Genomic DNA, 72089 nt, shown 5'->3' with positions numbered 1-72089 from the left:
TTTCTGCTATCGGTTTTTGTTTCTTCATCCGAACTACGAGACCGTGTTTTCGAGTTATAAAAATTACGCGTTTTTTGATAATCATCCGGTTTACGATTGTATTTCGGTTTTGCCCCGGTGTGAACCTCGTTCACTTGGGCCGTTTTTCCGCGAGGGACATTGTCGTTCGCCGATGCCTGGTATTTATACCAGTATGTTGCATCCAACCGTCTACCGAACCGTTTAAGATCTGCGAGATTGTCAATCTCGGTCGAAACCACGTGGCCTTTATAATCCGCGCGCATATTTCGGAACACGATGTCGAATTTTTTCCGTTCGGTTAAGGGTTTCGTGAGGGAGTTAAATCGAGTTTGCATATCCAGGTAATAATCCTGAAATCGTTCGCGAGGGCCTTGTTTTCGAGCAACCGCGCGTATTTCACACATATGATCGTGGTCTGGGCTTAGAAATTCGCGTTTAAGTTCCTCTTTAAGTTCTTCCCAGGAAGTGAAATCGCCGTTTTCCACTCCTGTCATGAACCACATTTTCGCGGGACCGGAAAATAAGTGTATAGCCGACCGAAACAGTTCCTTATTCGCCATTTTCTCTGATTTAGCATAGAATTCAACTTCTCTTATAAACTTCATCAACGATTGTCCGTTGTCCGCGCCATCGTATCGTAATCTCCAGTCTGATACTGGCCTACCTTGTCTCGACCGACGAGTATCTTTCTTCTCTTTTGTTCCGCGACGCGATTTATCCGATGACCACCCCGATTCCGAATCGGTTGATTCTCTAGCCGCACGTCGACGCGAATAACTACGATTTCTACGCGGGGAAACGTATCGTACTTTTTCTTTTGCCGAACTTTGCTTCCTACCACGACCTTCCAGGGACTCAACTCTTGACGTTAAATCTTCAATTGAATTAAAATGCAACATCTTTTGAGCCGCCCACATTTGCATTTGTGGTGGGCCAAACATCCACGGATATGCACCTGCTTGCATGTACGTTGAAAACATATTCTGATTGGGAATTCTATTCAAATTATTAACTGGGTTTTCTATCGATGTTAATTGTCTTCTCATGTGTCTTCCAGGTGTGACAAACGGAATCTCATCACCGTGGCTAGACGACGAGGATCTTCGAACACTATTTGGATCTAACGGATTGATTGCTAAATTCGCCATGGATTCATTAATTTGGTTTTCGATCTCTTGCTGACCTTCTACCGACAATATGGAAAAGAAATTGTTATACGCGCCGCGAATACACGTTTCTAGAGTATCAATATCTTTGAGATCTTCTTCGTTATCAGTAAAATCTGTGAGCCTTTTCACTCGTGCAAAACAATGTACAAGCCGCGTTTTCAATGCTGTACGTACGCCCTCATACTTCTTCTTACGGGAAAGAAACTCTTTAATTTGCTTCACTTTTTTGTCGATTATCGAAATTTCATCATCCACCGTAGTATTTAACCGATTAAAATCTAAATCCACACAACTATTCGTTTTATCTGCCTTTACCCTCTCTTTCAGCCTTCTAGTAACTGCCGATCGATTTTCTTCTACTGTGAACTCGATTCCTCTAATTTTAAGCTCGTATTCAATTTCATCTCTCTCCAAATGATGGACGAGTAGATTCTTATATTGAATATCAAATTCAATATCCATTTTTAAAACTTGGGAATTCGTTTGAAGGACGAACTAAATCTAATCAGGGACCTGATTTCTACCCTCTCCTTCCGGGGGTTTGAAAAATAGTTTCAAATCTGTGGGGTTTTGTATGTTGGGCGCCAAATTGTTAGCCTCTAACTGCTCAGCGGTTGGGGAAGGGAAATGCAGATGGGAAATAGGGTGTGTGTCTCGGGGCCAAATTAATACAAGCACGTAACTTCACTCGTACACAGCAGATGCCGAAATAAACCATTAATCATGGGTGTTAATCTTACCAGAGGGAAAATGTAACCACTTGACCTGATGCTGTCGAGGACCAACCAGATAACCAATCAAAATTGCGAATGAAAACTCAACGACGAGGACTAACCACTCCTTTTTGAGTTCGGAAAGACGAATAGCAAACCGGATGTAAAATTGTGGATAATGTTGCTTCTTGTGGCAAAGACTGGTTTAACAATTTACGGTACCGTTTTATTCTTTCCCTGGGCCCTACAATTCTTATTCTACTGTACTTGCGCTTTTGACTTGGCTGGTGTACCACTAAGTTGGTTTCGGTTTTACACGATGCTCCTCTCCATTCGGCGATGATTCCACTAACGTGCTAGGCCTGTCCAGGCCCCCGAATGGTTCTCTTCGAAGCTGGCTTCAATAGCCCGTGGACGCACGGGTCGATCTCCCTGGTCGCGGGTGGTGTGAATAACGTCGAACGGCGCCGATGGTAGACGTAACCGGCCCTTGCCGCCACTAACGATCAATACGGAGGCGATTAACCGCTGCACTCCGTCGAACTGTGGAATAGAACCGAGAACAAAAAGGCCCTCTAGGCCCTGTCGGAGGGTATCAGATACAGTATCACATTAACCATAAACTTAGGTTTATGTACACCAGCAACAACTTTCACATTTTTAAACTTAATTTACCTTTTGTTTCTATGATTTGGGTTCACTAATATGGTTCTTTAGTTTCCCTTTTGTGGGTGTTATCTCGTAGAACTACAATTACAATTATTCTTGACAATTAGCTATTCTTGTACACCATACTTTTACAATGGACAATTACCTATTCCACTTTAAACTAAACACTTTCTCGTTGCACAAAGAAACAACAATACAACAACTCACAATAAATTTAAAAAACTTTTCTTACGACTCACCGCGCGCACCTCTAACTTCGTTAGATTTTCGAGATCGAATTCCGTTTGAATATTTGCGTTGAGCCTTTTAAAGCTTCTCTATGTTTGTAATCGGGCTTTCAAAAGCTTTCCGATTTCAAACAATAGGCCGTTTTTGGTAACAATTCCCTCGGTAGTATCCCCCTGTGGTATTGAATGCCTTAGTTGTATTTTCGATACCTCTGAACACGGCTATGTATGAGTGATCCGTCCGCCCGCAGGCTTGGATGGTTATCACCCATACTGTTGCGAGTATTCGTGGTTGTATTAATGAAGCTACCCACCGTGAGTTACCGTTCCGTCCGCAGACATGGAATGATATAACCCATACGATGCTTGTGTTCCATTTGGTCGAGCCGTCCCGTCTGAGTTACCGATCCGTCTATAAGACGTGGAACGCTATAACCCACACAGATGACAGCTCGCCCAGCGATGGGTACTCGCTATCCACATCGGAGCAAACTTTCCTCTCGGAATCATCTCTCCGTCCGCAGACTTGGAGAGCTACCACTCCAACTGTCGACAGTTTGCTCGGGGGTGGACTTAGGAAGGGGCGTTTTCGAGCAGTTTGAAATAGCATACTAAATTGGCGGAGACAATACAAAAACTTGTAACCATCGGTTACATGGTACTGGCGCCACTGCTAAATCAAATGTCAGCTCAGATGAGAGAGTTGTAATGATGGGAAATGTCGGTCAAAATCTATAACCACCCCGCTGTCACAAATGTCATTCCCATACATTTTTCGTGTAGCCAACATCTCATCTAGCCCACAACAAACTTTGCCTCGGACAAAATGTATTTGTGAGTAGCCCGCTCTAACTTCAGCCTCGGATGAATCTGTATTGGTAAGCTCCCGAACAAAGTTACTTTTTTGCTTTTTTTCTTTTTGTGTCGGACGTGTAGGAAGCGTAAAAAGATGTTAGCTACTTCTTTACCCTTCAGTTTCATACGCCTGTCTATAACGATTATTGATGAAGTTTTGTTATCGTTAATAATTAATAACGATAATATGGCAATATAAGCAAAAATACGTAAGAAATAGAACAAAAATTTTAAAATAATAACAAATCAAGAAGAAGATTTCACTTTAAACCCTCCAATTTTCGATATTCTTCCATGACGATAAAGTTTGATGGTATTATCGATATAAGATTACTAGCGATATTATCAGTAGCACACTTTTCATCACAGTTTTGAAGGTTGCACTTAATAACTGTGCAGTCCAATTGAGTGTGAAGAGCGCAATACATGCTACTTTCTACAGATGCTAACAAACCTGGCGGTAGCGATAGCGAGTCACTTTTTTCCACGAAAACACACGAACGCATACGAAAGCATGTGAAATCTGCTATGCGATTGGCAGCGAGCGTTCTGCTTAATTGCTGTTATTCGCTTCTATGCGAAAACCTTCCCAAAGAAAAATAAAAACAAAAAAGACTCTGTTACCAGTTTTGATCGCCGAATCGTTCGGATTTCCACTTCTGTTCTGTGCTTGCAGATTTGTCTACAAATTCCAGATTTTTGGAATCGTCTTGCAGATCATTATAAATTTGCAGTTTTTATGACTTTTATTGCTTTGGTGCAGTTTTTTGTTCGAAGCTCTTTAAACTTTCACAGACTTCCTAAAAAAGTGTGCAGATTTTCGCAGATTATTCTTAAACCAGAAAATTCGAGAACATGTTATAAAAACTAGACATAAAAAAATTTGGCCCCTTAAAGCTACCGTATACGGAGCCTGTACAATTAAATGACATGATAAAAAAAGAGCATAGAATTAAATAAAAATTTTGAGTTGTTTTTTACGTTTTTAACAACTTCCGACTAGTTGGAATTTGTTCTATTTGCTCCACGACATGAGTTTTGATCGGACGTTTGTTTTCTGTAATACAATGAAACGAATGGCTTTCGAAATAATACTTTCCTCCGAGGGTTGGATTCCTTATTTTATTGATTACTAATTTAAATGTTCACTTTCTTACACGTAATTCAGATGTTTGTTTTTGTAAAAGAATAAAAACCTTTTCAAGAAAATCAGCTCTTGTAAATTAGTCCCCAAGATTAACTTCAGCTTCAGCACAAGCATTTAATGCCGGCTTAATACACTTGGGATAATTTCGTATGTTTACTTCACGTGTTCGTCGCCATTTTTTGCGCAATGCGATAGTCAAACAAATCCAGACTTTGTGAATATTGAAGGTAGAACTTCAAAGGTATGCATTTGCAAATTATTTGTACCAGGATTAAGTAGAACATTAATCGGTGCGTGTGAATTTACAGTTGATAGTTCGATATTTTTAAATAACAAATTATATAGAAAAATGAACAAAAATAAAGTCATCCAAACTGTCTCAATAACAATAGCTAAAGTAGCCTGCATATAATGAAGATATTTGTATATTCCAATCAATAAAACGGTTTGCATTAGTTGATTTTGATTTACAGTTCAATTGATCAAATAGTAAGTAGATAGAAATAAATGAGAAATGACTGTTCCGAGGAAACTATACCGAAAATTCATTATGCATATTCTAATGCACGAAAGTTACATTTTTGTCAACGCTTCCTGCTGGTTTTATCAGCAAAAAGGAAAGAGAAATATGATACTTAAAATAGATTCACATATCCATATTCTTATAGTTAAGCTGTGTGGTCTATACTACCATTATTTCTTTAGGCATAATCGTCCTTGGCGTCATTTTTCTTTTCCGAAGTTTGCCATGTTAAGCGGGATTCGTAGAACTTGATGACGATCTGTGGACACTTTACATTCGCTTGCTTAGCCGGTACGAGATCCGCGTTGGCTGCATCCTTCCACTTCATCAGAAACATAAGCTGGCCATTATGATCGGTAGCACCTTAAAACAAGAAATCATTAACGTGATGACACATTTGCTTACGAATGCTTTTTGGCGCTTCACCTAGAATTTCCTCTGGTTCTAGTCCTCGATCAAATCCGATCTTCTTATCTTCCCCAGCCGTAGACTTTCTCTTTGCTGCGGGAGCCTTTGAATCATCAGATACACCAGATTTGCGTCCTACTTTTCTGCCAGAGCTTTCTTCTTTACCTGTAGAAAAATCAACGCATGGGTAAACTGGTTCCAATGCACACGATGATGACAACTTACCATCCTTTTCCTTTTTCTTCCTAGCATCTTCAAAAGCTTGAATCAAGTCCGGACAATCCAGGTTTTCTTCTGGTTCCCAAGTATTTTCATCAGACGAGTAACCTTTCCATTTAAGATAGTATTCAACCTATAGGAAAAAATATATAGAATATATAGAATTTAGCACCAAAATTTATTCACCTTTCCATTCACAACTCTCCTATCGAGAATTTTTTCAACAGAGAACTCGGCACCGTCATCTGGCGGCACTGGTTGTTCGTTTTTGGATGTTGCTTTCTTGCTGGTGCTCATTGTTCCGTTTCAAACGTACAACTTCAACTGTTTATCACGAAGTTCAGTTTTCTGAAAATAGTGAAAATAGACGCGGTTAGTTTTTGTGATCGCAATTTTTCTAACTACAAACAGCTGAAAGCTGAAAGCTACGAAACAGTAAACAAGGCAAACTGGCGTAGTTCAATGAGAAAATATAAAAAATAGTGAATTTTCTTCATATAGATACAAATGAAAATAGCGTATAAAATTCTATGCCGGGCATCGATACATCTATGCCCGCAGGTGGATGAGTTCCGGCCCTGTACGACACTCCGAGATCTTTCTGCTAAAGGCCGGGATGTCATATTTTAAATATGATGATGATAATGATGAGAGGAAAAATGGCAGATATATCGAATTTGTAAATGTTCTTTACGCTGGACATTTTGTTCTACTACTGAGTTGTAAAATGTTGTAAATAGTGAAGAAGTGGAGATTTCGTCAGCCCCACCTAACACCGGTTGTCCTCAACACCGCGCACCCGCCATCAATTTTTCAATACAAACAACCACAAATGAACCCATAGGAAAACAAATCTCGGACCATCAACGGTTATCAACTTTATCAGGGCTCGACCCATCTTTATATAGGTCTACAAAATAAATTGAGCGCAGCACAACGTGGGCGTTCGCGGTAGTTGAAAGAAGCTCTAAACCATAGAGTCGCATCCGTCTCGCAACCTTCGAGACAAAACAGCTATAGTGCACAGTATTTATAACAGGAACTCGTCGTAAACCCCAAAAACCGACCGCTACGTTTCGTTCATTTTTGCAACTGCGTAATATGGTCGAATGACTAATCATGGCAATGTTAAAACGCCGAAACGTTTTTTCTCGTTTCTGAATTTATAAAATTAACTAAAATTTTAAGTTAGCTTCTACTTTTCCTCAGCGGTTTTCTTTACCTCTTCGCACCCTCTTCAGGATATTCAAGAATCCGAATAATTTAGAACTATTAGTTATCTGAGCTGCAGTACTGTCCTTATTCTTAATCAGAATAAAGGCACTTTCTAAACAACGCAACAATCACATTTGGTAATTTTTACCCTGAATCCCACTTAAATTCACAAATGGTCGGTTTTAAACCAGGCCGAACCAAGTGACAAAACTCTGAATTCGAGAAAAACGCGTTCAAAGTTTGCTGCTCTGTATGTTTTGTACCTGTCAATCGATTGAAATCATCTCATAACTCTAGCTATTTGCAACATTTATGTAGTCTGATTAGAGTAAAATGAAAATGCTTGATCGTTTGCTGTCATTAACTCATATTGTTAAATTTTGCGAATTGGTCCGAACATTTGCGAATTGACTCAACACCGAGCAAATATTCTATTATATTCCCAACCACATTCAGAATTAAATGTGACTGCTTTTCATTTATTGATTAATTAAAAAGCCCTGAACCACGTAAAGGTCCAACATTAACGTAAGGCAATATAACTTTGGATATATCTGAAGAAAAATGCTGCCCAAGCCATTCATGCACCGCCTTCAAATTTTCTGCTCATTTTAACATCTGGCGCTGCGAATAGCCCGTCTGTTTGGCGAATGTAGTCGGTCCAGTTTGTCTGGAAAACTATTCCTATGCATTATCTGATATAGCTGGTCGCACTCGATGGTATCGTATGCTGCCCTGAAATCCTCGAAAATATGATGCGGAGGATTTGTCGCAGTGAAAATTTGATTCGCAGCAGCACGGACCCCATAAAACTCGCCTAATAGTACCCTATAAAATCTCTTGCTATTGGGGATAGACGACATAACAAAATCTGCGAACATATCTTGTAGGCGGCGTAATTACAGCAATCGAGCCGATCATCCTTTTAATGGATGAGACAAACCACACTCTCCATCCATTCCTCCGGTAGCTTCTTATTCTCCCAAATTCTTGAAATTATCCAGTGAAGTGCCGTTGCTAGTAGTTCACTGCAATTTTTGTGGAGTTCTGCCGGAAGTCGGCTTTTTCTCGGTTCTAATATTCTTTAGCTAAGCAATTTCTTCCCGCATCCTTTAGAGCCGGCACGCTGTAATCGTTTTTAGGCACTCCTAGGTTAATTTTTGTTTCGTCTCCTTCGTTATATAGCCATTGAGATGCCCATCGGAGAAGCGCTTCCACCTGTCGACCATCTTGTGTTCGTATCCAGCTTCGGCGTGTATCATTTACGAGATTGGTTCACTTTCTTACAGAACTTGCGCGTCTTGTTAGCCCGGAGAAATCTCTTCATGATTTCTGTCAGTCTTCTGGCGTTTTTCCTTCTCAATCGTAATCAACTTATTTCGTGGTCGTTGTTACTTGGCCAAATACTTCCTCGTGACAATGCTTAGTTTTACAAGTTCTTTTTCCTTTCCGTCGCATGCTGACATTCCCTGTCAAACCAGTCGTTTCTTACACTCGAGGCCTCTTCACCTAGCACCGCAGTTGTATCCTTATTGATGGCCGAGCATATCCTGCTCTATCCAACTCCGAGAGTTGAAGAACACAGAGGAAGGGAGAGCTTCATCCAGTACAATTTTCGGAAGTCGACCCACAGTCTGATTGCCGCATGTTTTACTAAGGGCGGCTTTGTCGCAAGGTACTGACCGTCGATAGTTCTGAGTGCACATTTACTGCTATTTGGTAATGGTTCGAGTCGATACCCGCACCCCGTAAGGAGTGTATGTGGGTGATGTTCGAGAAAAACTGGCCATCGATGAGAATATGGTCGATTTGGTTGTGTTCGTTGTTCAGGTGATTTCCAGGTGGTTTTGTGGATATCTTTTCGAGGATAGGTGCTTTTGATCACCTGCTCTTTTCTCGTTCGTTGCAAAGCTTCAAATCCGTCGTTTCTTCCTTCGTCGTAAATTTATTTTATCTCTTACGTTTTTCGATGCGGCCATATTCTTGACTACCGTATGAGATCCACGAGGCCTACGACCGATTTCTCTCTAGTATCATGGTACCTATCGATTTATCTTTTCCTTGAACGTGCTCGAAGACGCTTTTCTTGACCCAGGGCAGCTATATTATTGAGGAACAATTTGGTTCTACTATAAAGTACTCCACGGTGATGTCAGTAACGAGAATGATATTAACTGATCCCGCACAAAAACCCTTACTCGGTTTGTTTATATGATAGGAGGTCGGCCTTATTGTTAAATGTTGGTAGTCACTTGTACCTTTTGAAATTAGGTTAACTGGATTACGTACGAATGGCCGGAACAAAAATGGCCATATCACAAATGGCCGAAACGCACATGACCGAATCACGAATGGTGGAATCGACAATATATTGCGAAAAACGATACATGGCTGCAAACAATACTCGCGGCTACAAGCTGCACGACATAATAGTTTCAAGCATAGGTATGACTACATCTTGATTATGTTAGCTAAAAAATCTTAAATTTTTGAGTTGAATTGTATTGTAAGATTAATTTTTATAGCTTAACATTGTTAGACATGGTGAATAAGTTGTTTAAATAGCAAGAATTTGCTTGGCTTATGCGACATTTTGAAAACTAATGGTAGAAACGCTGCACGTGCTGCAGGGGTTAGACTAAATGATAGACAGGCAAAATTTTCATAAAACTCGTTATAAAAGTTATACAAACGGTTATAACTTCTGTAATATAAGACATTTTTAGATAAAACCTATTGCATTCAGCGAGAAAGTTGTTGTAATTTTTCTTAAATATTTTGAGATTTACAGTAACCAACGAACACCGGAGATATTCCGGGGTATGTCAATAGTTGATGTGTTTCATCGCATTTGTGGTTTTGTATCATGAAAATTTAATATCTTTCATATTTTGTCTCGAAGCTAGACTTCATTTCCAGTGGATTGGTAGAAAAAGAACTGAAAAAAACAGGTTATGGCCGTTTCCGTGAAATCAGTGCCAGCAATATTTCTGGGTTTAGTTTTAAGAAGGTCACATTTACCTTTCCTTCATGCTGAATTGCCCACTGAAGCCTCTTGAAAGTGCAAAAATCCCTCCCATTGTTAAGTGTACTGGCCAGAGGAACGAATGAGTCCTCGCCAGGGACGGCTATAATATGGGATAGTACTGGCAGTGAGGAATAAGTGGTAGATCAAGCTTTGAAGGAACGGTAAGCCCCAATACACACAAGCACGCATAAAATTTAATAAGCATATCGCTCATTCAATAGCGATTATAGCAAAAAGAAATGCAGCGCAGGTCATACAGCAAACACCCGGGCGATATCACAATAGATCAATTATACTGGTCGCAGTGATGAGTCCACATAAGAAAAAAAAGGTCACATAATCAAACCTTTTGCATGCATCATGCGACCTTCTGAAAACTAATGCCAGGTTTATCATTCTGATATCGATATGAATATCAAACTTGGTTCTATGAGTCACAGACTGTGAAGGCTTTTCCTGGTCTGCTCACGCTTCCTAGTCTCGGCGGAAGTAGTCAATAAAGCCAAAATGGCTCCACAAATAATTTTACAGAAATGACCATATCTCGGTTATTTTTGACGGATTGCCATTCTCTTTTCACCAGTCGAATGCAAATTGATTCTAGATTTTGGAGAAAGTATATATAACTATAAATGAAGTTTTATACTATTAAAAGATAAAAGATAAAAGCAAAAAATCAATTTTTGACACATCTCTGAATAACTCGGAATATCCTTGGTATGCTAGCCACTGCGAACCTCAGAAAGTCAAAGCTGGAAAAATTTGCCTGTCCAATGCAACAGGTTTCATCTAAAAAAGTCTTATATGTCGACCAACATTTGAAATGGGCGGATAAGCCAACTGTCAAACAGAACGAGTGAGTTGATTTTCCTATGCTGCTCCAGCAAAAAATAACCCTCGCTCGGTCTGTTTGACGTTTGGCTTATTCGCCCTTTTCAAATGTTGGTCGACTTTGGTCTTACTCCTGTATTGGCATTGCCAGCGTTGAAAGAGATTTCGTAGGCTGCTCGCACTTACAGGAAATCTCGTACCGAACTGTCAACGCGTGAGTGTTGACAAAAGCAAAAATACTTCCCTTTCTTTTTTTCTCACGCAAAACCCTGAACAATATCAGCAACGCTGGCAAGGCTAATTGTGAAAGCTGGTCGTGGTATTACAATGCCGGTTCACTCGTAGTGTTTTTGATCTCGCTATGGGTTCGATCATTGTAACCAGCAAGTCTTGTGCTTATCAATTCCTAATAATATAATTTAATATCTATTCATGAAATGCTTTTTATGCTGAAAACATCTTTGTTGTCGGCGCTTATAAATGAGCTTCAATTGTACTATATGTAATGACCGGAATAGCCTAAACTGGCATCACTGATAGTAAAAAAAATAGCGGCTTAATAAATGCTAGCAAACAGTTCCAAAATTTGTAACTGCTTTACAAATATCAAATTATTCTAATTAATTAGTGTTATTCACATGAATTACCATTTGGTTTAATGGTCGGAGCACACCATTTACTTTTAACTATCTAGTCTTTCTACTGCGTAATGCAGCATAGAATACCCTGCAAGCCAATTGGTAGTAGAAGTAGCATCGTACTTCTTACGTTCCCTACGTTAGTTTTTAAGTCAAACAATTAATAAACATGTTATGGCTTATTTCCCTCCATTGATAATAGCCCAAAACGCCACCAGAGGTTAGAAATGATCAGAAAAACAATGAAACAAAAAAGCAAATTTGACATTCAATCAAAAGCAAGCGCCGTCGTGACGCAGGAGGAATGCAAATTTGAAGGAATCTTTTTCATTGGACTTTTACTTACCTTTAATCCTGTGTTTCAAGATTTTCGCGTACTGCGTTCTACAGTTGTTATTGCAAATAGAATATAGTAACCACACTAAATAGATTTTCCACTAAAAATGTTTTTCAAATCCTTTGAAAAGCGGATGATGCTTCTTGCGCGGCGACAGAGATGTGTAGTTGTATTCTTCTATACTTTTGCTTCCCCCGTCGAAAGATGACAAGCAGTGTTGCCGATAGTTTTTTTACGCAGCAAGATAATATTGTTAAGTATTAATTTAAATAAATGTTTGTTATTAAACCTCGTATCAAACCAGGCAGTCAAGATGAGTTTTCTGTGCAAACATCTCTGAACTGCACATTATAGGTGTAATAAATATGGAATAGATATCTTTTCTGATTAACATCGGTATCAAAAAGTCCATAAATATAGCCAAATCAGTCAAATACATGTTATAACCTGACATGTTGTATTCAGACTTCATTAATTATTTCGCAGATTTAACAACCCTGTTCAATGGCAACCTTCATTAGAAGACAACCGCGCGCCGCGGCAATACATTCAGCCGTGTGTACACTGCGTGAAAAAGGTATGAAACGAGGGAATGCACCGTATAGAGGCGGAGGCACACTGTCCGTCAGCAAATGCGCTATATGACGGCGCGCCAGTGAAGACACCTACACTGAGAAATGGAAATTCCATTACACCGCCGCTCGAACAGCAAGACAAGAGCAACATTTCAAATAGGCCGAAGTCAAAACTGACAGTTTCGAGAAAATCGATATTGAAACTTGAGCATCATTTTTCAACTCGTTATTTGATATAAACAGTGTTGCTTAGAATTGAATGTCACATTATGATGCAAAAACATAATAGTTTAATGTGTAATGCAACAACTAGCAGAAAAAACATTGATTTACTTTGTAATTTGCAAAAATATGCGTTTGGCCGTTTTCGGAGATCATTCGGTAATACGACTTTTTCATAAGGCTGATTTGATTATCAATTGGGTTGTTTAGTGTATGAGAAATGTCTCATTTAGACACATTTATGCACGAAGAACACTTCCAGGAACATATAACAAAATTTATTTTTGCATTTAAATTGTCTACAGCTTCGATATTATAAAAAGCAATATTTTAAATTTTTATTAAAAGACACTTGTGTTTATATAATGACGTTCGAGAGTTACGTTGAAAAAAATGCATAAGACACGTAAGATGATTTCAGCAGGGACAATATTTCGTCACTGTGACATAAAGAAATGTCAAAAGCTTTCGCAAACGCGGCGGACTATAGTTGATGTTGAATGTAAGGTTGTCACAAACTATCAGGCAATCAAGCAGTGAATTTCGCGAATGGTTTTTCGATGGCATGTAGTCTTAAATTTTGACCTGACATATTAAACATTAAGAAAAATTTTTTTGACGTTTATTCAATAAAAAAAAACCAAATGGTTTGTTTTCTTATTTTTTATGCCAATCTGCATCATATGCCATTAAAACCCATATACCGTTAAACAACTCAATTGTTGATGGGGCCTTTGACATGAGGCTTTTATTTACTGTCAGTGGTGATACGATTTTGGTGTTGGGCCGGTTTTTAGACAGCGTTTCGCGTTTGTCCTTTTTTTAACACGTTGTTTTGAAGCGCAATGGCTAGAAAAGGTTAAAAATTCGTAACTGGGACAGATCAGCTTTATTATTTCTACTAGAAAAGTTGGGGTTTAATTTCATCGGCAAATCTGCCACCGTTGAACAGGTTTGTGAAGCGGAACGTGTTACCCGTTAGGTGCGGCAGTGCGGCAGTCGCTATTGGTATAGTGTAAAGCAGCAGCAGTTCATTCATTTAGCATTTCTAACTCACCACAGCGTGCAAGTGCATCACGCCTTGGCAGTTCAGCGATAGTAAATGTCTCGGGCGCGCAACTAACGAACTCTGTCCGGTTCCTCCACAGGTGATATATATATATATACAGTGGTTTACCGATTTTATCTACCCATCCGAAAATTTTTGGTAGATATATTTGGAAAGTAGACAAATTTGGGGAAAAATAAATTGCTCCAAAATAATTTAAATGAACAAAAAATATTGTTAATATTGATAATTTTTTTCAATTATGTATTATTTTAGCGTAATTTGATGCGTAGGGCTTATTTCATTCATATCAACCATTAGCCATAACGCACGTCAACTCAGCAATATTATGAAAAAAGACATATCGAAATTCAAAATTGCTCCGATTTTATTCAAATTTTGTGTACTTATTCCTTTGTAGTAAATTTTGGATCCGTATTATTATTTGGTACTTAGTTTTCTGAGTCAGTGAGGTCCCAAAAGTCACCATTTTTTCCACCTTTTTTTTCTTTGAAAATTCATAACTTTTGATCCATTGAACCGATTTCAATTATGTTAATACCAAATGGAAAATATTTTAATGAGCTTTCAAGAAAAAAATATTGGACTAAAGCCCAATTTTTTTTTATTATCGCAAAAATATTGAAAACATTCACTTTTTATGTTTCCATGGTGTGCAGACCAAAGAAATTCTAAGTTTTCAAAAAGTATCAAGAATACAATGGAGACGCATGGTTTTTGTTTTTACTTGTAATAAAAGGGGTTTTTTGACAAAGAAATGCGTCTCTAAAGTAAAACGCCATGCGAGTCCATTGCATTTTCGCATCTTTATTTCTTAAAAAGAGTATCTCAAAAACTAAAAATGTCAGATATCTGTTTTTGATATCGTATGTAAACAACTAGCTTGCAATTGAAAGTATAACAAAAAAATAAAACTTTTTTTTTCCATTTCCGGTTTCCGAGTCATTGCTATATATTTATATAGTAGAAAGTCAAAAACGAATATTTTAAACGTTTTAAGTGATTTTAAGAGTTTCAAGGCTCATACAAAAAATGTTTTTGCAATCATAAAAAACTTTGAACGTCAGTTTATTGTTTTTTTTGAAAAGCTCAATAAAATTCCTTTTATTTGGTAATAAAATTATTCAAATCGGTTCAATGGTTCAAAAGATTAAAATTTTTAAGGAAAGAAAGGTGATAACCATAGTTTCTAGCGCAGGCGGGGTGTGCCCGTTAACGTTACGGTATAGAAAAATATCACAAAGGATCATTATGAAATGTTAATAATATGCGTAACAAAATAAATGCAAGTTACTTTGCGTATTTGACTTCAGCATTATTATACCCATTATGTGTATAATTACATACCACAGATGCCATATAGTAAAATACAGAGAAATATTCCCTGTTATGCATAAATTCATGAAATCTTGCAAATTTTCATGCCGAAATGACAATTTAAAAAAAGGTAGATAAAACGGGTCTAAATGGTAGACAAAATCGGGGGTACCTAAAATCGGGTGTAGATTAAACCAGGTGTAGATATAATCGGAATACCATTGTATATATATATATATATGGGTCATTCCACGGGAAATTTACAGTCAAATTTTTTTTTCTCTTCGTAATATTTTTTTTACGTTTTTTGTCCAAAAAAAATCGACACGTATTTTTCTATTTCGATGTTACTGTTGGAATTCGCAAGATATGATTTTTTAAAGTATTGTAATCTGAAAAAATCACTATTTTTTAAATGCTGATTGTAAACATAGTTTGTAATATCAAAAAATGACTTTCTACCAGATGTGTTCACTATTCCACAAGCTTTCAAAATTGGTATAACATACCCCCTTTCGATTGTTTTTCAATAGTTAAATAGTGCATTTTTATAAACAATTGCAATTTTTTCAAAGTTGGAACTTTTTTTTCTCGATTTTTTTTATTTTAAAATATTTGTTGATCTTTCTCGAAGAAACATGCAAAATTTGGAAATGGAGAAATGAAAACTCTAGAAGTTATGAATTTTTATATCGAAGCGCGCACATTAATGCAAACGACCGGACGAACGCGCGTGGTTCTACGACACGTTACACTTAATAGCATCAAAGGCGGCCTCGTTATGAAGCTGCCCGTGGGTTAGAGCATCGATTGAGCATAACCGCTCGTTTGCATTAATGTGCGCGCTTCGATATAAACATGCATAGCTTCTAGAGTTTTCATTTCTCCATTTCCAAATTTTGCATGCTTCTTCGAGAAAGATGAAGAAATATTTTAAAATAAAAAAAATCGAGAAAAAAAAGTTCCAACTTTGAAAAAATTGCAATTGTTTATAAAAATGCACTATTTAACTATTGAAAAACAATCGAAAGGGGGTATGTTATACCAATTTTGAAAGCTTGTGGAATAGTGAATACATCTGGTAGAAAGTCATTTTTTGATATTACAAACTATGTTTACAATCAGCATTTAAAAAATAGTGATTTTTTCAGATTACAATACTTTAAAAAATCATATCTTGCGAATTCCAACAGTAACATCGAAATAGAAAAATACGTGTCGATTTTTTTTGGACAAAGAACGTAAAAAAAATATTCCAAAGAGAAAAAAAATTTTGACTGTAAATTTCCCGTGGAATGACCCATATATATATATATATATATATATATATATATATATATATATATATATATATATATATATATATATATATATATATATATATATATATATATATATATATATATATATATATATATATATATATATATATATATATATATATATATATATATATATATATATATATATATATATATATATATATTAGAGTGACTATATACAGAGTGGCGCCAAGTCATCCCAAATGTATGCAATGCGGTTTATCCTAGGTTTTTCCTTCTCTTTCCTGCATACGCGTTGGATAGGTTGTCTGCTCGATTGGAATGACACTGACAGATAATTATCATTCCAATCTTGACATTGTCGCCACTCTGTATATAGTCACTCTAATATATATATATATATATATATATATATATATATATATATACAGCGAAATAGCTTTTTTCGTGTAAGCCGAAAAGTAACTTAAATTTTTGTTGCCGCGCAGGCTTAAGTACTAAACATGTCGTGTCTGTGAATGGCCGTGTTATTTATGCAGGTAGCATCGTATTGTTTTTTTCGGTCGTCCGTCGAGTCTCGCGCAATTGTACGGCGGGGATCATCTTCGCAGCATCAACTGCAGAACTGGCTGTTTCTAAAATATTTAATTTGCACTGTTAACAATTGATTACCAACGGAAATTCAAAAATTGTGTATTTATTACTTACTAAACGTACTTAACCGGAGATGGCCAGTGATTATTCGCCGCAATGCGTAGAAATTCCACAACAAAAATAGGGCCGAATGCAAAACAAACCACAAACTGCGTATAGGCTTTTTCAAACAGAAGGGCCAAAGCACAAAATGAAAACTTTGTTGCCAGTTTTCACATAAAGCTTTTTCAAATTTGCTTTTTAAGACTCATAAAGTTTTCAAATCGCTATGATGTTTGGTATTATTATAGATAATTAAAAAAGCTTTAAATATAACCAAAAAACCAGTTTTTTTATATTTTGCACTTGGGCCCTATTGAAATGTTGCTCTTGAAATGACGGAAATAAGTTTTCTGGTCACGGGCGACATTTTCTGCGACTCCCAAAACGTCTGCAGGTTGCTTTATCAGTGTTCTTTTGTAAGCCACAGAAAAGTTGCGAAAAATTTTCAACTTTCTGAAAACTCGCGCGTACCGTCTACCGATTACCAGAGGAAAAGCACTATTCAACATAGAAACAGATCATAAAAATTTATTTACTGTTTGGTTTAGTTACTGACTTGGTTTCGTTTTAATAAAATAGATGCAATCAATTCATGGATATAACTCCAAAATCGGTTGAGAATTGAATGCATACGATGTTTCTACTTTGATAAACGTTAGGTATGTAGCTTGTATACATAAAGAATCGTATTACAGCACTCGTGCGCTAATTGCACGTCCTCTAACTGCACCGTCTTTTAATTGCACGTTCGCTAGTTGCACGATCGTGCAACTAAAAAACAGTTATCTGTCAAACTACACGTGGTTTTCCAGGTGGTTGCTATAAACAAAAATGCAGCGTTTCCGAATGCAAACTCTCTATCTCTGCATTACGTAGATACATTACAAACAAATTCATGCAAATTTGACTAAAATTTGACTAATTGAACACATATTCATTAAGCTTTTAGTTCGTTTGTAAAAATTTAGATGTTCTTCCCAAAATTTAGCGTACGTGTGAATGCATGTGAAGAGTTCTTTACAGTGATAACGCATCACGTTTTACAATAAATATTGGCAACTATCGGGCAATTAAAAAACGAAATTCGCTAATCGCATGGCCTCATTCGTGCAATTAGCGAACGAGTGCTGTATTACATACTTGGATACATCCTACTATCGCTAAAAAGGGACTTACGTGGTCCTACGTCACCTATGCGGTCGTGTCTTGTGCACAACCCCTCTGATTTTTAAAGAAATCTCTATATGTCTAAATGGTTTCAGGCAAGCCCATGGCAGACAACCATGTTCTCGCCGCCAACATCTTGTGTGTGCGAAAATGAGATAGCAATTCAGCACTGCGTTTCACTCAACTGCCAGCAGTCTGATTTGGGCCCGCTGTCAAATTTTGAGCCCCGGACATGCTGTCGCTGACGTTTACTGCAGCTCGATATAGAGATGTCGATGGGGTGGTTTCAGGCGTTGTACTTATGAACACCATATTTTCAAAGCCACCATTGCATTCAATGAAGAATTGAATCTGAATATTTCGCTTTTCTCTTTTGAATATTCTGAACAGACTGTAGTCACCTATTGTTACGACGAGCAATCGCAGCATCCCTACCCAATCGTTACTACATCAGTTGACCGTAACCGTAACGTAAGCGACGCGGCGATCCCGTGTGCTGTCGAGTAGTGATATCGGCCTATTCTTTATCAGACCGGCAAAAGTGATAGTTGTGTGTAGCTAAATCTTCGATATACAAAGAGACCGCATTTTTTTACATTTATAATTTCATTACCTTTGATTAAATTTCTTAAATTGGTGGTAGACAAGTTGTTAAATTTAGGTAATTTTGATATCCTAGCTGATATTTGCATAAAACTATGATAATGATTGTATTTAGTTATATTAACAGTTTGTATTAAAAGCGGCCGAGACACATGCATAAAGAGGCCTGTTAAAGTAATCCGTTTAACAATACCTTAACAGAAAACGATGTAAGTTAAAATCTAAAATCTTACTAAAAGCGTAAATGAAGATACTTATGCTAAAATTTCTTATAAAATATAGTTTAAAATAGTACGGCTGGGCTGTATCGAGATTGATTCCTACCCTTACAATTAGCATCGAACACCAAGATTGTAAGTCATATAAAACGTGTTTTTTTCTATGAATAGTTGATTAATAGTTGTATAATTTGCAGCTTAAAGCGTAAATAAATATTCTCTGCTATAAAGACTTGGTCACTCGAACAAATCTTTAAGAATCTTGACTTCGTCAGGATGGATAAAGAAGCAACTCCCGGCTATAGTTGCCGCTCGTGCGACCGACGCGATTCGGCAGAGTCGATGGTGGCGTGTGATGCCTGCAGCCGCTGGCACCATTTTGGATGCGTTGGGGTAGATTCGGGCGTGGAAAAGCGCCATTGGATTTGCCAGCAATGTGAAGCTAAGGGCATACCTCCTGTCCCCAACGTCACAGAAAGTAAAAGCAACCACCAAACCCTGACGGTCGGGGATCCTAAAAATCGATCCTAGAAAGGAACCGCAAGTGCAACGTCGGCGTCGTCGAGGCGAATAAAGAAGACCGTCGATGTTCCCTTACGGTCGCGTCATGGAAGTGCAGCGTCAAGTGCGCATTCCGCTCTGATCGCAGAGCAACTCGATTTGTTGAAAGAGCAGGAACTTCTCCGTGAAGAAGAACTGAAGCAAAAGGAGCAATTGGAGCGTCTCGAATTCGAGGAAAAACAACGGCAAATCGACGAGCAGAGACGACGTCAGGAGGAGGAATCAAAGCTGCGCGAGGCGCAGCTAACTAAGCAGAAAGCATTGCAGGAGGAAAGATTAAAGCTGAAAAAGGATTCAATGGAGAAGCGGCAAGAGCTGATGAGGCAGCAAGCTCAGTTTAGTACTGCGGGTTCAATGACCTCGGCTATGGAAATGTCGCAATCATTCGACCAAAGTAAGGTGCAAAATTGGTTGAGAAATAACCACAAACCAAAGGATGGCGAGAAAAATGATCCAGCAGAAAAAGGGACTAACCTACAATTGCCAGAACCGTTACCGTTACCCACCGCTTCAGTCAGTCGTCAAAATCCACCGCAAGTGCCTTTACCGTCCCAGCCACCAGTCTTAGTTGCCACCGCCGCGGCTGATCAGTTCAATCAATGTACGAGTCGGCTTCAAGGCATTTCGTTAAATGAAGGAAACTATCAACCTCCAGTAAATCCTGCTTATCTACAAATTGCAGCCCGTCAGGTTACGGGCAAGGATCTTCCGATTTTTAATGGAAACCCGGAAGACTGGCCGATGTTCATTCGGATTTTTGAGGAGACGACAGCTGCGTGTGGATTTTCCAATGTGGAGAACCAAGTCCGACTTCAAAAGTGCTTACGAGGTAGTGCCTTAGAAACAGTTCGTAGCCGACTTCTTATGCCGGAAGGAGTACCACACGTTATGAAAACCCTGGAAATGCGTTTTGGCCGACCGGAATTAATTATTCGCTCGATGCTGGACCGTATTCATCGTCTACCCTCCCCCAAACCGGAACGATTGGACACCTTAATTGATTTTGGCCTAGCAGTCCAGAACTTGGTCGTTCATATGGAAGCGGCCAAACAGGAAAACCATCTTAATAACCCGACTTTGCTGCAGGAACTCGTAGCAAAACTACCAGTGCAACTAAAATTGGATTGGGCTAAATATAAATTGCTCAACTCGTCGAACACTCTTGGTACTTTCGGAACATTCATGGAACAGTTAATTCAAGCGGCTAGCTAGGTTTGTTTCGACATTCCACTCAATCAGGACGTGAAAACTGAACGGTCAAGGAATAAAGAAAAATACGTGGCTCACTCTTACTCCCATGAGAAGCAATCGAACCGGCACTCTTTGTTGGACTCTGGCAGCAATGAGCAAAAACGGCCCATTAGGCTTTGCCTGTTTTGTAAGCAACCGTCGCATCGTGTTCCAGCATGTGACGAATTTCAGAAAATAAATGTGGTAGACCGTTCGAAGTTTGTGCGGCGAAACAATCTATGCCGGATGTGCCTAAATTTCCACGGAACATGGCCTTGTAAAACCTGGCAGGGTTGTAATATAGGAGGGTGCCGGGAAAAGCATCATTTTCTTTTGCATGCACCAGTTTCTCGCGGCCCAGTGCATCTATCAAGTAGTCACTCCTCGGTAAACATCGACAATCAGAACCATCCCTATTTCCGTATACTACCGGTAGTTTTACACAATGGTAGTATGAAACAGCTCATATTCGCGTTTATTGACGAAGGGTCATCATCCACACTATTGGATCGCTCTGTTGCAGATTATCTAAAAGTCGACGGCCCAGTTGAGCCATTGACATTGCAGTGGACTGGGAATGTCCGACGCGAAGAGCACGGCTCTAAACGTGTTCAATTGTTGATTTCGGGAAAGGACAAGTCGCGTAAACACCAAATCGCTGCTGCGCGCACTGTTGATTATCTTCTGTTACCAAAACAGTCTCTATCGTATCGTGAATTAAGTGAAAAGTATCCGCATCTTCGTGGGTTACCCATTGACGACTATCAGATGGTAGAACCGAAACTGCTCATTGGGTTGGATAACTTACGACTCGGAATACCACTGAAAATTAGAGAAGGGGGACGAAACGAACCTATCGCAGCAAAATGCAGGCTTGGGTGGACGATATATGGCAGTAGCACAGGACATACGTTACCGGCAGCATCGATAAATTTTCATGTTCCAGCTTTAGCAGATCCCGACCGAGAGTTAAACCAGCAGTTGGCAGATTACTTTACGCTGGAGCAAACTGGGGCAAAAATGTCATTTGACGCACCGGAATCGAAAACGGACCAAAGAGCGCGACAACTGATGGAGGAAACGACTCGCCGGGTGTGCAACAGGTTTGAAACCGGTTTAATATGGAAGTCGGACAACATTGAGTTTCCGAACAGCTACCCTATGGCTGTTCGGAGGCTTGAAGCATTAGAGCGTAAGCTGGCTAAAGATCCTGCTTTAAGAGCACGCGTGCATGAGCAATTAGACGAATATGTGGCGAAAGGATACTGTCATCGCGCCACGCCAAGTGAATTAGCCGCTACAGATATTAAACGGGTCTGGTACCTGCCTTTGGGTATAGTCGTCAACCCAAGAAAACCTGCTAAGGTGAGACTGGTGTGGGACGCCGCTGCACAAGTCAACGGAGTTTCGTTTAACTCGGTTTTACTAAAGGGACCTGATTTGCTCACACCACTTGTTGCCGTCTTAAGTCATTTCCGCGAACATGAAATTGCTGTTTGTGGAGACATCAAGGAGATGTTTCTCCGTTTATTAATATGCTCCAAAGACCGACAGTCACAACGATTTTTGTGGCGAAAAAACTCCGGCGAAACCCCTCAGATTTATGTCATCGATGTGGCCACTTTCGGTTCGACGTGTTCGCCGAGTTCGGCACAATTCGTCAAAAATTTGAACGCAAAAGAACACATGGAGGAATTCCCCCGGGCGGCGACAGCGATTATCAAATACCACTACGTGGATGACTACCTTGATAGCTTTGCGACAGTGGAGGAGGCTATCGAGGTTGTGAAGCAGGTAAAGCATATACATGCTCGGGGCGGATTCGAGATCCGGAATTTCCTATCGAATTCGGAACAAGTACTGTCGGCGATTAAAGATGCATCGCCGAACGAATCAAAGGAACTCAGCATAGTAAGAGCAGAGAAAACGGAATCTGTGCTGGGTATGCGATGGAATCCATACGATGATGTTTTCTCGTATGCATTTTCACCGAAAGAAGAAATTATGGCAATAATGGACCCTACTCACATCCCGACCAAACGTGAAATGCTCAAACTCGTAAGGAGCTTATTTGATCCGCTAGGATTCATAACTTTCTTTCTCATTCACGGGCGGATCTTGATTCAAGACGCGTGGGCTGCGGGTCTCGGCTGGGACACCCCGATTAACGAACGATTGCTTGGAAAATGGACCCTCTGGCTGAGTCAATTCTCGGCTCTTAATAACCTTCGGATACCCCGAAGTTACTTTACGCACAAAGTGGATGAGCCGAAACAACTGCACGTGTTTGTAGACGCTAGCAAAGAAGCGTATGCCTGCGTTGCATATATCAGAGCAATGGGGCCAAATGGCATTGAAGTTGCTATGGTTGCCGCGAAAAGTAAAGTAGCGCCAATCAAAGTACTCTCCGTACCGCGATTAGAACTTAAAGCCGCCGTCCTGGGAACTCGTCTCGCGAGTTCAGTAGAATCATCTCATTCGTTTCGATTTGATCGAAAATATTTTTGGTCAGACTCAAAAACTGTACTCGCCTGGATTAATTCGGATCACCGGAAATATCACCAGTTTGTTGGTGTTCGAATCGGGGAAATATTAACGTCGACCCGCATGAACGAGTGGAGGTACGTTCGCTCTGGACAGAACTCTGCTGATCCAGCTACGAAATGGGGCACCGGACCGAATTTCGATCGTCGGGAAGTCTGTAGTTTCGTGGTCCCACATTTTTATACGATCCCGAAGAAACATGGCCGGAGAATCGTTCTTTCACCACTGCCACTGAACTAACCTGCGCCCAACATTCGCACTGGCGGGCACCGCCACCGCTCATTGATGTGTCTCGTTTTAGCAAGTGGGAGAGGCTTCTACGGTCACAAGCCTACGTGATACGGTTTATAGAAAATCTGAAACGTTTGAAAAGCGGGAAAAGTGTCTCCCGCGGAATACTATCGCAAGAAGAACTGCAACATGCCGAAAAACTGTTATGGAAACAGGCCCAAACTGAGGTTTTCGAGGTGGAAAGAAGAACATTATTAGAAACACAAGGAGGGCCGAACGCTCGCCATAATCTCGTGCTGAAATCAAGTCCAATTCATAAGTTGTGGCCGTACTTAGATGAGGATGGATTGCTCAGAATGCGAGGAAGGATTGGAGCTGCGTGGTATGCACCATACGAAGCTAAGTATCCAGTGATACTGCCAGATACTCACTTAATATCTTACTTGCTTACAGACTGGTTCCACCGCCGCTATCGCCATGCCTATCATGAAACCATCGTCAACGAAATGAGGCAGCAGTTTGAGATTCCAAAACTTAGAGTGCTAGTCAAAAAAGTCGCCAAACATTGCTTAACCTGTCGACTAGCGAAAGCAAAACCTCGTCCGCCGCCGATGGCGCCGTTGCCGAAACAACGGCTCACACCGTATGTCAGACCGTTTACATACGTCGGGGTCGATTACTTTGGGCCTCTGTTCGTGAAAGTAGGCCGCCAGGTAGTCAAACGCTGGGTTGCTCTCTTCACGTGTATGACCGTGAGGGCAATACACCTAGAAGTGGTGCACAATTTGTCCACCGAATCTTTTGTGATGGCAGTTAGACGATTCATCGCTCGCCGGGGCGCTCCGGCTGAATTCTTCAGCGATAACGGCACTTGTTTTGTGGGGGCAAATAAACAGTTGCAGAACGAGATACAATCTAGAAACGATGCATTGGCGACCACGTTTACTAACGCAAACACACGTTGGAATTTCAATCCACCGGGTGCCCCTCACATGGGGGGTGTCTGGGAGCGCCTGGTGCGGTCGGTTAAGCAAGCCATTGGGACAATAATCGACTCACCCCGCAAACCCAACGACGAAACATTGGCGACAGTACTATCGGATGCAGAGTCGATGATCAACTCTAGACCCCTAACTTACGTGCCACTTGAAACAGCTGATAAGGAATCGTTGACCCCGAACCATTTCTTACTCGGGAGCTCGTCAGGTGTAAAACAGCCGCCAGCGGCCCCGGTAGACCATCGAGCCGTCCTCCGTAGCAGTTGGAATCTTGCGCAGCACATTACGGACACGATTTGGAAAAGGTGGATAAAAGAATATTTGCCGGTCATCAGAAGACGAGGAAAATGGTTAGATGAAGTTCGGGAACTCCGCGAAGGCGACTTGGTGATAATGGTGGATGGCGCGGTGCGAAACCAGTATGTAAGAGCAAGAGTCGAGAAGGTTTTCATGGGAAACGATGGACGTGTCCGTCAGGCGCTAGTACGCACGGCATCGGGTGTGTATAAAAGGCCAGTAGTGAAACTGGCATTGCTCGACGTTGGATCTGATGGTGAAGCCATTGAGGAATCTTTAGGAGCTGCGGACCATCAACGGTCTTCACGGGTGGGGGATTGTTACGACGAGCAATCGCAGCATCCCTACCCAATCGTTACTACATCAGTTGACCGTAACCGTAACGTAAGCGACGCGGCGATCCCGTGTGCTGTCGAGTAGTGATATCGGCCTATTCTTTATCAGACCGGCAAAAGTGATAGTTGTGTGTAGCTAAATCTTCGATATACAAAGAGACCGCATTTTTTTACATTTATAATTTCATTACCTTTGATTAAATTTCTTAAATTGGTGGTAGACAAGTTGTTAAATTTAGGTAATTTTGATATCCTGATTTAACAATACCTTAACAGAAAACGATGTAAGTTAAAATCTAAAATCTTACTAAAAGCGTAAATGAAGATACTTATGCTAAAATTTCTTATAAAATATAGTTTAAAATAGTACGGCTGGGCTGTATCGAGATTGATTCCTACCCTTACAATTAGCATCGAACACCAAGATTGTAAGTCATATAAAATGTGTTTTTTTCTATGAATAGTTGATTAATAGTTGTATAATTTGCAGCTTAAAGCGTAAATAAATATTCTCTGCTATAAAGACTTGGTCACTCGAACACCTATCCAGCTTTTTACGAGCCATAATGGCGGACGGATTCGTAATATTTGAACAGCTCTTTTGACATTTCCCTAACACATCGCACGTTTTCTTTCCGTACATTCCATTAATTTTACCGTGAACGCGCGGAAAGAAAATGTGCGATGTATTAGGGAAATGTCAAAAATGCTGTTCAAATATTACAAACACGTCCGCCATTATGGCTCGTAAAAAGCTGGATACAATGGTACTCACAGATTCTTATAGGAGTACATATGCCAGAAAAGCAGTTTACAATGATCTGATATAGTCCTACGTCACCCTTTCGTACAAACCCCAGGGCTGTATACCTTGTAGTTTTTCAATTAGTTATCTGCTTTGCGAAGACGTATTTAGAGGCAAATAAAACATTTAAATATATAGGTACATAATACAATTACATATATTCATTGGCGTTCTATTTCGGCATGTTGTTCCTACAACTCGCAGCTACAATTTCTCGAACAGTGCACGTTCTGAGAAAAGGTATTGATATGCCAGACTTAATCAACATTAGTTTTTCTATGTAATATATTGTGTATCCAGCACTAAATTGGACTTCCGAAAAAACGGCAAACGATTTTTCTTTCATACCGTACATTAACCCCAGTGTCGAAAGTAGTGCACAGTATAGTACGTCTCATTTGCTATACAGCGCACTGCTTTCGACACTAGGTTTAATTAGAGTGACTATATACAGAGTGGCGACAATGTCAAAATTGGAATGATAATTATCTGTCAGTGTCATTCCAATCGAGCAGACGACCTATCCAACGCGTATGCAGGAAAGAGAAAGAAAAACCTTGGAAAAACCGCATTGCATACATTTGGGATGACTTGTCGCCACTCTGTATATAGTCACTCTAGGTTTAATGTACGGTAAGGGAGAAAAATCGTTTGTCGTTTTTTCGGAAGTCCAATTTAGTGCTGGCGACACAATATCTTACTCAATACATTTGTATTTGTCTTCAATAATCACCACACGCATTGTAACGTTTGGCGACCACCGGTTCATGCCATAACAGGCGTCACGTATGCGCATGCTAAACTTTCAATAAAAAAAAGGTAAATTTTTCTTACGTGGTGTACATAATTTACGTACTACTTAAGATTATATTTCAGTGCTTTTTCTTTTATAACATTATCGATATTAGACAAATATTTCAACCGAACAAATGTTGCTTTCGCTTCACTAAGATTATTGTTAGCGAAATGATCCTGTAGTTGACTGTATATTTTAACAATATCGCTGTTTACAAAATCAGCAATTTTTCTCAATTCAGTAGCGTTTTGTGCTTCCTCAACCTGTTCATTAAGATCCATCATATCCGACAGAAACTCTGGATCTACAGAAGTATTTTCTTCATCGATCAAAATACCCTTTTGGTTTAAAATGTATTTTGCTCGTTCTAAAGGCACTGTTAACGTTTTGAAAGCTTTATTTACTAACGAACTCCATTCGAGTGAGTTCAATTTTTCCTCGTCAGATTTTTGACTAAATTTATCTGGGTGCAGTACGCTTTGCAACTCTCTGAAATTAGCTGACAATATCGAACCATTGATTGTAAATGTGTTTGGCACGTCAAGTAGTTCAAAGAAGTCCTACAAATAAGGAGGCTTTTAATAAGTTAGAATCGATCTCAAACTTAAAATATTAAATTAGGTTCACCTGATTTTTAACTTTTTGAAGTGAACCACAAGCGGCACAGAAGAATTTGTTGTCCTTGACAAGGGATTTGTTGCAACTCCAGCAGACACCAGTAGTGACACAATATGTTCGTCTCGATGCCCCTTGAGCTGACTTTATTATAAAGGAAACTTTATATTTCAAAAGTGTTCGTAGCATGTTTATGTATGTAAATTTTATTTCCTTTAAAGTATGATATCAAAACATATTTTTACTACACATTACACCATAAGCATTACACAATAAAGGTAGCGGCCAGATTTTATTTATAAACAAACGTGACATCAGGGATGCCATATTTTTTAAAAAAATGTCTGGAATTGCTCGAAAACCGAAAAAATCGAGCAGTTTTTCGGCTACTCGAATTTTCTGGTTTGGAAATAATCTGCGAAAATCTGCACACTTTTTTAGGAAGTCTGTGAATGTTTAAAGAGCTTCGAACAAAAATCTGCACCAAAACAATAAAAGTCATAAAAACTGCAAATATCTGCAAATTTATATTGATCTGCAAGACCGTTCCAAAAATCTGGAATTTGCAGACAAATCTGCAAGTCTGGTATCCCTGCGTGACATCCAGAGCAGAGATGCCAGATTTTTCTAAAAAAATCACCTCCTCGACATCGCTATCTTGGTCTACAGAGTTTGACAGTACCCCCATTAAGTTGGACCCCTCACTATTGTACCCCAAACAACAATGGCCGTCGCATTGATTTCCTATGAAGTGATTTCCCGCCCAGTGTTTTTGACGTTTCAGTTTCAGTCACAGAAAAATGGCGACGAGCCGGGGGGTCGAAAAAAATGCGGAATCTCGAAATCCTAAAATAATAACAGCTCGACTTTGAAGATTAAAAACTTGGCAGCTCTGTCCCGCACCAAGGTTGCTGGAAAACTGCTCGATTTTTTCGGTTTTCGAGCAGTTCCAGCCATTTTTTAGAAAATATGGCATCTCTGCTCTGCAGCCAGGTATACCAGATTTGCAGATTTGTCTGCAAATTCCAGATTTTTGGAACCTTTGGAACGGTCTTGCAGATCATTATAAATTTGCAGATATTTGCAGTTTTTATGACTTTTATTGTTTTGGTGCAGATTTTTGTTTGAAGCTCTTCAAACTTTCACAGACTTCCTAAAAAAGTGTGCAGATTTTCGCAGATTATTTTCAAACCAGAAAATTCGAGTAGCCGGAAAACTGCTCTATTTTTTCGGTTTTCGAGCAGTTCCAGCCATTTTTTTTAGAAAATATGGCATCTCTGCTCTGCAGCACATGTGCGCAAAAATAAAGATTAGAAGATTAGAATTAGAACACCTTGGTAACGATTGAATTTTGCTGAAAACGAAAAGTAGAAGTGATTTGCGTTATTCGCCTGCAAGATTTGCACAAGAGAAATTTTTTAAATCAGTAATAATGGTACAGAAAAGCTATGGCTTTACGGCATTTTTTAAAAACATCTACTACGATGAGTATAAATGGTAAACCATGTTTTTTTTCTTTGAGCTGTCATGTATCAATTGTTATTTATTTTTTCATTTCTGCTAGGGCTCTCGTTAAAAGTGCTTCGCTCTTTGTCCTGGGAGTTCGCATAGCAAAGGAATGTATCGGATTAGAGCTGATGCCATCGGTTGCACATTAGAATTAGTATAATTTTTTATGCACTGTTTGTGATTAAAATTTATTGGATAGAATAAAATTGAGTGATTCTCTGAAATTTGGACATTTCTTTTTGTAAGATGAAGTCTTTATACCTAGTAGTTATAATGGTTTTGGGAATTCCAGCCGGCATTAAAAGTGCGCCCAATATCATATTAGTTTTAACTGACGATCAGGATATTATGCTAAAAGGACTTGTAAGTATTTGTTAGTTGGTAAATAATTCGTAATAAACGCGTTATTTACAGAGCCCAATGACTAAAACGCTAAAGTTAATAGCAAATCAAGGAGCAACTTTCGTGAATGCAGTAAGTGCAAACAGGGTCGAATATTATGGGCAATAAGTTATTCAATAACATTCTCTAACTCTCCAACAGTTCACGTCATCACCCATATGCTGCCCTTCAAGAAGTTCCCTTCTTTCTGGTCAGTATGCGCATAATAATAAGGCATTTAACAATTCAAAATCCGGAGGATGCTTCGGCACACATTGGCGCGAGACAGTAGAACCGGAAGCATTTCCTGTCTTATTGCAGAAACACGGCTATAAAACATTTTTTGCTGGAAAGTACTTAAATGAATACTATTCTAAGGAAGTTCCTGTTGGTTGGAATGAGTGGTACGGCTTGCATGGCAATTCTCGATATTTTAATTACACTTTGAATGAAAACGGAAAAGTTCTGTTTCACTTCGACGAATATTTAACTGATCTTTTGGTTAGTAACTATTATTATAAAATTACAATGTTAATAATTACAATGCATTCATATGTCTTTTAGAAAAATCGTACCCTTCGTTTTCTACAGGATATTCAGGCGGATACTCCATTTTTTGCAATGATTGCACCTCCTGCTCCGCATGAACCTTTCACCGCAGCACACAGACATGAGAATATGTTTCCACATGAGAATGCTGTTAGAACTAAAAATTTCAACGTTCCATTTGGTCCACTAGGTATTTGAAGTCCTGCTGTAATATTTTTATTTATAATGGGGTATCGACATTTCTAACTGCAAAAAGCGAATTCAATAGTTAGAATTTCTATAGACTATGAAAAAGTGTTTTTTGTGGGTGAGAAAAACGTTTTTCAAATTTTTTAAACCCTGATACGCTTTTAAGCATATCTACGACGTAAATCTCGAACCGCGTCAATTACATGGAATTATGTTTTTTGTACATTTCTAGAAAAACACTGGCTTTTAACAATGCCGCCGTCACCTTTACCCGAACAAATAGTAAAAGAGATAGATATCATTTATCGAAAACGATGGCAATCACTGATGGCTGTAGATGAAATGGTGGATGCAATAGTGACCCTTCTGGAAGAACGGGAGCTAATGACCAACACATATTTCATTTTTACTTCGGACAATGGTTATCATATGGGCCAATTCAGTCAGCCGTACGATAAACGTCAACCTTACGAAACTGATATAAGAGTTCCGTTTTTAATTCGTGGTCCGAAAGTTGCACCGAAGAGTTTGGTTTCATCTCCGATAGCGCTTATCGATGTTGCACCAACCGTTTTGGAACTAGCCGGGATCCCTGTACCGTCTAAGATGGATGGCGCGTCATTTATATCCAAACTAAATACTATGGAAATCCATGAACGTCAGATCTTGATTGAATATTGGGGCGAAGGCAACTACGAAACGTACAATCCAGAATGCCCGTGGCAAAGGCAGGATAAGCTCTCTGTAAGTCTGTTAATGGTATAATGTCTTCTTCAAATAATGTTGGTTCTTTGATAGCTTTGTTCATCGAATATAGCTTGTCATTGTCAGGATTCCTGGAACAATACCTTTAGTTGTGTTAGGCACTTGGGCCGAGAGGTTGATATGATTTACTGCCAATTTAAAGATAATGAGGTAAACCAAGTTTAATATTAAAAATACTTTTCCTAAAACAGATATTTTCAGAATTTCGTGGAAGCCTACGATTTGACAACTGATTCTTATCAAATAAATAACATTGCTTACGAAATGCTACCGTCAATAAGAGCACATTACAGTTTGGTTCTAACAAATTTAACCAAATGTTCGGGTGAAACATGTCGCCAAATATATTATTAGAAATCTTTATAAGTAATAAACATAATTCTATGTTACCGCATCAAACTTTGAAGAATTTTCAAGGCTGTCCAAATCTCCAATTTAGCGTAATAAATTCTATGCGTCAAACTAAAACTAGCCACAAATCTTCCACATGATTGTGAGGAACGTGCTGCTCGACCCAGAGATCCTGATACCTGAAACGCATGTCCAAATACCTCGTAAAATCTAGTTGCTACATTCTGTTCCGTTACTGGACCCTTTGGCTTTTTTATACGACAGACTTCGCAGCCATCTGTTAGAGTACTGGGAAATGGCGAGACTAGTGCTACGATTAGACTCTAACAGCCTATCTAGCCGACCAGCGTCGTACCTCGAGGGCAACTGATGCCCTGTCCAAATACATATTTAATATTAAGCTGCAACAGTATTATTACACCACAGATCAGGGCTTTTGCCGATTTTTTTTCTACAGCAGTCAGCCTCATCACATTCAACTTCATAGCATCTGTTTTGTGCTGGTGTTCGAACGCTATGCACAGTAGCGCTACACTTCGATCGGCCATAGCTCTGATTGTACAGCAAAACGAATGCCTTCTGATCTTTTTTCTACACTTTCGTTTCGATCAAGTTTCCTTTACCGCTTGAAGCAGCGAATGTCTGCACAACAGTCAATGAACTAGCAGTCACCCCATTAACGAAAAGCAACCGCGCTATCCTATAATTAACTCTGCCTGCAAATGACGGATCTCTGTAGAGGCATGTTCGAATGAACCTGAAGCTACTGAGAACCAGAACAGAGGATACAAAGCCCCTGACAGAGGATGATTTTAATAGCTGCTATCCATGGCTATTACGTAAAGACCTGGATGGATAAGTTCCTAATCCAAGGTGTGACGCGACCCGTGCCGAGGGATGAATGGTGGAGGTGGTTCTACATATAAATACTCAATCGCAACAGAGCCTGTGGAGTACCAGGGCGCCCTCCACAGTAATTTGCCCTTGTTGCATTAATTTCTTACCGAGCAATCTCTCTGTGCCGGAAAACAAAGAAACGAAGGTGGAGGAGATGAGTATAAGGGAGAAACCGCACCTGAACGATGCACTGGCAGAGGTTCAGTCCGGTTCCTCGTCTATTCTCAACACGCCGACTCGTTGTGAGTCAACAGACGAGGATATGTGGCTCTGTAACTCTCTATTCACGGGTCCAGATTCACTCTGCCGAATCTCTGACTGTATCCTGAAGAGTGAGCTGAATCAATGGGAGAGCCGAACAGTCATGGCCAATTGGTGGCCGTATAATCGCTCAATAGAAAAAATATAACGCCGAATATTAAGGTTACTCAAAAGTTGCTGAGTCTCAATAAGAGAGATTTTAGCACGCTTACCGGTCTTCTGACAGGACATTTCCCGAGTAAATATCATCTTCGGAATCTCGGTTTCGTCCAAGATGATATTTGTTGCCTGTGTAATGCCGAGACCGAAACCGAGCACTAATAGGCCGCAGACTGTAGTATCTCATAAAGGGCTCATATTGCAATATGTTGCTTACAAGCTTTAGGACAAATCTTTAAAACGTATCGTAAATGTTAATAAAATGCTTATACCTGACTTCGTTTTTGCTTATTTACGGCCACTACTCATGCTCTGTTTCACCTAACTACTGCTGTCTTTTTTCAACCAATTGAATTCTAAAATGAACTACGAACGACGATTTAAGTACGACTAATAAAACCCACTCATCTACAGCAGCTGTGGTTGAGATGTCAAAAGCGCCAGCAAATGAATGATGTATGGATACACGTACCCAGGTTCGAATCTAATTAAAGGAAAGATTTGAAATGCGAAATAAAATGTGTTTCAATAATCGTAAATAACGGAACGCATAGCTTGAGAAGCTGTGTTAGAAAATGCGAACTTGAAAAATAAATATGAAAATATATTTATTTTTGTCTTTTGACATGCCGGGCAAAATGATGTTTTTATATTTTTTCACAAACAAGCTAAAAATAACGATATGTCGATAATGCAGGCGAAACGATGTTTAATACACGCCGTAATGGTGCCTTAGCAATTGCTGTTATAATGCAGCTTTAATTTGACAATTGTGGGGCCCTTTTCCACTTTATTACGGCATTAATTGTACATGTAAGAAAATAATACATTATATGATATGTTTTGTAGTGCACTATAAAGCATTACAATTGAATTGATATAAAGTTTCATGGTTACTTGGGTGTAACATTATATACGCAAATAGTGTTTTTAATAATGCTAATTTACGATAATGCTTAATCGCATGAGCAATGTTTATCCAAAGGTTTTTTTAACTATGCCAATTACTGATATACAGCTGTCTGGTATTAGCGATGCCGAGCTACAGCCAATATGGGGTTATGCGTTAATGCTTGTAGTTACTTGAGTTGTCTGCAAAGATTGACACTAACAAACACCGTGAAAACAAAGACCGGAACTCGAAGGACAAAAGTGCAAAGAACAAACAGGTATATGGTGCTGGGAGTGGGGTTTCTTCATGGCGGGAGGTGTACTGTCAGGATGCATAATCGACAGTGGCGCGACTTGCCATATGTCCAGCGACCGGTCGTTTTTGCCCTGGATGCGTGTGCGGTTTCGAGCGTAACACTCGCAGATGGGAACAAGACCACTGTTAGCGGTGCAGGTTTTGGCGTCGTGTTCGATGTTGACGGAGAAGGTGATCGAGTCGAGATTACACTGGGGGACGTTCTATACGTTCCGGAACTTGATTGCGGGCTGCTGTCGGTTAGTCGGCTGGCGGCGAAGAAATTCGTCGTGGCATTCAACGAACAAAACTGCGAAGTGAAGAACCAAACTGGTAAAACAGTCATCGTAGGTGATAAAGTCGGCAATCTCTACCGGCTTCGGACGGAACATGGTGCCAGAAAGATCGGAAACAGTCACGGGAATTGCCAGGACCAATGCCAGAGCAACTTTCAAATGGTTCGCGGTAAAGGGGAATTCCCAGCAAATTTTTTGGTACCTGTCAATATTAACAGTTTGGTACCTATGAGTGGGACATCGAAAATGTATGAATTTGACAGCCACTTCACCTATTTTATTTTTACTTTTTTTTTAGGAAAGAGGGAGATGTGTGGCATAAATATATTTGGGTGATATGGACTGAATCGTTTACATGATGTGGTGACCTCCAGGTGTACTATAGCAGTTTACTACAGGAGTCTATGCTGGAAGAGGGTGCGTTCGTACGGCCATGTTCTTGAAGGCGGCATAGTCGATAAGTCTTAGGGTACCGCCAGAGTAAACGCGACTGCGACGCGATGCGACATCGCTCTTAGGGTACCGCCAGAGAGCAAGCGACATGCGACGCGACGCGACGCGACAGTTCTTGCTGTAGTTATACGCGAAGCCCTTTTTCGCCCGAAGCAGGACTGTGCATTTAGTAACATGAAAGCGAAGTCGTGTCGCGTCGCTGTCGCGTTTACTTTGTACGGGGCCTTATACGTTTAAACATGCAGCCCTTTTTCGCCGGAAGTAGGGCTGCGTATTTAAACTGGTGTGGGCGAAGTCGCGTCGCGTCGAAGTCGCTTTTACTCTGTACGGGGCCTTAGGGTCATTTTGTTGGTCAGTAGCTGTGCGCTGAACCTTTGTATTCCTCCTCTTGGCTTACCAGATCGACGATCTTGATGTCATGTTTTGGACAACGCACAATAGTGCCGACTCGTAAAAATGCGATTATTAGTTATTTTTTTGAAACGATGGTTCTACAATTGATGAAGGGACGGTAGGGGAAAGAAAATGGAAAATTTTTTGGTGAAGGAGGAGGGGGAAGAGCGGAAAGGAAAGGGGGGGGGTATTAGTAGCTATGCTTGACAAGTAGTCATTTTGACTCCTACCTTTTGTCCAATGCTGGACGGTGCATGAGTCGAATCAAGCTGTAATCTGAGATTACAACCGGATCAAGATTACAGCTTGATTCGACTCATGCACCTTCCAGCATTGGACAAAAGGTAGGAGTCGAAATGACTACTTGTCAAGCATAGCTACCAATACCCCCCCCTTTCCTTTCCGCTCTTCCCCCTCCTCCTTCACCAAAAAATTTTCCATTTCCTTCCCCTACCGTCCCTTCATCAATTGTAGAACCATCGTTTCAAAAAAATATTAATATATGTATTACCTCATTCCAAGGTCAAGACTAAAAACTTGAGATTAGTCGATTATTAGTTATTGCGTCAAAATGCATTGATTTACAAGTGTGGTATCTCAGGAGAAGTTTATTAATAAAATATAGCGCATATTTTTACACTAGTAATGTGCCCGTGGAATCATCTATTAGGGTGATACAAATTTTTGTTTTTTAATGCGTCTAAAAGCATTTTTTTCTTCAGAAACATTCCAGAACGCACTAAAGTGAGCCATTTTGCTAAATATGGTAACCCTTCCTATCTTTTATTGGTTGCCAAATATCATAATTTGCTTAAAAGCATTTAAAAATGAATTGTTCTCTTCTACAAAGTTATTCATCATTATATTAAAATACACACTTTCTCTAAAATTGTTTGTCGCTAAGACGCACATTTGATGAGTTATGAAATATTAAATTTGAAAATTTCAGTAAACTTCGGGCAAACCAAACAATTTTTAGTGGAAAGTACTATATGTATTTTGTTTACACAAAGTAAAATTTCCATCATCCATCTCCGAAGCAACATTGGGCAAAATTAATGCCAAATTTATGTGCACCTCACTGATGGCTCTATTCCTTAGTTCATAAGTGTTCATGCAGAAATCTGTTCAATGATTGTAACCAAATAATAAAAGGAAAAAGCACACCATTAGATAAGTCCGCCCAATAAAACCGAACGATAAAAGTCTATTTTATATCAGTACACATCCATTTCATGAGATCGTTATACATAAACGGCTTTCGGATATGTTTCACGCATGCGATTATCTTCGAAAAATGCAGCACATGTTCTCTTGATTTCAGTTTATTTGTGTTTTAGTTTTAGTGTTTTAGTTGTTTTTTCTTTTGACTATTTTAAACGTACTTTTACGGTTAGGTACGGTACATTTCTGTCGTTTTATTCAATTTTAATGTTTTACGCATCGATTGCCTGTAATCATTCTCGAACTGAACGATGGTGAGTGAAAACAATAATTATTGAATGCCGTCATTCGTTCGTTAGAGAAAGTATTGTTTGTAATGTAGAGTTTTCATTCGAATAATTTTTCACTCACATGGCTATTTATTCGTTTCTTATGGCTGTGGTAAACTTTATATATAGTCATACATCAAAACACCACAAATGTTTTGATCGCAACAAGAAAACAATTTTAAACGAAACCGAAACAGTTTGCCAAGTGTGTTGTTATCGATTGTTTGAATTGAATACTTATTGATTTGTTAGTTTGGCCTCGATTAAAGAGGTAATAAAAGAAATGTGATTCTGCTCTATTTGGCCTCATATGGCGAGACTATCGGATTTTATGTGTAATGTGTTCTTCAAACACCTTGTTATATCACGTCAGGCTCACTTTTAAAGAGTTGGTAATTTATACTGGTAATGTCCAATGTTTGAGACCTTTTCTCGAGAACAAAATATTTTTAGATCTGAGCATGAAAGAGCATGGATGACGTTTTATTTCACTATAACAAGAAATCACTTAAAATACATGAAGAGTTTACTTTCTGAATTGAAACGCACGGTTACGAAAGTAGGTAGGTACATTCGCGAATAAAATACTTGTTATTGTAAGTGCTTTTCTGTCAACAATGACCGATTTTTAGATTTTAAAGGCTTTTAACAAAGCTTAGTTTAGGTATTTTTCTAAACGAGGTAGATAGTAAGAAAAATAGTATAACCGTAAATAGTTGTAATAGTATTAAATGAACATTTTTGTATATTAAGAATATATTTTCAATAAAGATACTCAAAGGTTCTAACGAAATCTCATATATATGATTGTTACAGATTGACGCAAATGATGAATATGGCATAATAAATCATTTCTAAAAATATAGGTACAATCCAAACGAATTCACGTCATTTCATTAAAAAATGTTCCATCCTATCGCTATCGCGGCCAAATTCCGAACATCCAAAGAGCCTGACTGTGTACAACTAGAGTTGAATCATTCGCTATTTCGCTTTGACACTCATTAGCCTTTTAGAGTGCTTACATCTAGATATATTCGCTCCGATCTCTATATGAGCATCATATCCGTGGATTTGGCTTCAGTGAAGGAATGAGCTTAACGATACTGGAGGGGAATATTCGGTAGAGAGAGTCGACAGTTGCTATCAGACTTTGATAATATCTTCAGGGTATTGAACGGTTTCATCTCAAGAGCCTTCCCGTCACATAAAAACATCATTAGCCAGAGCAGTTTTCCGGGGCGTTGTCGGTAATCCATGGGGACATTTTGATTCATCTTCGAATGTTACCATTTTTTCTCGCGGTTTTGGTATTGTAATCATCGTTGAGCTATCGGCGTGCGTTACCATGCTACGTTTGGCCGGTGGAAGTGCCAAATCGCCAACCCCCGAGAGATTGAATTCACTCACACTCCTGGGTACGAAGTATTCAACATGATTTTCCATTATGCCAGCTGAGCGTCTGGCTGGCGTGTTTCGCTGAAAAGCGGTCGACCGACGTGGCAATGAGTTGTACTCATTAGGCAGAATGTCGGTGGGCCTTTGTCAGGATTTTATTGGCGTCATTGCCACCGACACAAGAGCTACATCCTCTGTTGATGATGGGAGCGATTCGGGAGTGGCAAATTTCTTCAACCATACTATCAGTTCGGTCTGTATAAGACTGAAGCACATGGCTACCACTGCCATGCCAATGACAATGTATGCTGAGGCAGCATACTGGGAAATGTCCCCAGTTGGCACTAAATCGCCAAAGCCGATTGTACCGAGCGAGGTAAAGCAGAAGTATAAACTCTCCAATACACCCCAGGGTTGAATTTTGTGAAACAGAACAGCACCCAATGTAACGTAACAAATTAGAATCATAATACAGATTGATATTGGTACGACTGATTGATTATGTTTACTGCTGCCGTTCCCTCTTGTAGCGACCCCATTGCTTGCACTTAAATTCGTTCCCCCAAGGCCAGCTACACTTCCTCCCCCGTATCCATGTGGATCATGTATTCCTGTCCACGTCTGATGATAACTGCTACTTTGCTGTTGTTGTGATCGCTTCTGTAGTTCCGTACTGGAAGATTTACTGTTTATTGCTGAATTACCGCTCAGACTGGAGCTGGTGCTTGCACTGTTGGATGACGTGTGTGATGATGGTCGCATGCGTCGGAACAGGCAGCGCATGGCCCCGGACAGACCTTCACCCATTGCGGAGAGATACAGCAGGATAATCGGAATGCCAAATAAAGCATAAATTAGTGCTGCTATTCTGCCCCATTGAGTGCGTGGAGAAATGCCACCGTAACCTGAAAATAAAAAACACGAAAAAACAAGTATCCGTCAGAAGATTTTTCATGTTTTTCAGCATGATATAATATGCTCATTAAACCGCGCAAAAACAGAACCGAGTGGTTTGGTGAATAAAAACTACAGTGCTATTGTATAGCTATTGACAGTACGCAGAGGCACAACATCTAAGGGACGGTTGATATTAATACTTGTTTTGGTTTATTATCGCAATGTCTCTTAGGATATATGGAAGTAATGAACAATGTGTTAAAATTACATACGTTAAACAAAGCAGACAATCTTTCCGTAAAGTAAGTTAAATTATTTCAGGAATCACTATTATAATTAGTAACTTGAACGCCTTTCTATGTTAATGTTTCAGCGTGATCAACGGGTTTATAGTTCGAAAACTATGGATTATACCAAAATGATGCACAATCACAGTAAAATCACAAATCATAAATCACAATAAAATTGAAATCAAGATGTGAAAACGGCTATTTTGATTTTTGTCAGTTTGGTGATATTTTTACTGAAATAATATTACTTTCCTCACTAGCATATGTTACGTGCAAATCCATTTTCATGTAAATTTTTAGTACAAATTCACTGCTACAAAAATGTAAATGGTATTCATCTCTAACAACTTGCATCATAGCGCAGCACAAACTTTACAGAAACAGTTTACAACAACATTGAAACTTTGGCTAGTAATCAAGATGTGTGCCAAAACGAATGTTAAGAAACGAATTAAAAAAATTTGATCCCGTTTCTACAAAAACATCATGCAGATGGGCAATACGTGTTTTGGCCGGATAAAGCATCATCGCATATTCGCATTACGCCAAAAAAACACCATCGTTCCTGAATACCCATTCGATCCCATTTGTACCTCAAAAACCACAACCCGACAAATCTGCCTCAGTGTCGCGCAATCGAAGATTTCTTTGGATTTTTTAGCTCCTTGGTGTACAGAAATAACTGGAGAGCCACAAATTGCAAATAGTTGATCGGTAGAATCAAGAAATGTATTCGCAAAGTTGACATGACGGCCGTACAACACTCCTGTTCCGACATCAAACGGCAGTTCCGCCGAATAGCCGATATAAGTGTTGGTTTTCACACTCAACCCAGCTAGCTCAATTCATTTTTATCTCAGGGTCGGCAACCGACCTTCGGAGGACTAATGCAACCCGAAACTTATCCGAAACGAAGCGGAACCACCAGAAGGCGTCAAAGTACGGAAAGGAATGGATTACTGGCTCTATTTTTTATATAAAAGATATGATCTTACATGCATGCTTTACTTTATTACCGCACGATTGGCGGTCGATGTCACAAGTTGGGGCCCATTGATGATGATGATGATGAATGGAGAGAGAGGGGATGAACATGCTTCGATGAGAGTGCTACTTTACGGGTTCTGCTGGAACGGGGATGATCTCCTATGGCGTCGTAGGGATGGCGGCAACCAGCAAGCGATGACAGACTTTGGCGGTGCAGCGATATTTTCTATCCACGTGGTACACTCGATGCGCCTATTCGTCGATGGCCAACTATCACAATGGCCCACGCCGGGGCTCTGGAGTAATCACTGCGCGATGCCGATCTCGTTTAGTCGTCGGACAAAGGCAGCGGACTCTTTGGGAACCGGATCACGCCGGTCAATTAACGGTACACTTCACCTTCGATACTTTTGGGTTAGTCGAACTTGGCCCTACAGGGCCGCGCGACGCTCGCTCACGACGCTCAAACTACGCTCTTTCGTTCGAGTCTCACAACGGGGAGTCCTAGTTTTGCCCTTCCGAGCTCAATAACGTCTATCGATCAACTGTCCCGTGCTTATCTCTCCATCCAGCAATCATCCCCAACCAATTCTCCTCTTTTTCTCCGGTATCCTCTCTCCCTCTCCCTCTCTCAACACCTCCGGATATAGAACTTTCGTGTAGTTGACGCAAACAACTGGTATAATTTTCGCTGCATGATCAGGAACTATTAGGGGTTATGGAATTAGTGCGGACTTTTTAACGTCTTTTATCGTTGCGGTCTTTCCGTTACAAAAGTATTTTTTAAGCATGTTACCATGTGGTGCGTAAGGCTGTCCCTGACTTAGGATGTCTTACGGAGCCTTTAGAGACTCCGTGCTAAGCCCCAACACCTGGTCTGGATGTTCCGGGGTGGACGCCGAAGGTCTCTTTTAGGTTTCTAAGTCCGCGTTCAGACAGTGTCTCCTTACATCACTAAATGGTAACATTCACAATAATATTTTTTTCACGCAAATTTTTCGATGCCTAATTACTGGTTGAAAGTTTTAAGGGATTAGTACATTTACTCTAGGTTAAACAAAAAATACAATGATAAATATACAAAACAAAAGCAAACTAACTACAATTAGAAGAGCCACCTAAACAATGAAAATTAAATTACGCAATGGATCTTACGAACTACGCTTACAAACTACTCTTAAACACTAAAGAAAACAAAACTTTGACGCCATGGCATTGGCACCGTTTCATTTTAAAATGACCGGTAACACCGATTACGGACCGTTTTCAAATGTTCACTAATTGTTTTTCAACAATTGACAATTTATCTTTTATTTCAGTAAATCAGTTTTTTTTTCGAGTACTTTTGTTGTTTTTTGACAGCTTAAGAAATAAATTCCAATATTTTAGTTGTCACCCGTTACCTCGATATAAAGCAATTTTATATTTTTGTTCGTTACGTTATATCGAAGTATAAACGAAATTTATTCCTATTCGAACAAAATTGATTGCAAACGAAAGGGAAGCATTTTAAACTGCTGACTTTCAAATTTTATGATGATTGGTCTTGTAGTTTGGGGCCATCCAGATACCACGTGGACAGAAAAATATCAATTTTCAACCCCCCCGTACCCCTCCGTGGACAAGCGTGGAAATTTGCTCTACCCCCACCCTCCTCCCCTGTTTGACGATGTGGACATTTTTACATTTTGAAAATTTTGTTTTCAACTTCATTTATGCAATATTTATTGAAAAAGCTTGCGTGAAAGGAAGCTCCAGTCTAAACGCACCGACACAATGCATACGAATATTTAGTCGTTGCGGAAATTTGAGTTTTTCCATGGTTTTTCCGTTAATTTTCCATCTTTGTCTAACCAGAGCACCTCTGGCTTAGCCGTCTACTTAACACAACAGAAGATCTTTCCGACACGATGTGATTCGTAAAATGTTCTGATGGCGAATCCTTTTGGAAATACGTTGCCCATGGATGCCCCTTTTTGTAATAAGTTGCATTTGATTTTGAGGCAAAATGCAATCCACATTTGGTGCAAGCGGTGCAATATTCGTGGATTCATCCAGGCTAGGCAGTCAACATCTACGTGTACTAACGCAGGCTTAATCTTTTCAATAAGATTTATGCCAGCTTTCGTAATGCTCGGTTCATGTGTTTAGGTCAACATATGCCTCAGAAGATGAAATTTTATTTAAGCTCAAAAACAATCACTGATCAATGGCCAATGTTTTTAATTTTTATTTCTTGTAGGAAAAAAAATTGTCCACTTGGACATTTTCCATACCCCCTCCCCCCTTCCGTGGACAAGCGTGGATATGTTTATACCCCCACCACCCCTCTAAGCTGTCCACGTGGTATATGGATGGCCCCTTTGAAAAATACGTTAAGAAATGCAAAGAAGCAAAAAGTGTGTACAGATTTTGTTAAATATGAAAATCTAAATGATGGAATTGTACCATAACTTACACAATTTTAAAAATAGAAACGATTTTCGCACAGTAGCATACTACAACGAAAGTTAACTCAGTTGTTTTTAATAATTTAAAAAAATTACGTTATATTGAGTTACGTTATATCGAAGTTGTTTTAAATCGAGGTGGCGTTATACCGAGGTATTACTGTAATGGTGAAGTTGTGTATACAAACTTGATGAATAATTGCCACAATTATAGTTTGACAGAAAAAAAAAACATTTGTAGAGGTTAAATAAAATAAAAAATAAAAGTATTGAATGCTTTTTAAGGTCAAGAATCACTTTTTATGCATTACATACTTGTTGGTAGACTAATTATGAGTGTAGCTTGCGCTACATTAGCGAACAGCTTAGGCATTTTTTTCCGAACCTGGCATACCGGGCTGCGATGTTCTCAGGATATTCCCCGTGCACAAAACCACCGCTGTGAGATGTAGGAATTTGTGTTACACCAGCCGAGAGTGACTTTACCACATTATGAAAACGCGTTCTTCGCTGGAAATAATGGCGGCAAAGTAGAATGTCGTGCATGGAATTTTAAAATTAAATGAAAGCAATTCCGGTATCATGCATCTTTTTGCTGAGCTACACTTGTTTTCACTTATTTTACACTAACTTCACCGAGCATTTGCTCCGTGTTGAAAGCTACATAGTCTGCCGTCTGCTGTAAAGCGACATAAGAGTTAACGTAGCTAGCAACAAAGGGCGCGATATGGCGAGTGTATGCGCTTGTATATAGGTTAGAATCTGCGGGTAGTTACAACAACAGAACGCTAGTAACGGTGAGGCTGTATGCTAAGTCCGCTGACTAGGAAGCGGGAGAATGGTTGAGCTGTTATCATGAAACAGAAGTAAAGACTCGAGGTAGAATGCCTCGAAATGCGAAAGTCTGTTTAGAAATTACGTTACATAAATTTGAACTTTCTCATTTTAAACTGTTGGGATAAACATTTGTTCTTTTGTATGCGGTTATAAAATTTGGTTATAAAAAAAAGTTTCATGCTTAAATATGAAGGAAACTAGCCGTAATTTTTTCGCATACGACGTGTTAAATGAGTGGTCCCAAACGCACGACAGCCAGTTTTATAAAGGTGCAAAGGCATAACCGTCCTTGCATAGCATTGTGATAGCAGCATAGCAGTAATAATGGGTGTCGTATCGTTGGTTGGAACATTTTCTTTGAAGAAATTAGTTTCCTGCGTTCCAAGTAATAAATTAAATTATTTATCTGTAATTTAGGTTGTACACTAGTATACAGTGCTTGTCCGTTTCAAATTTAATCAAAAGCAGGACGTTTCACTGCAATTAAAACGCTAGTAAAGTGTTGGATTTAATTGGAATTATAGGATTTTATTTTACTGCAATCATAATTAATTTTTACGTAGGTAGGTACATAGGTGACGAGAAAATATCAGCAGTTTTTATACAGCTGAAAGTAGTTTTCGCCTCACCTCGATATTCACTACCATACAGTTAAATAGTTAATAGTAACAATTAGCTTTGATACAACACACTATCACAACTACACTATTTGCCGAAAAGTGTAGCATAAAATAGTGTATCTCCACCTCAAAAACGAAAACGACAGATTAGGTATGTTTAATTTCTTGAGTTTACTGACGGGTGGAATCGATTTCCTAGTCACTAATCAATTCGATATCTTTACAAAAAAATGGGAATGTTTGTTGGTTCAGATTCTAACCATGTGGTTTAAAAATCTTTATCAACGTTAGAAAAGAAAAATGAAAATGTTATTGCACAAAAAATGAAAAGATTGAAGAATGAAATGTGTCATCACAATTGTAGTCGGAACAAACAACCTCACCTGATGCTTTCCCACGCTATTCATTTAGTTCTTCAATGAATTAAGTTAGCACATTATTCACATTAAATTATATTAGTTTAAATAAAATGCATAAGAGGGAGTTTTGGCTGGATTCAACAAATCTATGAATATTTAAATAAGTGCGCTTTTCTGTTTCCAACTTTTTGCACCTAGACGGCTCAAGTGGGGCCGTGCATGTTTGAATCCACATATTTTAGCAACTTCATTGCACCGTTTAAAACTGCTTGGTGAGCCAACAGGGCCCTTTTTCTTAATTCAATTTGGAAATTAATGGGAAAACTTTTTCTCCGCTATGATCTGGCGTGTAGCAGATTGGAAGGCGTGCTTCTATATGTTCTAGATGAAACTTGAAACGAGCCGAGGCATCTGTTAACATCCCGATTCAATTCACCTAATAGTGGAAGCAATGTTTACTGTCGGTACTGTTAAATCATTCAGATTTTGCATCATTTTTTTTAAAAATACATTGTCGTTGGTGTTTAATGGTATCGTTCTGTTAAACACAAGAAATACCTATGAAAAAGCGAGGTCAAATAAGGTTCGGAACTTAACCATCTGCTTTTATTCAACTGGTTTTGTAGCCAGCTGTTAGTGTACAGAGCAATTGCGAAGTTAGTCCTACGACCGTATTTATTCTAATATTCGCTTTAATATTTGAGAAATAATGAAATAGCAACATTGAAGTAAAATATTTCAAATCATACACATATGTACAATGCCATTGTATTTTCCTCAAATAGATTATACCTAACCAAGTTTTATTTCTTTCTTCATTGAATTGGCTTTTCATCCATAGCCTGAAGAACAAAATTGTCCAGTTCACTCATTTATGGACTACCACCCTAGATAGCCCTTGGACACTATGTATTCTTCGCCAGATCACGCTACTCAAGGTCTATCCATCTAATCCGCTGTGTTCCTGGTCATCTTTTTCACAGCAAACACCATCTTTGCTGGGTATTTGTTGAGCATACCTTGCCCGTCGTATCCGTCTAGCTTTAGCCTCTTTCTGAACATTTGGTTCGCTATAGAGGTAGGCAAGTTCATTTGCCTTTCCCACCTCCACAATCCGTTCTCCAGTATGCCACCACTAGCACCAGTCTCTCGAAAACTTCGAGCACTTGCAGGTCCTCTTTGAGCATTGTACAAGTCTCGTGCTCGTAGAGAACAACTGGTCTAATAAGCGTCTCGTACAGAGTGTACTTTGTAAGGGGTCGAACAACGTCTTTGCAGGGTAGTTGTCCGGCATTCTTGGAAAATGCCCTACCCATCGTCTGCGTCCAGCTTTAGCCACCTTTTGAATACTAGGTTCGCCATAGAGTCGTGCGAGTTCGAGGTTCATGCTTCGCCTCCATACGCCGCCGTAGTACTCGTTTTTAGCAGTCGTCTTTCGAAAACTCCGAGCACTCGCAGGTCTTCCTCGAGCATTGTCCACGTTTTATGCCCGTTGAGAACAACCGGTTTAATGAGCGTCTTGTACATTGTGCACTTTGTGCAGGGGCTTAGTCTGTTCGACCACAGCTGCATGAGAACGACTTCCGCTGATAATACACCTCGAAATCTCACGAGTTGCGTTATTATCTGCCGTTACCAGAAAAATTCATCATTTACCTCGAACTCATTGTTGCCGATCGTTACACCAAACAGCGTCAGTTGGCCTCAGTTCCGCCGGCTAGTATGTACTGTTTTAGACGCATTTACCTTTTATTCAATCATCTTTACTTCGCACTTTAGTCTGTTGTACTGTTCAGCCACCGTCACAGATGATCTGCCGATAATATCCATGTCATCGGCAAAGACGAATTGACTTGATTTTTTGCAGATCGTGTTGATATCCGCTTGGGTAATAACACCTTGTAGCGCTATCTTGAACAGCAGGCATGAACAAATATCACTTTCACGAAACCGTTATCGTCCATGATTGTCCATAGCTCATTTCGGTCGATGGTATCATATGCAGCTTTGAAGTCAACAATCAACTGATGCTTGGGTACATTCTATTTACTGCCGCAGTATATATATTTAATTCGTTGTTGACTGTCCTTTGCCGAAGCCGGCTTGATAAATTTCCACAAATCTCTTCACAATTGGTGATAGACGGTGGAAAGTGATTTTGGGACAGTGCTTTGTTACTTTACTTACTTAGGATAGGTTCTCGTCTTCAGCTCGGATGTCGTTGGTTAAGCTGCGTCGCCATGAGCCTCAGGGTCTGCCTCTTCTACGCTGTATTTGCGGATTTCAGTCTAGTGCTTCTCTGCATATTTCGTTCGCTCCTTTCCTCAAGGTTTGTCTGATCCACTTCCACCTACGTTAATGAATTTCGGTTGCTATCAGCCGTTGATGACATCGACGATGCAGTTCCTCATTGGAAATCCAGTTGTCAAGCCACCAAACACGAAGGATATATCGCACGGCACCGAATAATACATACATGCAGTTTTTGCGTTGTCTCCGCTGCGATGTAGCACGTTTCGCAGGCATACAGCGGTACGGATTTAACGTTTGAATTAAAGATTCGGGGTTTCGTACGTAGAGTGATCTGGTTTGAGCGCCAAATGTTTCGCAGACCTGCAAAGGCACCCCTGGCCTTCCTGATCCGTGTGGCTATATCAGTCTTGGTACCACCATCGGGCGTTGTCTGGCTACCAAGATATTGAAAGGCGTTTACCTGCTCAACTTGTTGTTCCGCTACTGTGAAGTTGGTGGGATTGTTAGTGTCCACTACCATGGACTTAGTGTTTACTACATCGTTATAGGATTCCAAGGCAATCCCTGATTTGGTCTACTATCAATTGCTCCAACTAATATCTCACCCATAACGATGGGAAACAGAAGCGGTGATGATAAAATGTAGCCCTGTCTCAGGCCAGCAGTAATCCTTATAAGGTTGGACACGACGCCGTTGTGCAAAACCTTGCACGAGAAAGCCTCGTACTGAGCCTCGATGATATGGACTAGCTTATCTGGAACTGCTTTACGCCTAAGTGCGTCCCAGATGTTTTCGTGGTTGAGTCGGCCGAACGTCTTTTCGAAGTCAACGAACACCAGCAGAAGAGAGTCCTGGAACTCGTTGATCTGCTCCAAAATAATGTGGAGCGTTTTGATATGGTTTACACATGATCGGTTAGCACGGAATCCAGCTTGCTACCACCGGAGAGTAGCGTCGATCTTCTCCTGGATCCGGTCACATTCAAATTGCTCTAACTTTTGAACCGTTGGGTAAAATTTATTGAAATTTTGCATGGAGAAAGTTGAAAGTGCATTGTTTACACTGTGTGAGTCTTTTCATCAGGTGCGCAAAGATCTGTAAAATGGCGTCGATAGAACAGCTCGTTCGTGAAAACATTCTGCACAAGTACAACGAAAATAAGAATCACATCGTGCTATCAGCAAAAAGTTGAAAATCGCAAATTTTGCGGTTTCTTATGTCATAAAACGGTTTGAAGGATGTCTGACTGTCGATCATAAGTCAAGATGCGGAGAAAAAAGTTGTCCGTATAGTGTTAATAATCACAAGCGTGTAGTTGGGGCCTTCGATCGAAAACCAAACTCTTCCGTTCGAGATGTGGCAAAAAAACTGAATCTGAGCAAAAGTTTCGTGCAGAAGGTGAAAAATAGAGCAGGATTTCGTACATTCAAGGTTCAGAAGGCACCAAACCGTGACGAAAAACAGAATACGGTCGCAAAAATCCGTGTTATGGACGACGAGACCTACCTGAAAGCGGACTGCGACCAGATTCCGGCGAACCAGTATTTCACTGGAAAGGATAAGTTTAATGTTCCACTGAACATACGGAACCAGAAGATGTCGAAGTTTGCAAAAAAAATTCTTTATTTTGGCAAGCAATTCGTTTATGTGGAAAACGGAGCACACCTTTCGTGACCACAGATACCATGAATGGACAGGTGTATTTAAAAAAGTGTCTCCAAAAGCAACTTCTTCCTCTCTTGAAGTCTCACAACTGTCCTACGATCTACGTCCTACCTACGGGGTACTAGGAGACATTTAGCCCCCCCCCCCCCCCCTAGAAAAATTAAGCTGGATTTTTAAATTTGAGAAAAAACTATAGTTAGATAACTTTACATAATAAAAACTTGAGAGTAATTTTTATATGCATCACTACTTGAAGTTCCCATGCATCAATGTACACTTAATTTTAATATGCCAAGGAAATAAAATGGTCGAAAAAATGCCGGGGGCTGTAGCCCCCCTAGAAATGAGCGCTAGTTCCGCCAATGAGTCCACCGGAAACAAAGACGGGTCAGCTTTGAGCATTTCGGATGCAATACAGTCTATCGATTGTGCGTTGCGCTCTATTGGATTTTATATTCTTGATAGCTGCTTCTATTTCATTCAGCGATTTCTCCTCCAAGTTGACGCGATTAATTCGACGAACTGTTGGCGTCAAACGCTGTTGGGTTTGTTGGTCTCTGACATTTGAAACTCGGAAAAGTTGTTAAAAATGTTCAGTCCATCGTTTAAGCTGTTCTGTACAGTCAATCAGTAGATGACCGACTCTGACCTTTAGCAGCATCTTTGTATTCATCCTAGCACCACTAAGGCGGCGAGAAATATCGTACAATAAACGGATATCACCATTGGCGACTGCGGTTTCTCCTTGTTCGGCTAGAGAGGTAGTCCAGGTTTTTTTGTCCCATCTACAAACTTGTTTAACAGCCCTCTCCAGTTCGGGGTATCGTTGACGGGCAGCTGTCTTAGCCGATCTAGTTTGCGCTCGCTCAATGCCGGCTTTCACCTCTCTCCACTTGTCGATCTTACTCCATAAGTTTTATCCGAAATCCACTCCCTTCGCCCGCTGCGCGCTTTACCGAGGGTTTCGTCACTGGTCGTGATGAAGGCGTTCTTGATGCCGGTTCGTTGCTCTTCGACGGTTTCACCAGGTGGCAACTCCGAGGCTCGAGATTGAAGCTGTTCGACAAAGGTCCTTTTCACCTCAGGATTCTCCAATCGGCGGACGTCGTAACGGCATTCAACTTTCTCCTTCCGTCGTTGGACACGTGCGACGCGCAAACGTATCTCAGCGATAACAAGATGGTAGTCGTAGGCAATATCAGCGCTGCGTTTGTTGCGTACATCAAGCAGGCTCCTTCGCCATTTTCGGTTGATGCAGATGTGGTCGCGGGAAACCCACGTGGCTTTATGTACTGGTCTGTGGGAAAAGTGCCATCCACCAACGACTATGTTGTTATTGTTGTTAACCCGTGTTCTGAATCTGGAAACTATTAATCTTTCGTTTATCGGTTCCCGTTTCATCTGGGCCGCATGTGCACCTGGCCTCAGTAGAAATCTAACTCCTCTTTCTTGAGTAGCATTTTTATCTCGTATGCCAGAGTAGAGCAAGACTTGCCCGGATGATGTCTTGTGTTCGCTAGTACCAGGCCAGCGGACCTCGGTCAGCCCCAGGATTTAGGCGGTCAGCTTCCCTTACAAGTTAAGCCAGCATATCCTGTTGTGTTAGGGTCAGTATATTCCTTGTTCTGATTCATGTCCGTGTTTTCACACTAAAGGTCGTTGCCAATGATCTAGAATGATTTATTCTTTCATTTTCGTTAACTTTTTATTTTTCGGGACAGTAGGTTGTTAGCCAAAAGCCCTTATCTCGCTGACAGAGCTGCCATCCAAAGGTTGGCGGGAGCCATTGCGCCCTATTCCCTGTTAACGTACAATAACCGAGGTTACGTACCCCAGCCGGCACCATGTGGAGGCTAGGGAATGCACATGTTCACTCTTTGCCAGCACAGCGCTTTGTCTGGGGGCATTAACACGAAAGTTCTCACAGTCTAGCTTTTCGTCAGTTAACCAGCTTTTCTGGGCCTATTTTAATGAGCTCCACTCTGATGCCATATTTTCCAGGCGGTTCATTGTTCTTTAGTTGCATGATGGCCTCCTTGACTTCATCTATTGTTGAGGCTGGCACAACTTCCTCGTTTGTTGTACCGTTGAAATCGCTTTCCTCGCTGCCATGGCTCTCCACCTAGGCGCCATTCAGGTGTTCGCCAAAGTGTTGCTTACATATTCCGGCCATCTCACGATCGTTTGTCAAAATACTGCCACTCTTATCACGACACATTTCGTTTCTCGACACAAAGCTTTTGCCAGATGCGTTCAGTTTTTTGTAAAATTTTCGCGTTCCTTGAAAACAATGCTGCCGCTCCAATAGGACACCATACAAACCGTTGCTTTTCAAGAGATGGCGCTTTTCTAGTGGTAGTAAAATCAAAAAAACATCTGTGAATGTTTGTACCGTTGAGTCATTATCTCACATATCCCTTGTAACACTGCAACGTCGAGCTATGTCAAAATTTACCATGAAATCGATGTTCGCATATTCAAATTCTTATTTCACTTTTTATTACAAAAGTTACTTGATAACTTCAAACCGTATCAAACAGTGTTTCATGTAGTGAAATAAAATCATATCTGTTTTTTTTGGTAGAATCAACAAACAAAACTTCCATTAGTATGTTGTGGCTGGACTGGATAGGCTAATTATGTTTCAGTGACTGACGTAAAATGAGAGAATTTAATTCTGGGGTCAGAAACCATGACAGCCTATAACCAAGCGATAATTTCGAAAACCTTACTGCTGAAATTTTCCTCCACATTGATATCACAAACAGCGACACCGGTAGGTCTCAGATGTGAATTAAATTAAATTTTAATCAACATTCCGCTTTCTGCAGGTTTTTTTTGTTCGCGTTGCCCATATGTATAATCGTTATTCTGTGGGCAACACAAGGACTGGCGAACAGACAAGTCGGAATCGACGAATGTTGTGTTTTCCACACCAGAGAATATTTCGGTGGTAAAAAAAGCAAGATATATTACCGTAGTACCGGCGAAAGCTATGTGCTCACATAAGGTCTCGAAATTGCCTAGTAACATTCTACTACCTCATGGAATTACACGTATATCATGCACAGGGACGTGATTGTGTACTTTTCATCGCGTACTTATACTCGTTTTATGGTACAACATCTTCTCGAGACACAAACACGTCGTTTGTCTTTGCAGTGTTGCTTGCGTCTAGTTTATTTGAAACCTAAAGTTGGCAATAGTCAGATAATAGGGCCATTTTGTGGTTCTTTATTGTATAAAATATGATAGTTCAAGATCAAGAAGTGGGCCGTAGGTATGTCGCTTAATCTTTGAAAAATTAGGGCAGATCGATATGTGAATAATTGATTTTTGATAATTAATCTTATCTACCTATACTATACCTATAAAAATGGATTTCTGTCTGTCTGTCTGTCCGTATGTTCCTTATAGAATCGAAAACTACCGAACCGATCGGCGTGAAAATTTGCATATAGGGGTTTTTGGGGCCAGGGAAGGTTCTTATGATGGTTAGAGACCCCTCTCCACACTAAGAGGGGGGGCTCCCATACAAATCTATACCTATAAAAATGGATTTCTGTCTGTCTGCCCGTATGTTCCTTATAGAATCGAAAACTACTGAACCGATCGGCGTGAAAATTGGCATATAGGGGTTTTTGGGGCCAGGGAAGGTTCTTATGATGGTTAGAGACCCCTCCTCGCACTAAGAGGGGGGTTCCCATACAAATGAAACACAAATTTCTACATAACTCGAGAACTAATCAAGCAAATGGAACCAAATGTAGCATGTGGGTGTTTTTATAGGCAACTAGCTGACCCGACATACTTCGTATTGCCACAAATTAAATTGTGTTGCACATAAATCGTGAATCTAGGATGACCTTTGTCACAATCTTGAGTTTTGCAAGTTTCTGGGGAGTTCATGGGTGCTTTAATATACAAATTTTCCTCACAGTAAAATAGAAAACAACTCCTCCCATTGCTTAGCCTGAAAAAAATAAAGCGAATAGCATTTAAATATTTGCCATCATTACAAAATCTTTTCGTAGAAAGTACCATTTCGCAGGGGTGACCCAACTGAAGAAAAGTAATAGAGGTCAGTAGATCTAGGAAAATAAATAAACCTAGATAGAGGTGATATCTACGGGGGGCTGCCCCCCGCAGTGGCTGGCGCTTCCGACGGCAGGCCGCCGGCAACACTCGCACTATTGATAGTTTTTGGTGGTCAGCTAGTTTTGTATAAATAAACAAATCAAGATTAGTTTCAGGTACAAAAAATTACAGTCAGCAACAAAGCTCATTAAAACTACAATTGGCTTGATTGGCTGACACTAGATTAATATTGTCTGTATAGCATCAGCAGTTGGATGAAAATTCTCAGCTGATTACTTGGTAGCATAAATTGAAACTAGCGAAAAAAAAAAATTAAACGTGTTTTCCTCATAAGCTCACTACAGAATAGTTCTTGCGGTTTTGTTGGATACTGCACAATATCAGCGGTTGCACGAAAAGTTTGCTCCGCATTGGTACGTTCTCAGTAAAGGTTATGGACCTTTGTTGAATATTCTGAACTCAGAGCACCAGGAAACCAGTTCGAACTAGTTGCTACGATTAAACTTCACCACTCTGCTGGTAAAATGAAACATTTTATTAGATAAGTAATGAAATAGGCAAGATAGGTAAGGCACACATATTCCAAACATTGCGAGGAACACTCGAGTCAACAATTGGTGCAAACACCCGATAGCCATAATACAAATTTAAGTTTACATCATAGAGTTGCTATGAAATATCATTTAAATGTGTTTCGTGATGAAAATGTTGTTGGCGAAACTTTTTTGTCGATTTGCAGAATTGTATCACGATGCATGTAAATGGCAGCTTCGTGGATGTGGCTTACCCGCGTGCATAAGCAATCAACATTATGTCTGAATGCGGCACTGCTGGTTTACGATATGTTAATTAGTGCCAAACACGAAGCCGTAGCCGGTGTTTTCGTTTGGAGCGGGGGTGGTGAGCTTTTAAGCCGTTCTACCAAAATCAATGAAAATTAGCTTATATTGCGGTGAAATAAATCGCGGAACATGACTCCTCCTGGTTCAAGCTCTGACGTACGAGCTTGGTCAAACATTCATTTAAAGTCATTCAAAAGAGCTCTAGGCACGTTTTTTTAAATTAAATGGTTTGATTAAAGCATACATGTAGGCCGCAGGCTGTATCAACACCCATCGAAATTTTTAATTCACTTGTAGGTACTATTACAAGGGCAAAGGCAGATCAATGTGGTTTATCCCAATGCAGTTTAATTTTAAATTTTTGATTTAACTTCAAGCTGTGAACGATTCTTAGTTTGCAGATGTTATCTGTCCTCTTCTGTGTTATCAGTTCAAATAAGTTTGAATAAATTTGTAAAAATTAATTTGAAGAAACATCTCACAATCTGGTCTGTTTCAAATATAAAAATAGCTTTTGAATATTTATATATAATGATGATACTTCAAAAGTTTGTGTAATCATGTCAAGTTGCACAATACTCCCTTGGTTCGTGAAAGAAGATAATTCTGCACGGTCAAGTATGTATCATCATGGCGTTCCAACATAATTAATTTTTCTTCTACATTGAAGAGCGAGTACGTGAAATGCAACCGTGCATTACAATGGATCGGTTAAAATCCATAGATTCCATCACCTAGCTTTACATTAGTAGCTCACGCTGCAGTTTATTCCGTCAGTTACTGTGCCATAGTACGACACAGGAGTTGATGGGTGTAGACATCGAGTGTGTGTTTGTCGAGAATCATGTAGGAAAACTCGGGATAAGCTTCTTATGCAAAGAATTGCTATTCTTATAGCCTCACAGTTTTCCATTTCATTAAAAATGCTGCTACGCGTTCCGGTACTTGTTTTACTTTCTCGAGTATTTCCTTTTCCTTACCCACGAGCTTGACATTTGATGGAAAGAAGAGGCAATGTATTCTCATAGTTAGCAGAAGAAACAGAAACATAGGTAGGATTTTCCCGAGGAAAAATTACATGAAAAAGCAGACTGAGTACATTTTATGAGGGAATTCATGAAATATGCGATTGTAATTTATAGGAATGGGCCTATTAAAACAAATTTTTTTTAGCTTCATGTTTTTAATCTACCCATAATTTATTGATAATTGGTGATGTTTTAAGAAGAGTTGATTTAGAAGTTTTTAGGATATGTGACAATTTTCAAAAAAAAAAAAATCTCGGATTTTAGCAAGATAACTGCTGAATAAAGCACTATTCAAATGAAACACTTATTGGGAAATGTGTTTGAATGCAGGTCACAAAAAACTTTTTCTCTACTTACCTATAGTGGTGATCAGAGTCAACGAATACAGAAATGCGGAGGCATAGGTCCACTTGTAGGGTTTGGTGTTATTTTGAGTGTTGGCTACTTGCTGCGATCTGGATGCCCGTACCGCTCTCAAGATGGTGTCCTGAAAAGCATGGAAACAAACGGAAAGCCCAGATGAGAGTTTATAGCGTACCGCATTGCACTGGGCGCAACGAATGGATGGTAGGAATACTACTAGAGAAGAGATAAATTTATTGGACAATGTTTTTCCCTGCACGCTCGCAGTGGCTACATACACTATCATCAACCCGAGGGCTATCGGCTGGATATATTGGCAATAAAAATTGCACTGAGCAATGGTTCCAGTATTTTCTTATCCGACGATCCGTCACAGATCCGGTGGAGGTTGTTTATTGTTATACTATATCTTGATTGTGCATGGGAACTAAATATAGTGAAATCATACCGTTTGTTATAAAGATATACATAAGATCAGAACTATTTTATAGAGCCTTTGGCAATTTATCCGGTATTCCGGTTTGTATAGAGGCCCTAGGAGTATTTTAGTAGGCTGAATAAATCAATACGAAACGTGAGTTGGACAGATTTTTAACTGTGCCTATAATACGCAACTGGGTGAATTAGTGCGCTTATTTATAGTTTCAAATTATTTTTATACGTTACTACAAGATACTAAAACATCTACTGAAAGGCGTTTTACTCTACCAAATATTTCAAACTTAAAGCTCTAATGGGCAACATCGAGGAAATGATGGAACCAAAAACGCTTACAGAAAACAGTTTAAGTCGATGATTTAATGTCCTTTATTCGTTGTCAGCAGAGAACCAGGTAACCAATAAGCATTAGCATAAGCAATAAATCAATCGCTTATCGGCATATGACATTTTATAATGCACTTTGCTGTATATGAGCATTTTGGCTTTGCTGTATATGAGTAAATTAGCATCCAAAATTCTATTCTAATTCTTCTTGTTGATAATTAGCTGTAAATTAGCATTGTCAGCACTATAAGAGGGTTAGCAGTAAAGTAAAAGCAAAGCCTGGGTGCTAATTCCGTTATCGAAATTTGACCTTCTGTTTTTTATACGACAGACTTCGCAACCAGCTGTTAGAATACAGGACAGTGCGGGGTCAGTGCTACGGTCCTATTTACTCTAACAGCCTCTCCCAGCCGATAAGCAGTAAAGTAGCCGTATATTTTCCCAAAGAGGCATTTAAGGTAGGCTGACTAGACGTCCCGGATTTGGATGGCTTGTCCCGGATTACTAGGCGTCCCGGAAAGTGTCCCGCATTGATTAATATTTTAATCGAAACAGTTTTTAAGGATGAAACATAAGAAATTAAGTTACATGGCATGAAAAAGCTTACTGCTGACACCGCTCGTCAGCCGGTGCACATCCTCCCCAGTTACGACCCGGCCACGGCACCTCGGACTTCTCATCTGATCAAGGCCGCTGGAGACTGTTCTCTTCATTTTCTGCTTCCGTATCATTATCCCCCAGTATTTCAATACTGGACGAACCTGGGGACAATTTGATGCACTCATCTCTTTTGAGATGAAATGAAGTCCATTGTCCATTGTAGCATGCATGTTCAAACTGCGGTAGGCTATCATGGGACTTAATGAAGGGCAAAATCCGTCTGGTGAGACACCTACCCCTGTGTAGCTTATCCGTCACAAAACACTGGTTTTTACACGGATGCCAATGAAACAGATCCCTTGCCAAGTCATGACCTTTTATCACTAACCAATTCCCACAACCAATCTCGAATCTGCTACAATCCCTACCGCGAGCCAGAGAATGAAGAATTTAACTCCTGAAATCGGCCTTCTCTGAAGCTTATTCATCATCGAGCCGGGTGGTAACGAAACGCGATGCATGTGTTCGGCCGCACAGCCCACGAGACCGGATTCTAACCTTTGTTTATTGTTTCATGCTTCTATTGGGCTTCCCACTTGCTTGGTAACACTTGTAGCCATTCCGTGACGGATTCGCCGTATAGTACAGCGGTCAGTATTTAGTGTATACGCCAAACACACAATCCCGTGATGCTGAGATCAGCCTTGACTTTCCGAATGAACCTCAACCGCAATTGACGATCAAGAGTTCAACTCCAACGTTATGCCTGCGCCTTGCGGACAGCACTGAGAGTTTCCTTGAACCCCTCAATTAGTCACACCACAGCTCTTTTAGGATAATCCGTCAGTCCCGGCAGCTCCAGAGCCGACGCTGATGGATTCTGCAGGTGACTATCACGCAATTACTTTCATTTCTCCACCTGCATGATAAATATCTCGAACCACTTCTTTTGGGGGGTTTGGTAACTGTAACTTGATTATTTTCGGTGAAATGATGACTACGTTAAAATCCTTTTTTACGCGTGACGCTTCAGTCCACTATTCTTCGATTATCATCAGATGCCTGCAATACTTATTGTAGTAGTGCACATGTTTACAGATAACCGCATAAAATTCCTACTAAAATGTAGAAAATGCGAGGTGATTCCAAAACGCCTGAATTACCGAGTAGGATTGGAAATAACGACCGTTCACAGCGAGATCTAGATAAAGTCGTACTCAAACAGAAAATCCGCATAATATTGTACCTTGAAGCAATTTTACGAGTCCTACGCAAATCCGTTTTTTAATAATAATTATCCTGTACTTACTAAATACACTGAAACCCCTGCTTTTCAAGCAAGGAGGGGTGCAGTGGGGAGGCAATAACGAAAAACTGATTGTTCAAATTGCTAAATAGTAAACATGTGTGGTAAACGCTGAAAATTACCACGCTAATAATTTTCGCGTGGGACTCTAAATAGGTGGAAACTCCGCAGTAAGCATCTTGATTGCTGATGCCAAAAGATCGCTCATAAACCTGAAACAATGTCAAAGCTACTTGAAATATTTAATTAAAAGTAGTTTTAAAGCAGCGAACGTAAGTGAGATTGAAAAGATGGTGGAAAATAAGGTGGTAGTCGTACATCTCCAGGCATGGGCGTAGCCAGAAATGTTTCCTAGGGGGGGGGTCTATTTGGTTAAGCTATTTTGGTTGAAATTGAGTGTTCTTTTGACTAAAAAGATAATATTGAAATGATAGAAACCAAATGTTAAAATTTTGCCTCCCAGTTGGCATTGAGATAAGTCGTATGTTCGAATCTCGGTTGGGAGAGGCTGTTAGAGTCCATCGGATCAAGTCTCTTCGAGACGCAGTGAAGGTGCTGCTAACAACTTATCTTGTAAGATTTTAAACTTCGGTCTTGAAGTGATCCGACGAGCAGATTTCGAAACCGGTGGTGTGATTTTCAGAAAAGGCAGCAAACTTCTTGGCTACGCAGGTGACTTTGATATTAAAACCAGAAACTTTGCCACTGCAGAGGCCATTTGCGCTAAACTGAAAGCGGTGGCTAGGAGGATTCGGCCTAAAATAAACGCGTTGAAGATTACATACATGAATGACAGAAGCTCATACGAAACGAACGTGCTTTTTTCGCGGACGGTAATCGTTGACGGCGACGAACCAAAAGTGGTAGATGAGTTCGCGTATGTGGCATGGCTGATAGCCGTGGGCAACACAAGTGATGTTGCTTCTCACCAATTACGGACAGCACAAATCCGCAGACGAAAGTACGATACCCACTATCTTTGAACTTATCCTGTGGGCCAGAAGACGAATAGTATCAGCTTTCAATGGACAGCGAAACAGGACAAATTTTCGGCAGAATAAAACATCGCATGATCGTAATTGACCATCTATATTACGCAACTAAACTATCTCGGACAACAGTATTCTATTCATACGGACGTTACATTGTTCTAATCTTCTTACATTTAACAAAGCTATTTGTCTCGCAGAGAATCCAGTAATAGATTCCGTCCAACTCAATCTCAGATAAAACAAGCGGCGTATTCAAACAGGACATTGAAGCTGCTTTGCCCTTCGCAAAACGCTACGATCAAAAGGCATAAGCCGCCGTACGAACCCCCTACTAGACCGATAGTTTTTATAGATTTGACAATAATGATGCAGGGCATACGCGCCTTTGCGGACGACATTTGGAGGAGTACAAGCTGAAAGCTAAGAGCAGCGGAGGTGTATGAATCAAGGGTAATAGATACTGCTTTTGGGGCGAACCAACCACTGGTTGAAAGCCTCATTGAAAAAAGTTAATAAATAAATAGATACTGCTTGGGGAGACGTGCATTTGGCGAAAATCGGTAAGTCACGGTGTACCGGACAGGTCGTAAGGAAAACAGTTTTTCACAACAACCCCACCGGCACCCAGAACAGAGGGACTAAACGTGCGAGATGGCTCGTTCAGTTCTAAAGTGACATTTTTTATTTTTTAAATAAAATAAACTGCGACTTCAGAGACGCCTGGGAAATGAGCGACGAGTAACCCAATATCGAGTTGAATAGAGCTTAAAACAGTAAGAACTAACCCGGCTCAAAGCTGCTGCTGACGACGACGAGGATCGTACAACATGGACCGTAAATATTCCTGTGCTCTAAACAGCTGGCTATGAAATTTCAAGCTAAAAAGTATAGAACAAATTTTCGGTTTGGGGGTTCAACCCCCCCCCGTCGCTACGCCCATGCCTCCAGGCGAAAAGGAGACCGCAAACGAAAGTCGAACAATTGAAAATGAGGAAGATTGAAGTTCTCCCAGCAAACGGCACATGGATCGAAAACACAACCACAACACCCATACCGGGCTATCTAAAATGGACTTTGAAGCTGGGCCACCACGAAAAACTGTTAAGTAATGAACGAAGAACAAGTAAATTCGGATTTGAACAATCGGAATAGACCAACGCGACAAAAAAGGACTATGGATTCAACGATGGACATATTATCTACCAGAGCTGCGGCAACAAACACGACCTGGATACAGCTTCCATGGTGATGGGCGAGATGCGACGCAATTCGGGTGGTTGGGTGGTGGCCAGTCACTTCTCGATTTGCAGGTTGAGAATCAAGGGTCGGTTCTTCAACATAGACATCACCAACGTGCACAGCCCCAGTAGTACCGAGGACTACAGCCGTAAGAATCGGAGGCGTATTATCAGCGGAAGTCGTACTTACTATGGGCTTTACAAGCAATTTCGATCGAACAGGCTAAGCCCCCGTACAAAGTGTACCCTGTACATGATGCTCATTAGATCGGTTGTACTCTACAGTCATGAAACATGAACAATGCTCGGAATTTTTGAAAGGCGAGTGTTAAGAACGATCTTCGGCGGCGTACAGGAGAACGGAGTATGGAGGCGGATGATAAATCATAAACTCGCACAGTTCTATGATGAACCCAGGATCCAAAAGGTGGTTAAAGCTGGACGGATATGATGGACAGGGCATGTTGCAAGAATGCCAGACAACTACTCTGTAAAGATGGTGTTTGCCTCAAATCCGGTAGGAACAAAACAACCAGCAGCGCAGCAAGCAAGATGGTTAGACCAGGTGAAGCGAGATCTGGCGAAGAGTATTCAGTGTCCGAGGAATTGGAGAACCGTAGCTCACAACCGAGTTAACTCGTGAAACTTTGCTAAACAGGCTTTATCGTGGGACGGCAAGCCACTGAACTTCAACAACTACTGTCCACCGTTAGCGTTTGTTCGGGACTGCTTTCATTTGCGACGACAGCGCCAGCAAGGGCAAGCAGCGTTTGTAGTCGAGCGGCTGCTGTTGATGACCCGTACTGTAATTATCGGGTAGAGAAAACACACAGCAGTGTGGAGACTCCCATCTTCGCTGCCACGGGGCTGGTTTACACTCTTGGCTACCGGACAAGAGAATACTTGGAATCGGTTTCAGGCAAACTCCCGCTTATTCTTTCTCCATCGACGCTTTATTCTTCTCAGTTTCTTATTGCGTATCTTCTACCTCTTTCGTTTCTGGGCGCTTTTTCGATTCCGATTCGGAGCTTCATCAGTGCTTCTACAATATGTATTTTTATTACCTGTTGTTGTCTGAGATATAATTTGATTGTTACTTTGGAAGTGTTGAAGGACTTTATCTAAATACTTTTAGCTTACAGTGTTGTCTCGTCTTTTAGTTTGGTACAGTACTAGCAGTATAGTAGGGCTGATATAGGGCTTTTGCACGATTAAAAGAAATGCGTCAAGTTTAAGTCTACTAAATTTTGATCGTTGCACACTTTATAGATATGTTAATTTACAAAGAATGTTGCAAAGTATAGATTAGTTAAGGTGTGGCCTGAGCTTCACAGCTTAGTATAGAATTCTCTGCGAAGATAGGTAAATTATATGGCATAAAAGAAGCGACTAAGAACTTTTAACAATTTAAAAAATTCTAATTATCACCAAATGGAGCAATTGATAAAAAACATTGAGCATTTTCAACAAATAGGGTACGGGAGGGTATTCCCAGCACGCTGCTAAATTCGGCATACATTACCTTTTTTTGTCGCGCTTTCCGAAATAAAAACTTTGCCGCTATATAACAATACTGAAACGAATGTAGCACTCATAAGCTTTATAACATATAACTATTTTCATAAAAATGTAAGTAATTTGCTATATTTTGTTCAATAAACATCAATACCACTGTGTTTCCACTGGCACGTAATCAGGCTGAAAAACCAGCAGCAATCGCTTACGCGTATCCGCTCTTGATGATGGCTTGGAAAACACACAATTATGATCACGTTTACTTATTGCAGAAACTAAACAGCTGTGAATGTGGTATCACAGCACAATTCTACTTCTTTTTTATCACGGAAGAACACAAAAATTCCCGTCTGATATGAAAATATAAATCAATTTTCATTCATTAGCCATTAGCAGCATTTTGTTTTTAATTCCAGCATGCGTTATTTACACTACTACCAATATGTGAGGCATGAAACGCCTGAAACTTTTCTATCGTGTTGACATAGCTAGTATTTGAGTGACCACCACTTGCTTCTGGCGCTAATGTATATGAACGATTCAATGATACACTAGCGCCAGCAGCAAGCTGTTGTCACTGCAAAACTAATTATCTTCAATGAGCCCGGAATGTAGGCAATAGCGACACGTTATCGATCGATCTCTCTTTTGATCTGTTTTTGAAAAGCATTTAATCCCTGTGCTGGCTATTTCGGTCTGTCGGATTTAAAAAACACAGACACCACTATAGAAAATGGGTTCAACTTAGCCGCAGCGACTTCATCATTTCTCGCGCCTATAACTCAAATTCAGTAGCGTTTTATTAAGACCAAAATACACGCCGATATTCAGTAAATTTTATTCTATCAACTGGTATAAAAATCTTGTCTCGAATGAATATAGTTTCAACATAATTCCTGAATATTGTGCAGCCTATCGCTTAATGGGCTGGAAATAGCCTCCCGTACCCTACCTACTATTTTTTATTCAAGCGAGACCCTGAAAGCGTTACAAACATACATATTGTAATAGAGAAGAATAAATGGCCACTTGCTGTTGGTTGTACGACCACGACTCCTCATGTGGTGACAGCTACGAGCAATTGACCAGAATGCACTATTTTTTATTGCGTACATTTGCCAATGATAAATGTGTGGAAAACATAAAGGTTTTTCGCTGCGCTGATAAAAAGTATCCTAGCAGCCAGCCGTCAGGTCACATCACTTCATATGCATGCAATTTTGCGCATCATCAGTTATCGATCGTCAGATGTTTCTGAATATTCCGTCTATATATGAATCCCTAGTTTTCCAACATTCATATCAATAAATTTTTAATAGCAATTCAGAGAAAAAGTGGGAAGTGAAAAATCCGGAATTTTCATAAAAGTGTGTACTAGGAACGGGTAGAATATGTGGTAAAGAAGATGAAATTGCGATTATTACTTTATTTACAAATTTATTGCTTTATCGGAGCTGCTTCAACAATATTTATATAATAATGAATAGCTAGCGATTTTAAATACAATATAATTTTGAGGGAAACTTGTAATCAATGGTATGCAATATTAATACATAGTCAACATATCGATTGCATTTGTGTTTTGGTTATAAATTTGGAATTGAAATTTTTCTTTGTGGCAAAAGTAAAACGATAAAATACAAATTTTAGTTGTAAATTTATCACCATATGGGTATTGTTATTTACATAGTAATGCAAAATGCCGACAGTTGAATGTTTATCAAATATCTAACATTTAGAAATTTGACGGTTTTATATATCACTAGTTTAGTAATCAAATTTCGCGTGAAAGTTTATGCTTTTATGTAATCATGTGAATTCTCTGTTAAGGGAGTCTGAGGAGACGTGCATAGACATCGGGAGCTCTACCGAAAGCCCCCAGAAGCCAGAAGCATTCGTGACTGTTGATACAAATTTTTCCGGTGGCATAAGGGAACCAAAAATCTCATAAAGTGATTTTTGGCCGCTACATGCCACCGTGAAAAGAGAATTGAATTTATTTTATATCGGAATCGTGCTCAGCAAATAAAACACTGCACTGCTCTAGATGCCGTTTGCAATATCACCACCATCGGTTCAACATATCTAAACTAAACTTTTCCGGTTGTTCGCACACTAATGGGAAAGTATTGGCGGTCAGGCGAGAAAATATACAACCTCCCGTGGTCGCCAACACCCCAAGGTTAAAGGCAGCATGGCCCAGCACTTAAAAACGAGAACAGATGCACGCTTTAATACAAACCGAAAGGAAAAAAAGACGAAATAATGCCATTACTGAAAGGGGAAATGAAGGAAGAAATAAGCTTACGTGGTTCTTCCCTTGAGAGCATCCTAACCCAATACAGTCGTTTTATACCGTCGTATTTATGTTCGAATAGGTTTATTTAATAGTCAGGTAGGAAATGAGATATAACAAGGTGTTGCAAGTAATTGAAAAGTTTATCATCAAGTACCTGAAAATGCTGCACTTCCTGGGCAGCAAGTCGTGTCCAATTTTCTTTGTATAATATATTTAGGTCTTCCGTAATGGACCACAGCCGATCTACAGTTCTGCAAAAGAAAGTAAACATTTACGAAAATACATTAAAATATACCCGTAAAAACTTTAACGTAAACTGTGTACGAACTGTGAACGTGCGAGTCTGATAAAATAGAAAGGAAACTTCTTCTGAACTATAATTGCTTGAAATGCAGTTCATTCGATGTATTTAGTTGTATTCCTTGCCTATGTTCATTATCGGTTTAGGGCGAAATTTCTGAGCAGCAGCAAATTTGCTCACTGGGAGATCCTAATTAGAACTAAAACTTTTTGCAAGCTATGCTGGCTGTAGGTACTGGAGCACCGACCGTCAGGTGAAACTTTGTGTGCAATTAAAAATGGATGTGTTGAGTAGAGGAGTTACGAAAGATAATTTTGCGTAAAACAGCAAAACTTAATTTGAGTCGATTGAACGTGAACATTTATGGTTTTGCAAGATATGGCGATTTATTTCTTCATTTCTAATTAATTCTATGATGATGAGGGTAGAGGAGATTAGTATTTGTTATGTAGGAAGTTTTGTAACTAGTAGGACTGATGCGGTTTTCGAAGAACTGTTGGTTGAATTAGAAATCTAAGGTGTCGTTGACGGATGCCACTGAGAATCAGACAAGCATATATTGCGTATTCTTTAGTAAATATTCTTAGTAAATGCTAAAAATTTTGACGTAGGACTACGCCTTTGTTTACACTACTGGGACTGGGTAGCACTTTGTGAAAACGAAAATAGAAGTGTAACGTTCGAATGAAAGATCTCAATTGGTAATAACTACTAAACTACTGAACGAAACTGAACAATTTATATATCGTTGGATAGAGCAATTTTATGGAGGGGGTAAGAGAGCATTTTTATGGAGGGCATAAGAGGGGAGGGGGGGGGGAGGGGGGGTGTGTTGGCTCCTATACAAATGAAACACAATTTACCTCCAAACTCGAGAACTAATCAAGCAAATGGAACCAAATTTGGCATAAGGGGTGTTTGAGTCATGAATTTATTTTATGATGGTTTGAGACCTTTCACCACTATGGTAGGAGGATAAGAACTCTCTTACAAATAAAACAGAAATTTTTGCATATGTGCCATATTTTCTGCTATGTAACAAGCGGTAAGCTGTAAGTAAAACCTTCTCGGAGCAAGAGACAGTAAATCGACGCCGCTAACTTACCTGCCTGTTGCCATTCATTTCAAAAGAAAAGGATATACGAATAGCACGTCATATTTGCGATGAACGGGCTTTGGCATTAATGTTATTTTTAACCAATGGCCCTTTCAAGGGCCACAAGCGAGTTAAAGTGAATTTATTGAAACATGTCAAGCTACGCATAATCATTTCAACCTTTATGATGCACACAAGGGATTTTTAAAAGAAATCTTTATGTCTCAATGGTTGCAGGCGTTGTACTTATGAACCCTCGTCCACGTATTTTCAAAACCAACATTGCATTCAATGAAGAATTGAATCTGAATATTTCGTTGTTCTCTTTTAAACATTCACTTAAACAATGGCACACACAGATTCTTATAAACATATATATGCCAGAAAAGCAGTTCTTTGATCTAATGATTGGATATAGTCCTACGTCACTCTTTAGTACAACCCGTAGGGTTGTATACCTTGTAGTTTTTAAAAAAATATTTTTTGGCCCTTGACTTTGCCGCAGCGTTTGTTAAATGCAAAATTAATTTTAATTGCTTAATTGCTCATCTATCTGAATAAAATTCACGGATACCTACTTATGTAATAAAAAATTTGATAAAAAATTCGAAATGTCCAAAAGTTATATTTTTCCGATATGGTTGCTGGAAAACATGTTCGTTAGTTACTTACTTTAGTCTTATATCTGAGCTAACTACATCGTGTCTAGGATATGGTTTAGACGCTGCCACCGAACTCTCTATCATGTCGCCATCGTCTGCGTCTCCTTCCAGCGTCACAAAAAGTACGGAACCGACTGCGGTGTACGCCAGCACCAGGATAAACACACCTGCGGGAAAATGACAATATATGCTTTTATAACACAGCGATATATTTAGTTTTAGCGGATATAGCATGTAGAATCGTGAAGATGCCAAGAAAAGCATGGGGTACGAGCAAGTAATAAAAGTGACATTAAACTTATGATTGTGTGATTAGTAATGTATTATTTTATATTGTGTATTATTATGATTAGTTTTTCCAAATGTTTCCCGGCTGGTCTGTCGACTGTAGCCTGGATGATAGGTATTTTTTTAATTTTTGATAACTAAAGCAAATGTTGGGAATATACATCAGTTCGGTTGTTTTCAAGAGATGGATCTGCCTATTATGAACGTTTGTTAGAAAAGCTAATTTCAATGGTTTCAGAGAGGCTAGAAATCAATCAATAATATGTATTCAGTTTATATCACTATTTGTTTCCAGGATAAACCTTGATGTTTATTGTTGTGAAAATGTCGAATTTTGTGGTAGCAAAGCGGCATTTGCGAAAAAGCTCTTAGTGGTAAATCGTCGAAGGAATGGTAATTACAATGTTGAAGACAATTCCCGTTCTGGACGGCCAAAACAGTTCGAAGACGATGAGGATCCTGCTGGATGAGCTGAATCATTGGGAGTGACGCAGCAGTTTTTATGCGATTGACATGCATTTTGTAATAAATTAGTTTTTGAAATTCGCAATGTAGGATAAGAAACTTGAACCATATTGGTTGGTGCTTACAAGTGAAATTATTTGATAGAAAAATGCCCTACGCGAAGTAAACAAAAAGTTAATAATTAAGAGGAGTGGATTGAGTTCAGAGTTGGAATACAATATTCACTTACCAATGGCGGAAAAACATTGCGATCTCGGTGCACGGCGGCAGCCACACAACGTCACCGGTTCATTTTTTTCGGCCTTCGATGAAGAAGTAGAAAAGCACAGTGAGGGACTTTGTGGTCTAGATCAAGGTGAGTTAAAATAGGTGATCTAGTTTTCACAGTTTGTAGAACAGAAGTGCGCGGAACGATTGGTTAGCAACCATCGACGTTGTTTATACATTCAACAGTTTCCGCTTTGAAAATTTCGGTGATCGTCAAGGGTAACCCAGCGGGGGTGAAAAACAAATTTCAACATCAGAAAACCTCTCTTGACTAACCTTGGTCTAGATGAGGTGCTACTACCGATGAAGTTAGGAACTTGGAGAGGTGGCTTTGTGTTCATATTTGTTTTGTGCTAAAATTAATTCTTGTTTGTTCGCTTCTTCGGTTTATTCCACACTTGCAACGACTGGCGCTTCTGTCCTTCACATACGTGACACACGGTTTTTGCAGTCACGCTTCGGAAGGAAAAATTGGCAAAATGGATGTGGAAAATGTCTCTTATCAAAGCAACATGTCTAATTCGATTAAATCAGTTGCGTAACTCGATTTCCACTAACTATTTTATATTCACAACCTCCCGTTTGTTGGTACCTTCGCTGTAGCTGGTGGTACTTGCGTTGCAATTTGGAATGCTTCATGCTGCAACTGTGGTGCAGCAGCTAATTTCAATCTTCCTCGGTTTGTTGATGAGTGTGTCTTCTCCGATGTCCTCTAGTTGGATGTAAATCTATATTGAATATTCATACTCGATCCGAGGCCGGAGCGGACTCCAATCTGCGACCGGTGTTCGAAATGACAAAGTTTGATCTGCGAAATAAAGCATAAGGGGAGGTGGTGAGAGGGTTTCCGGCAAGTGAACTGCGAGTATCAATTTGGTCGATAATTGGATCTTTGTTCCAGGAACTAATCTAGGAAATTGGTTGCATGACAGGAAAAGTTTTATCTTGGCCAATAAAATGATTCATTGATAAGCGACTTTCATTCATATTCATTGGACAGTTATCAAGTTCTGAGACATTCGCAATTGGCTGGCAGGGAATGCATTTTGAATCATTCAGTTAGTGCCAAACACGTGGGGATGGGCTTGGTAGAGAACGTTCTCCCAACCGTTGCAGGAACATAATCAAGTTTAGATGAAAAGTAGCAACTGGCGCATGTTGAATAAAATGATAGCTACTGCATTGCACTAGGCATTATTGGCAGTCTTCCTCATGTTTGGTTGGTAGTATTAATTAATAATTATGGTGACGTCGGCTCTATTTTCCCAAAAGGGTTTTTTTTATTTGTACGGAAGAAGTAGTACAGTACTCTAATAAAATACAATTAGTTGCTAGATTATTTACGAGAAATAAGGCACAGGGCATAACGTTAGGAATGGAATCGATTTTAAAAATTGAAAAGACCTGCATAAATTTATTTAAGAAAGAAATTGAGAAAAAATCTTAAGCGTTTCAATAGAATTCAAGCAGGAGTAGACGAGAAAAAAATTAATTACTGTAACTACAATTACTATAGTATAGTAAGAATTAAAACATAAGAAACTTTATTTATATGAAACAAAACATATTGAACTACACTAAAATAGAATCGAAATGTTATTAAAATATCATTCTCATGTATCCCACTATACTCGCATGGTATATGAAGAGCATACAACCGCATTGTTGGTTTCCATTCGCATATTTTAACCCCTCCACGTTTCAACCCTCAAAATAGCGTTAAACCATGGTTTGGCAGCCGATTTCCGCACTGGTGTCGGATCACGTGGCTCAATTTTCAACCTAAATTACAAGAATAACACAACTCGTAAACCACCCAGTATATTGGTTGTTTCGTGAACGTGATAATAATAAGATTAGCATAAATTTTTAATATATTGTATGTCATGTGACAGAAAACGCAAATGACGTACGCAACTAATGATGAAAACAGCAAATTACTTAATTGTGTTATCTATAATTTTGTGAAAATAGGAAAAGCAAAGTTTTATCTTTGTCAATCGGTATGAAAAATACCATAAATGTAATCATTACTAAAAAGTTGAAACATCCTAGAGGAAACTGTTAATAAAAATTAACCATACCACTTATGACGCAAGCAATACTTCCGAAATTAAACTTACGCTGGATAAATATAGCTTTTGTCAATTGGGTTCTGTGTGTATACCTCCATTCGATTCCTTAACTGAATGCAGAGAGGGATAGTATTTGTGATTTATCCCCGTTTAATTGAATAGAAATCTTATCTAAAGGAATGCGAAGGGTTGGACAGGTATATGGTTAGAGAGTCATCAATCAAACTGATTGATGGTGCGTGAATTTTACGGTTATTTAGTTTACCATTGTGTACTGAATATTTTAAATCAGTTTAGCAATTATTGGCGAATTCAATTTTCAAGCAGCATTTCGGGATTGTGGTCACAAATCAGAACAGCTTTCAGATTCTATTATGCTAAAAAAAGTTATATATAAGGTACCACGGGGCAAGTGGGATCTAAACATTGCACAGTTAGGGTTCGACTGTGTAATCTACACCTATGCGAAGCAGATGGAAAGGACAGCATCTCTGCCGAATTTTTGAAAGTCGGGAGCGAACGGCAGTATTGTGCAATCCATCAGGTTATACTAAAAGTATGGACTAAGGAGGAACATTATTGACTGGTTGGGAGGTCTCATATACCCTATTTACAAAAAAGACCATCGATTCGAATGCAGCAATTATCGAGGCATTACTCTCCTCAATTCTACATACAAAATTCTCTCCCGCAACCTGTTTCTCAGACTGAGCCCGTTGCAGGAAATTTTTTTGGCGAATACCAGTGCGGTTTTCCGGGCCAAATGCTTATTTTACGACAAATCTTCGGTAAATTCCAGGAATTTAACTTACAGGTTCACCATTTGTTTAAAGATTTCAGGGCGGCGTACGATTTAGTTAAACGAAATGAGGTGTGGCAGATTATGCTTGGTTTTCCAACAAAACTGATTTGGCTGATACGTGCTACCCTTGATGATTCAAAATCAAGCGTCAGGATAGCGGGTGAGATATCGGACTCGTTTGTGATGTTAGATGGTTTGAAGTAAGTCACTGGAAGACGCGAACCAGCCGCAGGCGGGCAGAGAAGCGCTACCAACATCTCGAAACCTCATATGATATGGGCTAGAGTTCGCGGACGACATCGATATCATCGGTGTTAACCGCAGAGTTGTGGAAGAAGCGTACATGCATCTTAAGGGGGAAGCTGCGAGGATAGGGTTTATTATAAATTGTCACAAAACAAAGTATATGGTGGTTGGTAGACAGCGTGGTAGCCCTTCGGGTGTTGAAACTGCGGTGGTGATAGATGGAGATACTTTTGAAGTGGTCGACGAATTTGTTTACCTTGGTACGTTAGAGAAATGTGACAACGAAGTGAGTCGTGAAGTAAAAAGGCGGAGAGCGGCTGCCAACAGGGCCTGCTATGGGTTACGTAGCCTGTTGAAGTCCTCCGTTCGCCGATCATTCTCTAGCTTACATCACCAATTCACGGCTTCTGAACACTGCCCACTTTGTCGAAGCTTTTGTCACTAGTCATCATAAATACGTTAATGTTTTTTGAAACGATGGTTTTTACAATTGATGGAGGGACGGTAAGAAAAGTAATGAAAATTTTTGGGAAAGGAGGTGAAAGAGTGGAAAGGAAGGGGGGGGGGGGTAATAGGTAGCTACGCTTAACAAGTTGTCGTTGTGACTCCTATCTTTTTTCCAATGCAGGAAGGTGCATAGGTCGAACCAAGCTATAATCAGAGATTATAACCGGATTATAGCTTGGTTCGACCCATGCACCTTCCAGCATTGGACAAAAGATAGGAGTCACAACGACAACTTGTTAAGCGTAGCTACCTATTACCAGCCCCCCCCTTCCTTTCCACTCTTTCACCTCCTTTCCCAAAAGTCTAGTTCAAAAGAAATTATGTGATAAATTCCAGTTGGCGATCCGAAGGTAGTCATTTCACCGTGATAGTGTCACCGAGTGCATTGGCCACATTTTGAAAGTCTTCCAGAAATGTCGGGAGTATAATGTGCCCACGCATCATATTTTCTTGAATTTCAGGGCAGCATACGATACAGTTGAAAGCGAACAGTTATGTCAGATAACCCCGGCTCTCGGCTGGTTGAAGATGAAGACAGTCCAATAGTTCAATTTGCATAAACGTGTCCAAAAGAAACTGAAGACGACGACGATTCAATTGTTAAGTAAATTTTAAAATGATCAGAATATACCAAACCAAAAAATATCAGAGACCTGCTAATTTTGAGAAATACCTATATTTCAAAGCGAAACATGTTTAGTTGAAAGGTCGCATGTAAAACTAACAACAGACACAAGAACTAGTTATAACAGCTGAATATACGGACAGACAAACAGTTTGAATAGAATATTACATAAGAAATATAATGATAATTATTTTTGTCCATTCGTGCAATTCATTTGTACAGTAACCTTTCAATTGATGTTGTTGTCACCCAAGTTTTATCAAAGAAAAAGGCACTATGTGGAAGTGGAATTATTTCAAAGAAATGCGTGCCATCTACATCAAACCACAAGAATATATTAATCTGCCTGTTGTAGTATTAGACCATTTCAGCTGGTAAGACTGAAGAATAACTTTTGAGTGACAGAATAACAGATGCAATATACCCTGTTGCTATTATGTGTGCATCCAGTGTGTCCTAACCTGGCGCATTTCATGTCAGCACAGGAACAGCAGGAAGATCTACGGCCGACCGCTGACTGCTGCTCACAATTCACGGGTGGTTAGAGGCTGGACCGGAATGACGTCCCTCGTGCGCTGGCCTTTACGTGTGATTCATAATCTGTTGCAAGCGACGTATGTGCTTCCCAAGAAAAATTACAAAGCAATTTCTCACTCGTTATCGCAACGGTAGCAGCCAAAACCCGTGCGCACAGTGTGCATCCTGCGAATGTTTTCGTTTTAGTTTTGTCTGCATCCAAAAAGCACATGTTTCTAAAACATTGGTCTGCAAGGCGGTAAAAATGGAATTTGCAGCAAAAATGGTTTTTATCGAGGGTACAGGCACACTGCAAAAGGCATTATAAACTTATTCCAGAAACGAATTCATATGGCCCTGTGTGTGAGTATCATCGAATTTCGATATCCAATGTTTATACCACTGTGCGTGGTAGCAAAAACTCAGAGAGATGAATATCCATTGAGAAAACGCAGCATCAACAACATAATACATTTCGAGTCGTACCCGTACTCTGCTGAAAGTATGCACAACCGTATTTTCATGTAAAATTTGGACAGGTAATTTATTTTCAAATTTCTAACCAGTAGAACTTGTTTTTCTACACCCCACAATGCGAAGCCGCACAGTATTTCACTTCGCGAACAACCGGACGATGGACCTTGAGAATGGGTGTTGTTATGCAGAAGGCGCATTCCACTTATTCATTGAGAAAGGAAATGATAAATGTTGCTTCATGGCGGATTGTTTGTCTCCCACAGAGCTTTCGGCACCAAGCCGGCTGAGACGAACTGCTCATTTCCCGTTAGATAGCGGGGATAATTGTGAATGAACTATTTGAAGTGCTTTATTCACATCCTAGTCTCGAAATGGCCGTGGCAATTATTTTCCTCGGATGAGTGAGTTTCTTTGTGTTCGCCCTGGGAGGGAAGATCATACGGGTCCGTATAGTAGCATTACTTCAAAAATTTGCATGAAATATTCAGAGACCTCAAGTTGAGTCCGGAGCATCA

The 72089-nt window shown here is 39.8% G+C and overlaps 4 protein-coding genes across 5 annotated transcripts; 1 reads left to right on the top strand and 3 right to left on the bottom strand.

Annotated features, from left to right (window-relative positions):
• Positions 1-4762: 4762 nt before the first annotated feature.
• On the bottom strand, positions 4763-12170 carry LOC128734353 (chromobox protein homolog 1-like). 2 transcript variants are annotated; one of them, XM_053828514.1, is made up of 5 exons: positions 12010-12169; positions 6138-6299; positions 5958-6084; positions 5751-5897; positions 4763-5687 (listed from the first exon to the last, which is right to left on the bottom strand). In XM_053828514.1, the coding sequence occupies exons 2-5, from the start codon at positions 6246-6248 to the stop codon at positions 5503-5505; spliced, it is 570 nt and encodes a 189-aa protein (XP_053684489.1). In that variant the 5' UTR covers positions 6249-6299; positions 12010-12169; the 3' UTR covers positions 4763-5502. The 2 variants fall into 2 exon arrangements, with proteins under 2 accessions (XP_053684489.1, XP_053684488.1); XM_053828513.1 differs by having other exon boundaries at positions 5751-6084; positions 12010-12170.
• A 5602-nt stretch (positions 12171-17772) lies between these two features.
• Positions 17773-31309, top strand: LOC128735786 (N-acetylglucosamine-6-sulfatase-like). Its single transcript, XM_053830273.1, has 8 exons — positions 17773-17821; positions 29364-29434; positions 29486-29545; positions 29615-29953; positions 30017-30191; positions 30423-30934; positions 30989-31105; positions 31157-31309. Exons 2-8 carry the CDS (start codon positions 29420-29422, stop codon positions 31307-31309), a joined length of 1371 nt encoding a protein of 456 aa, XP_053686248.1. The 5' UTR covers positions 17773-17821; positions 29364-29419.
• LOC128734340 (co-chaperone protein HscB homolog) lies at positions 26994-27803 on the bottom strand. The gene is made up of 2 exons (XM_053828486.1): positions 27575-27803; positions 26994-27507 (listed from the first exon to the last, which is right to left on the bottom strand). The coding sequence occupies exons 1-2, from the start codon at positions 27749-27751 to the stop codon at positions 27007-27009; spliced, it is 678 nt and encodes a 225-aa protein (XP_053684461.1). The 5' UTR covers positions 27752-27803; the 3' UTR covers positions 26994-27006.
• Positions 31310-37989: 6680 nt separating the features above from the next.
• On the bottom strand, positions 37990-66667 carry LOC128737679 (TWiK family of potassium channels protein 7-like). The gene is made up of 6 exons (XM_053832370.1): positions 66603-66667; positions 66289-66404; positions 65317-65473; positions 63402-63498; positions 54527-54656; positions 37990-38747 (listed from the first exon to the last, which is right to left on the bottom strand). Exons 1-6 carry the CDS (start codon positions 66665-66667, stop codon positions 37990-37992), a joined length of 1323 nt encoding a protein of 440 aa, XP_053688345.1.
• Positions 66668-72089: the final 5422 nt, after the last annotated feature.

Source organism: Sabethes cyaneus, chromosome 2 (assembly GCF_943734655.1).
Source record: "Sabethes cyaneus chromosome 2, idSabCyanKW18_F2, whole genome shotgun sequence".
Taxonomy (NCBI): domain Eukaryota; kingdom Metazoa; phylum Arthropoda; class Insecta; order Diptera; family Culicidae; genus Sabethes; species Sabethes cyaneus.
This window is presented reverse-complemented; position numbering and strand designations above follow the sequence as displayed.

Coding starts and splice junctions, on each gene's coding strand:
- LOC128734353 (XM_053828513.1), bottom strand. CDS start 6,248: ATGAGCACCAGCAAGAAAGCAACATCCAAAAACGAACAACCAGTGCCG. Junction 6,085..6,137: donor GGAGAGTTGTGAATGGAAAG/GTGAATAAATTT, acceptor TTTTTCCTATAG/GTTGAATACTATCTTAAATG. Junction 5,688..5,750: donor AGAACCAGAGGAAATTCTAG/GTGAAGCGCCAA, acceptor TCTTGTTTTAAG/GTGCTACCGATCATAATGGC.
- LOC128734340 (XM_053828486.1), bottom strand. CDS start 27,751: ATGCTACGAACACTTTTGAAATATAAAGTTTCCTTTATAATAAAGTCA. Junction 27,508..27,574: donor TTCAAAAAGTTAAAAATCAG/GTGAACCTAATT, acceptor CCTTATTTGTAG/GACTTCTTTGAACTACTTGA.
- LOC128735786 (XM_053830273.1), top strand. Junction 29,546..29,614: donor GAGCAACTTTCGTGAATGCA/GTAAGTGCAAAC, acceptor ACTCTCCAACAG/TTCACGTCATCACCCATATG. Junction 30,935..30,988: donor AAAGGCAGGATAAGCTCTCT/GTAAGTCTGTTA, acceptor GTTCTTTGATAG/CTTTGTTCATCGAATATAGC.
- LOC128737679 (XM_053832370.1), bottom strand. CDS start 66,667: ATGAACACAAAGCCACCTCTCCAAGTTCCTAACTTCATCGGTAGTAGC. Junction 66,405..66,602: donor AGCACCTCATCTAGACCAAG/GTTAGTCAAGAG, acceptor ACCTTGATCTAG/ACCACAAAGTCCCTCACTGT. Junction 38,748..54,526: donor GACTCTGATCACCACTATAG/GTAAGTAGAGAA, acceptor TTTTATTTTCAG/GTTACGGTGGCATTTCTCCA.